Below are 62697 nucleotides of genomic sequence, written 5' to 3'. Positions count from 1 at the left end.
AATTGAATGATGAATAAACAGTGGGGTATGAATACACTAGATATCAGCCTGTGAGCAGTATGAGCAGTGTGTATGAATATGCTAAGATATATAAAGTATGAAAACGGTAAGCAGTATAGTATAAAATATATAGATATTAATTTCATGATGATAAACATTGTGGAACAATGATGAAAAATGGGAATGGATGTGGCGACGTAAAACTGACACAAAACAACAACAAACTTTTGCCGAGCCAATTGGGGTTTCATCAGCAGCACGTGGTAAAAACCACCAATGAGCGCTCAGCTCGAGATACCAGCGAGTCGTTTCCCATCAAGCATTTCGCTTCCGCAGCTCGTGGAGAGCAACTGCGCCAAATCGCCTCGCCTCGCTCTCAAGGCTGCGGGCGTCTTTGTCCCGCGAGATTTCAAAGTCTCATGTGGGCGAGCCTCCAGAGCAAGTCGGACAAAATGACTAACCATCATGCAACGCACTAGCAAGACGTTGATCGCAACTGCGCAGGTCTGCGCAGGTCTTGCTTGTCTCCAACAAGCCTATTGTTCTAGTGATGGGAATTCTGGCTCTTCTTGCTGAGCCGGATCATTTGGCTCGGCTCACCAAGAAGAGCCGGCTCTTTCGGCTCCCAAAGGGCTCTTCAGTTTACCACATATTATACCTTTTAATTAAATCAAATGTAGCCCTGTTTTGACTAATGATTTATATGTGTACACATATATCACTTAAATTATTCAAGACATCCTTTGTACTAAAGTATTCAAAAGTAAAAATTACATGTTTAATATAAATTATTTGCTGTGGCCAATTGTTTTCATTGCATTTACAGACCCGTGTAACTCTCTGATACCACCCAATGAATGCATTGACTTGCTTGTAGAACCAACGATGTTTTCAAATCTGTAATCAAAAAGCTCCTCAAAAACACTATAGAAGCAGTTCCTGCCGTTGTTACGTTAGTTCAAACGGTAACAACGGACTACTTTTCTTAGCGGATGCATTTCAATTTAAATCAATACATAAAACTATTTTTTAAATCAATAAAATCTTTTTCTAAATCCATAAAAGCATTTCAATTATTATTGGGAGTCATGTCGTTACTTTGTTGAGAATGTGGCCATGTGTAATAAGCGGGATAATGTCCACATTGCACATTGCATAATGTGCCTTCATGCCGATCTAGATCCCTCCGCAAAAACAAAACAAAAAACGGCTCGTTCGCGGGCGAGAGCCGGCTCCCGTCGGCTCCCGTCGGCTCCCGTCGGCTCCCATCGTTCACTATAGGAAACTCCCCTATAGGATCCGCCCCTATACGATCCGCCCCTATACGATCCGCCCCTATACGATCCGCCTCCTTGCTGCGGTCTGCAGCCAGACTCTGTTACAGCCCCTGCACACGGCGGCGTGCGTTGCCGCTAGGCGGTGGGCGTGTCTTGAGCTTGGGGAGTCAACGCGAGCAGCCCGACCAACAACCAACCACATGAATGTCCCGCCCCGGACATACAAAGCAAAGCATTCATGCTACATCCATGCTGGCTAAATATACTGTCTATGCTTGCTAGCTGTCCATTCAAACGAAATACACTGGATATAAACTCCCCAAACAAGCGAAAACCTACCAGTTTCCCCCACTGTCTTTGCCACCTCCCCCCATGCCTGGCTCCTCCGGTTTGTATCCCTGTATGTTCCCTACCGCCACGATCATTTTCTCCTCCTTTTGTTGACATATGGGAAATAACTGCGGTCTGGCTCTCCCATCATACACCGGTTTGATTGGCTACTGCTTGTACTGTCAGATTTACATACGAGGGATTTGATTGGCTGACGCCTCCGCCGAGGCGTCAAAAGTAGAACATTGCTCAACTTTTGCAGCGAGCCACGCCAACTACGCTCCACGTCGCTTCCCACGATGCATTTCGGCTAAAAGTGACGTCACCCCATTCAAAGTGAATGGGGAAGCGTCAACGCACGCCGCTGTGTGGACGGGCCGTTAGGCTTGTTTGAGACACATTGCGGCTCGCCTCGAAAGTAGACGAGAGTAGCCGTTCGCAGCCGGGGGAGGTGTCAAAAAGCTCGTCTTAAGTCGGACAGCTCGGAGTCGGAGTCGGCTTGACTGGCTGGGTTTGCAATGGCGGAAATTGCGTTGGCGTTTTTCGTTGCAGATGAAGTGGATGCAATAGAAATCCCACATGTATTGTATGGAGAATGACATGATGAACCACACCAGTGACTGGGTTCCATAATTAGAAATGCTCCTCCCTCTTTGTTTGCAAAACTGATAGGTGGACAGGCTACAAATGATCAGTCCCTTCAGATCCGCACAGTTCATGCGAACTAAAGAGTTCGCATGAACTAAGTTCGCATGAACCTTTGTGGGAAAAGTACCGCAGTGTGAATGCGCCTATTGATTTGAACACGATCTGTGTATCCATAATTTCCTGGTCTTCTCTAAAGAAGAGCGCCAATGAGATCTTTGTCATTTTGCATCGAAACATTCATTAGCTAACAATGACATTATTGTTCTATTAATATAAGGGAGGTCAGTTACTCTTTAAAACAGATGGTAGTTATGGGTACTTTTTACTTGAGTACATTTCGAAGCCCATACTTCTTTAGTTTTACTTGAGTAAAGAAGTTAGAACATCTAGTTTTACCGTATTTGTAAACACGAGTATCTGTACTTCTACTAAAGGATGTGTGTTCTTTTGCCATCTCTGCATACAAATGCCCAAATGTCAACCTGGCTGTATTGTTAAGTTTTTTTGTTTTTTTTTCATGCAGACAGATGCAAAGAAATTACAAGACCTGAGCTGTGAGGTGCGGAGGAAGGAGGAGTGGCTGCAGGAGGAGAGGATGGAGAGGGAGAAAATAGAAGTGGAGCTTGGACGAGAGAGAGATTGCACTAGAGTGAGTTCATCTCATTATTCAACACACAAACAAATTCAGCTCTAAATATAACTGATCGTGTGCCATCGTCATCTGCTCGGATTACATTTCTGGAAACTGGAGAACGAAGTCAGAGTTCAGTGTAGTTATTGTATGACTCACTAGCAGGCACAAATAGAAATCTTCCATGAACAGCGAGTAAACATTTCTCTTTACTGCCATGTGATGACAACAGCAGGTGAGAGGATGAGCCAAGTCAGAGTGTGTTGGGATGAGTAAAATACTGCTGCCCCCTGTAGGTGCTGCAGAGTGACTCCAAGAGAGAGCTGCAGGAGCTGAAGGTCGGTCTGAGGGCGGCCCAGAAAGAGAGGGAGGAGCAGCAGGCGGAGAAACAGGCAAGGCATGGCACGCACACACACACACGCACGCACGCACGCACGCACGCACGCACGCACGCACGCACGCACGCACGCACGCACACACACACACACACACACACACACACACACACACACACACACACACACACACACACACACACACACCACAGTTATTTTTGTTTTAATCAAATGTGTATACATATAACAGTTGTCATGCTTTTGTGCTATTGGGTGCCCTCGTCGAATGAATTAGGTTCCCAGTTCTCATTTTGGCAGTAAAACAAGTCACTAAATATACTTTTCCATTACTGTACTTATGTTCAATGTAAAGTATTTTAATTTACTATTACCACTCCCTTAAATGTCAGAGGAAAATATTGTTTTTTTAATTCATATGGTGTCATAAGTTAGTGGTTGCTTTGCAGATTCAAATTTAATAACACAAATGTAATCAATAAATAGATTAGAATGTATTTTTTATAGTTAAGATAAGACCTTAAAGCTGCAACATTAAAGTGAAGTACACATTATAGGGTCAATAATAATAATAATCCAATTACATAGTATTCATTTTTGTACACTGCGTCATTTTCCATAATGGATTTTTGATACTAAAAGTATTTTTTTATGAAAATACTTTTTACTTGTCTCTTCCACTGTTTACATTCAACGATTCAAAGATATCGTTAATTACAAAACACAATACATAATTCCATACACTCAACAGGAAATAAGAGAAAATAAACATCATAGTTGTTAACATGAAATACTTTCTAAATGCATTTTAAATAATGTTTTCTTACTCTTTTCCTTTAAATTGGATTGCCATTGGACACTGGTAGGAGCTGCTGATCCACATCCTTCAGTTGGAGCAGAGGTGGGAAGTTGAAACTGAATCAAAGGAGGAAGTCCCCATATCCCTCTGTGAGTAACGACCACACGTTGTACGCTGCTATCTCCCTGCACTGTAACAAGTACTGAAGTGAAGAGTCTAAACTGATTTCAAACAGCTCCTGGCTCTTCCTCCGAGGATGAAGAGAATGTGTCCTCAGCTTCCTCCCGATCAATCCTCTCGCCTCTGTTCCTGTCCACTCCCCTGGAGCGGCCTCACAGAGCCGAGACCCCCGTTGCTGAGACCCCAGTCTCTGACACACAGGTGTGCCATCCCATTCACACATGAGCCAAACAAGGGTTAACTCCACCTGCATCAGAGCTATGAGCCCTGCCAGTTTCTGCTCCAGTTCCATTGTTGACCACTGAGGTTTAACGCTGACTGGTTGAAAGGAGTCATGACAATGTATTTATTCTAACCGGGTCGAGTTTAAATCAGGGAAACATGAAAGCAAGACTTGCAAACCACAACATAAAGGTTTGTAATGTATACAGGAATCATAGATGGTTTAAAATGTTGCCAAACTAAATGATTCCTTGATTTTTGTACAAGTATGTTTACACATATAAGGAATGTGCTTGGTGTATACTGTATGGCACAAACACAATAAAAAGGAATTAAGTAAGTACAAAAAATTTACAAATATAAAAAAAGAAGCCATTATTATATAATATGATATTTTCATAAAAACTGTTCTTGGACAATTTACTCTGAGAATAAAAGGGTGGAAGTGTACAAGAACTTACACAGACTAACGTGCAATAACAGTATGTAATATAGGTAACATTCTGGAGCATCTTATGACAATCCCAATGTCTTATACATGTGTGAATACAATGTGATTATTGACCTAGTTTGTTTCTCAATATCCAAAAACAACAAGGTGCCAGATTTGGCTTTCCACCAGCCCAGTACACACCCTGTTCCCTCCTCCACTGGAGTCACCTCTCATAGAATATTTTGGGATGACTTCATTCGCACTCTCCTCCCTGGTGGACTGGTTTTAGAAAGCTGTCCTTCCACTTACCAGGCACTTTCTTTTCTCGTGGGAAGAGTCATAGAGCACTAGAGAGTAAAAATAGAAGTGTAAATAATATGCTAACAGCATCACAATAAGAGTAAAAATAGCAGCAATAATAAAACATGTTGCAAGCGAAAATTGTATTTAATAGCATTTTTACTGACAGTGTTGTCTATTTTTTTTATCCTCAGCACTTTCTGCCTCTTTCTCTCTGCAGTGAGGTGGTCGGATCCCCCATGTGGTAACAAAAAGATGGACGGCAACTGACTTGTATACCAATGATGCAAGTTTGTGCCGGTCATCAAAAAAACGTTTGGATTGTTCTGATGATGCTTTGTAGCTGTTTGTGTAGACAATGGCCTTCACAAAGGACATATTTACAGTGTCTGTGTTGAAGACGACACAGTTTATAGTCTTAAGGGTGTAGAATGTTTTTTAATAGAATGGCTTATGGTTTCATTTCTACTTAATAATACAAATAATATATTGCTATATATTATATTAATAATAATACTTTAGATTTTCCAATTTAGACCCTAATTGTCTCAAATAATGTCTAAGTTCTAGTTTTCCACTTGTTATCCGTAGGCTTTCTAGTTTATTCAAATATGTCTGAGCATGCTGCAACTGTTTGGAGAAAAGTGTATTTGATACCATGGATTTATAACGTCTGCGTGTGAATCGTGAAACTGTGTCAACAGTGTGTGTGTGTGTGTGTTACAGACGAGTGAGAAATATCCTGTTGCAGCTTGTTCAACTCAGCGTCAGTTTGGAAGAATATGAAAGTAAATGATAGCTTTGCTTATTGATCTGAGCTGCTGAGAGAGATGGTGCTCTTTAATAAAATCTGATGATAAATACATGCTGGTCTGTATTTTGTAATTTGACATCTTAAGTATTTCATTGCGGTCTGTAAAGGGATTATAAAGAAGACAAGAAGGTCTGAAACAAAAAGTGCCTTTATCAAAATACAAGAAAGACAACAACAAATAACAAATAAGCAAACAAGCAACAAATCAAAATGTAAAAACAAGAACAAATCAGCCCTGTGTGTGTGTGTGTGTGTGTGTGTGTGTGTGTGTGTGTGTGTGTGTGTGTGTGTGTGTGTGTGGATATCAGAGCTATTTTTAAGTAAATTGAAGTAAAACAGATGAGGTGTCTGAATCCCTGAACATAAGAATAAGGCTGTTATTTTCACACTACAAATATAGTTTATAAAAAAATACAACAGTTAAAAAATAACAAATGTAACAGATAAAATGGTTCCAGCTTCAAAACTCATAAGAGATGACATTTTTTTCTATCAAATAATACAACATGAATACATTTCCCATCATTGACCTTACTGGAATTTGTATGAAGTTGTTTTTGTCCAAACGTAATGAAATATCTTTGATCTTTTTATTTTTCCTATTCACATGCTTACATATAGAGCTGAGGCCTTTGTGACCTCATCCATGGCTTATCTATTGCACCCGCTCAAATCCAATATAACAAAAACAGAAGACATTATCATGAAATACGGCTGTAATGTGATATTTGAAAACCTCTGGTCTTGGCTGAAGATGTGCAAATGATTGAGTGTGAGTTAGAAAGACGGAGAGAAACAGAGTTAAGAAAAACACTGAAGATAATTCTTATCCTTCACCTCAGTCATAGATTGTGATGTTTCCGTTCTATATCATCACAAATCAGTAGACACACAGTCTGTAAACGTCATTGTGGCATCAGTGCTGATCATTTAAAACCTCTGTGTATTTGATGATATCACGTCTGGTGCCAAATATCTATCCATCATGGTCTCTGCTGGAGTGTCGCCACTAAGCCGATCTGTTTTCCTCCTACGTTCTCTACACCTTCTCTTTCTCCGCTTCATTCATCCTCATTTCTTTAGATATCTTACACTAGCTTCTTCTTTTATCCCTCATATCAACAAATGAAAAATACGTTGCAGCTTTACACCTGACACCGTACTGATGGAGACATGTGTCCCTTAGAAATATTAAGGAGTCCAGTGAGACTGCGTTGTCTTTCATTACAGAGATAATGTACATTTATACATCTGGAGTAAAAAAAGATAGATGAAAAACAAATTATTTATTTTACAAAATCTCATGTATCTCATGAGATACAGCACACATTTGAAACGGCTGCCCGTGCTTCAGCAGACAGGGAACCCAATGTAAAGCTTTCGTTTTCTTAATTTTGTTGGATGGATGCAACCTCGTGTTATTCAATCATGTGATCAAATATCAGCTTACATCGGTATCATCGGCCAACAGAAGTCTTTGGGTGAGAACATTTGAAAGTTCGCTACAAAACGTATTTGATATACATTTTTAAGATACTTACACTTCTGCTTAACTGCTGGCTGTGGAGTATGGCACTAATGAGAGTAACATCTACAACATCACTCTGTGGGTTGGGAGACACACCAATGCACACACACGCACCTGAGGTTTTCTGTGAAGTACTGATTGTAAGTGTTGTGCCCATTTGGAAGATTGTATTCTCACTCTGACAAAATGAAAACAATATGGCTTATGTGTACCTGATGCACTGTACCAAGATCAACAACTTCTTTTTCTAATCATCTCTACTCTTTAAGAAGACTTTTTAATTGAACAGGGGTGCGTTCACAGCAGCAGTTTCTCAAAATTCAGGTGAGACTTGGCACTAAAAGAATCAACCTGAGATTTTGTGATGACATTAAATCTACCCTGCAGATTCTTTAGTATCTTCTGAAATTGTGTGTGTTTTTGTCAGAAGGTGGATATAGTGTGCTGCGTTTGTTTTGCATTATTTGTTCGAGTCCTATTTGCATCACAAGAACCAGAGCTGAATGACAGTCTTCCTCTTATTGTCTTTCCGATGTTTCACGAACTACATGTGAGTTTGAGTCCTGCTCACGACCGGCTCTCTCTTTGCTTTGGCTCCCTTTACTATCTACTATTGCTTTTCACTGTGTCCAATGTTGCAGAAATGCATACAAATAACAAGACAAGCTAAATAAACTACGTGTCAAGTCAAATTTGAGCAGGACTGAAAGTGAAGAATATACAAAAAAGCAACAAGAAGTCCCATAGACAGGAAAAAAGACAACAGAAACGTGTACATGCATAGAAAAACCACTATTAAAAAATAAGTCGCATATCTCTGAATAGCGATAATAGGAATTCTGAGAAGACATTTGCGGCAAATGGACACCACGTGGTGTTCAGTTGTTGCAATGTATGTTTACCATCAATTTTATGCAAAGCATAGCCCTTATAGATAGCGGAGGAGTGCATTTTCTTCTGTCCACCACCTCTAGTTCCTCTTTGGGTGGACAAAACACTTTTGAAATATCTTTTGTACAGTCTCATTTTGGCACAGTGACGTTTTCCCGATGCTCTCCCCAGCCCACTGAAATGTAGTGCTTTTGCTTCTGCCACTCATTGCCTCCTCGACTGAATTCAACACACTTTCCTTTCAGCCACATGTACAGTATTCAGTCTTTGTAAATATGTGCTGTATGAAACACTGTTGTTGTATAAGAGCCTAAATCTGTGAGGTTTCTCAGGAGAGATATTGCTGGGTGAGGGCTCAGTGATCCGAGGGAGGAAGCAGCATCATGGCGTCTGTCTCACTGCGTTTTCCCACTCACGCCTTTCTTTGGCCCCCCCGCCGCCGCTGCCTCCCCCCCCGACGGCTCCCTGTCACTGTCCGCCCCTCTGTCTTTCTCCTCGTCCCAGTAGTCGTCCTCTTCCTCCTCCTCTTCTTCCTCGACTGCAGACTCATCCGTGGTTTTCTCTTCCTGTTTGATGGCTTGAATGGCGGGGGGGGCAGCTGCAGCGCTGTCCCCCGAGTCGCTGCTGTCCTCGAAGGCCTCTGGGTTCTCCAACATTTCTCTGATCAGAGGAGGCATGGGGCCCGAGATCTCCGTCTTCAGGGTGACGACTCGCTCTGTACCTACAGGCACACACACACATTGATTTAATGGATAGTGTATAAAAAGGACAGGCCTCTCCTACAATGAGCATATTTCACAGGTGACAGGTTTCTTTGCTTATTAGAACAAAAATGCCTATGTCTAGTAATTAAGAAACAATCTCTTAATTTGCTTCCTAGTTTAAAAGCGAAGAAAGATTGGGCTTTTTTTTTTTTACACCTGTGCCGATACGATATCCAGAGGAGGGAAAAGTACTCAGATCTGGTACTTGAGTAACAGAAGAAGTACCAAAGTGTAGGAATACTCTGTAACAAGTAAAAGTCCTACATTCATGTTACTCAATCAAAATATACTTAAAGTACCAAAAGTAAAAGTACTCATTATTCAGATTGTGTTGTTTATATTTCACATCATTAAATCAAATCAAATCAAATCAAATCTGTAAAGCAACTAAATGTATTAAATAGATGGAGTGGAGTAGTACACGATTTACCTCTGAATTGTAGTGGAGCCTAAAATGGAAATTCTCAAGTAAAGTACAAGATCTCAAAATGGTACTTAAGTACAGTACTTGAGTACATTTACTTATTTACTTCTCACTTCTGAAGATATCTTGTATTATGAGTTTGTGTACTGATAGTAAAACTTTCTGAAATAATAATAACACAAGAACTTTTTCCAAAAATGGAATTAAACATAAACAAAAATGCAAAATCTGCTATTCAATGCCAACAATAAGTACTACACAGTTGTTTATTCTCAGTACTCTTGGCACATTTAGTAGGAAGGTTTGTTACAGCCCTGCTTATTTGATGTGATACTGGTGTGTGAAACCTCAGCTGACCTTTGGTGCTGATTCCTCGGAGGTCTGTGACTTTCATCAGCATGCGGGGAAACATGTGAGGCTTGTTGGGGCGTCTGCGGCGGGTGTAGATCTTCAGAGCCTCCAGCAGTGGCTCCTGCAGCTTGTCGACCTTCTGGGGCTCCTCCAGATCCATGCGGTCTGAAACAATAGACATATTCAAAGAGGTGAAGAAATGGTAGAAAAGCTGGAAACATTATCGTGAGGGAACTGTAAAACAATGAGAAAAGTAACATTTTAAAGATCTGCTATCATGGTATATATTATGGGTCTCAGATATATACAATTATATAAAAAACATGTCTATGATATGTTTTGCTCAAAATACCAAACAGATCATGCATTTTAGACATCCCTCATATCCCTCTAGTTCTGCCCTGTTAGAGAACTGCTGATTCTGGGTCTAAAGCTTATACTCAGATACAGCTAAATGCTGCCGTGATTAAACGCCATATTATGTTTCTGAAACAGTCTGGAGCTCAAATGCTTTTTCTCTTACAGGTTTACCACAAGGTGAGTTCCTTTTTTTATTTCCGGCTTCTTTACACATGCTCTCTCCAGTACAGGTTAGCTCTGAGTGTTAGCGATGCTCGCTAATGTAAACAAAGACCATATTACTTCCAAAACACGTCGGGCATTGTTTCTGATAGCAACGTTTCTGATAGGGCCGTGGGCGTAAAGCTAGCACACATTTCCGATATTACGTCATATCGGACGCAAATCTGGATCAGCTCCGTTGTACCCCCGTTTTTAGAGATTTGGGTACGGAGGAAACGAGAGAGGGTTTTATTTTCTGACACTTTGTGAGTTCCCTTACGGCTTACAGGGACACATATGTATAAAAGACATCGAAAAGTGCATTTTGCATGATAGGAGACCTTTAAGAGTCTGTAAGCTAATGATATCACGCCGGTAATTATAATCCTTATATTTATTATAGCGCTTTTTCAATGACTCTCAAAGCGCTTTACAAATACACATTACACATACAGATCATACATACATGTAATGGTAAGAAAAGACCTACCTCCGCAGATGAGGCAGATGGCGCTGAGCAGGCCTGTTTCTGTGTCGTCCATCTCCAAAGGCAGCAGCTGACCGGCAAAGGCAAACACCAGCTCTGTGAGCGGGCCGAAGCCGGCGTTATGCATCTGGGTCCTGTTGAGGGTGAGGCCATCAGAGAAGGTCATTGTGTCCTGTTCTGGGGTGTAGCGAGTACATATCCTCAGCATCTAAGGGAAGGAATTAAATAAGAAAACAGAGAGGAAAGAACGATGTGGGCAGTTAGTAAAAGGAGGATGAAATGGCAGCTATTCAGATGAATAATTTAAAAGTTAAGCAGCGTGACAAAATGAGAAAGCGTGAGGGAGGTGGAAGGGTATTAAAAAGGAGGAGGTGTTTGGTACCAGGATATCCAGGCATGCAGATTTGAGGAGGGTGATCTGGTCAGCGATGGTGAGCGTGGTGAAGCCTGGTAGCCGCTTGGCAAACTCCACAATCTTTATAATGCACTTAGTGGACAGCTCACTGAACTTATCCCACAGGCCCAAGTCCAGCTGCACTCTGTGGTCGGCACTCGAATTCTGGGAGAGAGAAAGAGGGACACTTTGGTCTGTGTGCTTGAGCAGAGTCCACACAGCGTTCTGGCAAAGCCGTGAGCTAATGCCTCAGTGGAGGGTTTAGGGGGTGGAGGCGATAAAGCATTACAAAACTTACTGTAGTGTATTTTCCCAGTTGGCCCAGAGATGGGAAGGTTTCCTGGTGAGCTTTGCTGACTTTTTTAACCAGCTCTTCCAGTTCCCCGCTCAGCTCGTAGTTCTCTGGCAGCACCACCTCCTCCTTCACGTCCTTCTTCTTTTTGTTCCTGTCGTTGCGCACCGCTAAAAGGAAATACAGGCACAGGGAGACGAGGTTTAAAAGGCAATTCTTCCCACAGTATTCCTTTGTAACAATAATATTGTTGACCATATTTTCTTCTCACCTTCTTTGGACATGCCAACCTCAAAGCACTTCTGCAGTCGACAGTACTGGCAGCGGTTGCGCGTCACTTTGTTGATCTGGCAGTTCTTGTCTCGGTGGCAGGTGTACACCATGTTCTTCTGGATACTGCGCCTAAAGAAACCCTGAAACCGAAATAAGAACATTTATTTTACACTGATCATGCCAGTAAAATGCTCTTAATAACATCTCTGAAAATAGAACCAACAACCTCAGGTGTGATGTTTTTTTTAAACTGATATTTGTGATGCTTACATGCTTTACCAAGATCGGGTATATTGTCATCATTAAATCAGAATGTTAGCATGTTCAGCAGTGTGTGTTATCATGAAGCGTGAAGCCCTTCTCTGCCTGTGTTCAGCCTAACAGAGTCGTTAAGATGGTTATAGACTTGTAGTTGATTGATTTCTAATGTAATGCTTATCAAATAAATTGTAATATGCTTGATGTGTTGCCTGACTTAGAACTGAAGTCTTCCACTGCTTCTTTCTAAATATATTGTTCTTTGTGTATAGACTTCAAGCAAACAAAAACTCCAAATGTGTTTTTTCATTTCATTTTAAGCTCTAACCCCCTACTTTAGCAAAGCTTTCATTGCATGTAGATTCAGTTGACATGTGCTGGTCACATGCAGCACAATGTTTGGCTGTTACATTAATAATGTGCATTGATAGTAAGGATACACTAGGGGGCAGCTCAACAGAAGCCAACAGTACAGCTCTGCAGTGCTGATATCTGTCCGGCTGTGCCTGAAACATCAGCTGTCCCCTTCATACATGTCATGTGACTCCTCAGGTGTCTGGCTTCATTTACCTTGCAGCCCTCGCAGGAGCTCACTCCATAGTGATAACCAGATGACTTGTCCTGGCACACGAAGCACGGTTTGTAGACGCGAGGAGGGGGAGGAGGGGAAGGAGAGCTGGGCACCATCTCCTCTGAGCTGGTGCTCTGGGTCTCCACCGCTGCAGGAAGAAGAAACAAAAAGCAACTCTTATTATATCAGAACATCTTGTTCACATAAGTGCTTAAAGTCTTTGAAACTATGATGAAAGCTAATACAGCAACTGATTAAGAGAGAATGGTCAACAAACAACCCTCAACCCCATGCAGGCCACCCCTCGGAGCCAGAAGGCAGGCAGACATTTTTAAGAGAAAGGGGAGGAGGGTGAGGGGGCACTGCTGATTGACAGGGACTTAAAAGAGACACAATTAGCTGATGGCCAGATGGCCCTGCTGATAAAATGCTGATTGGCAGCTGAGATTTGATTGGCTTCTCCATTTACTGGTGAGTGGGGGAGCAGCATACCTCTGTTGACTTTTTGACTGACATCTGAATCTTTGCATCTCTGTGTGAGTGTGTGTGTGTGTGTGTGTGTGTGTGCGCACGCACGCTCACATTTTTATTTGAAAGGCTGTCCAACCAGACCTGCCTATATACCTCCTGCCCCATGTGAACAAACAGAGGCGGGATGTTTATGAGACTCTGCTGTCTCCCTCTCGCTGTCTCGCTAAAGAAAATGGCACACTGTATAACACCATTTGCTGGCCATCGGCACAAGTCCTTCAACTGCTGCTAATGAAAACGCTCAAAACAAACAATGTAAAGTAGACGCAGGTAAGCGTATCCAGCTGTTTAAAAAAAGACGTGGTTCCCTGAACTTACAGAGAGTGAAACACGCCTGGTACACATTTGAAGGTGATGAACAAGAACAACCAGATTCCTTCGAACATGCCATTCAACTTTCACCTTCACTCACCCCAACTTCACCTCCCTCTGCCCATTCCCACCCCCACTCCCTTGTTTCCTGGCCCTAAATTCCTCACTGCAGGCTGGACAGGGTTTAATAGTTGCCCAGGCTCATAAGCGGCCCTATAAAGGTTGTGTCTGGGATGGGGAGGAGGCCCCCGGCCAGGCTGACGGCCTCTTTATTGGGATCCAGTCACCTTGGGCAGCTATTCACATCAACAGCTCCATCCTTGGATCCCTTCCTAGTAAAAATAAAGAATCTGGGGTAAAAAACCCCAAAGTCACAGCCCCTCCTGTCGCCTTCAATGGATAGCACAGGACTGAACCAAATGTGGCCCCCTCCCCACCGCAGCAACCCCAACCTGAACCTTCAGCCTGCCATTAACAAGAGTGGTAAGGTTTCAAAAAACCGAAAGCAAAGGCACAAAGGAATAATCTAATAAAAACAGAGAGGGGAAAATGAAAAGAAAAAGAAAGAGAAAGAAGGAGGTGAGTCCGAGGACAGAAACTTCCCAGTGGCCGAGAGGTTAAAAGAAATCCTGACCATTTAACTTTGACCTTGACTGAAGAAGGCCATTGCTAACTACATGACCATCATTATAGCTTGCTTTAAGCTTTCAATTGAGACTTCTGAACTTTGTCATTTCACACAACATTCAGTGAATCATGACTTGGAGGAAAGCTGTTGCTACTTCTAGCCGTTGCAGCAATTCATCCTACAATTAATTATTATTATCCAAAGTAAAAATGTTTTGAGAAAAAAACAACCCTAGTTTTCCATTCAATAATTCATTGGTTACTTTGATCTGGTTTTGACACAGTGCTTTGTAAGTGTGTAATTACATTAATTATGTAATTAATTAATTAATTGATAAAAGTGTGCAAAATAATAACTGAGGATACTGTTTTTTAAGTGAAAAGAGTCTGAAATGGAAATAAAAAACACATCAAACCATCGACCATTAACTTCCCGTGTAATGTGCTTACATTTGAATAATTCTGTTGTTTGAAGTCCCAAACTGTGAATAGCCAAATGTTATTGTAATAAGATATATATTAAATAGTTCCTATAACATTTATATTTTAGACAAAGAAATCCGTCTACCTGCACTGACCTTCTTTATGCTTCATCATACAATATAAACCAGATGTGTAGCTAAAGTGCTGATACTTTGAAAATGTGATTCATGTGGTATATGTTATTTGAAACATTCCCAAACCTTTTTTTTAAATCCGTTTTTTTTTTACAAAGATTATGTATTACGTCTTTAGGTCAATTATATTTTCCATCAGAAACAAAACAACCCTGATAAACAACAACTTGCCTAAAAGCACATACACTCATTAATAATGCATTAGGAATAAAAAACACGATTGATTTGACCTGCTATCTGAAATGCGCTTTTAGTTTTTTTGCAATCGAGTGAATATGCTCATTTTCTTTGTCTTCTCTGTTATGGTTACTTTAATATACTTCAGTTTTTGGATTAAATTAACAATTTGAAGACAGCGTCTTGGACTTCAGGAATGTGTTAATCACTTCTCATTCCATACAAATATAATAATAGTATAATATTATAATAAAGAAAATTGATTAATTGAGAAAGTAACAGGCTTAATAAAAGATAAAGAAACGATTGTTAGTTGTGGCCCTGATGGTAATGTTCATAGCGTACCTCATGGTTTATCTGGTCAGAAAACAAGATTATAGAGATTGATTGTCTGCCTAATTCATACTTGCTCTAAATAATAGCACTGTTCTCCAACATTGAGTGAAATTATTCAGAGTTTGCAGGAGAGCGTATCACGTTTCACGTGAGTTTACGGGTAAACAAAGAGCAGCTTGTTGCAGGAGGTAAATACTATAATGTATTCAGTTTGGGGGGCATCGGAGCCCTGGTGTGGGGGGTGGGTCTGAATGAGTGGCGCTGTAACATGATCACTGTTTTCTGTTTATACAGTAACACTGACAATGTAAAAGTGGCCCTGAGAGAACAAGTGGAAAAATAGCTCCCATTGAAACGGAGAAGCTGCATCTGGCGCCAGGAGAGAGGCAGTGAGTGACACCGTCTGAGGGTGGTGAGAGTGGGTGAGGAGCGACGTGACTCCCACAAGCATGACGCAGGGAGACAGGGCGAGAGACACTGGGCTGAAGGCGGCGAGAGAGGGAGGGGGGGGGGGATTGTACCTGCCGTGGAGAAAAGAAGGAGAGGAGCCAAAAACTGTCAAGGGCTGTCATCACCCTGAACTGAGCTCAGCCTCAGAGCCGCGGATGGAAAAAATGCCTCTCTCCCTCTCACCTACAACTCACCCCTCAGCGTGTCACAACATCAATCAGCACACCTCTATTGGATGCAGATCAGAAAGAATGACTCATCAGCGAGCCGGATTTACACCCTCTGCAAAGTTTCACATGCAATCAGAACTATACATATCACCTGTCATTGGATGGTTATTGTGAAAAGCGGTGTTTTGTGAGGGGTTTTTCACCTAACAACAGCATTTCTTAACAATACTTCAGTTGATCGACTCTTGTTTCTGGGTCTGTTCCACCTTCCTCTCTGTTGTCAGATCAACACATCCTGTTTAGACAACAAAAGCCTTTCTGAAAGCGGACACCTTCCTTATCAGCTCTGATGAGTCTTGGTGGAGTGACAACTTCAATCCTGAGCAGTAGTGGACTCAGTAAAAGCCACATACTGCAAGCCCCCCCCCCATTTCAACTTTGAATTGTATACAGTACACATATTACATCATAACATTTGTTTGCAGTTAGTACACTAGACTTTTACACAGATAACCGCTTTTATACTGAACGGAAGACAAGGCTGGTGTCATCAGACGGTTTTCAGAACTAACCTGTCATTTATTAATAAGAGCATAAAACGCAGATTGATGCAATGTGTCATGGAGCTGCAGTCGTTTACATTCTGCAGCACACACACATGGACATGAGTGAGCATGTGGTTTGTTTGACAAAGATATTGAAGGTGTGTTTCCTTGCCTTGGAGTGGCTTTGCAGTGGACACAGTGTGACATCTGGCCTGCAGCCTGCAGCCTGCCAACACCGTGCATCTCATTGAACTAGACTGTGGCCTGGGGGCTCCAGAGTGGAGTGGACCACTGTGGCATCATAACAACGCAATAACAAATTGTAAATTGTTTAGTTTGAGATAAGATATCATTTTTAACCTCAGATCTTTGTTAAAACAAAGTTAACTGAGCGAAAGAGCAGTTTTGACTGAAACCTCTTTCACTTTGAATCCTCCAAAGATTGATTTTGATAGGAATTCAGTTTGTACATAACCTCTCGCCTCACAAAATGTTCAGCAGCACACTGTGGAATGTGCGTGCACGTGTGAATATGTGTGCTGCTGCACGGGGCCACAGGTCAGCTGTGTGTGTGTGTGTGTGTGTGTGTGTGTGTGTGTGTGTGTGTGTGTGTGTGTGTGTGTGTGTGTGTGTGTGTGTGTGTGTGTGTGAGGGGTTTCAGCGTGAGTTTGAGTGCAAAAACATTCACAGAAACAGTGTGAGGAAACTAAACATCATTCATTATGAAATAGCCATAAGACATAAAACTGCTTTGTGTCATTTTCAAAGAAATGCATCTTGTAAATTAGATTCTGGTTACATGACATGGTCTTTCATTATAAAAATGCATGTTTGGTGCTTGCAATGACTGTACTCTGTTGTAATTCATGAGAGCAGATTAACAGTGGGGGAGAGCCACAGCCTCAAATATGCTGAGCGAGTAATTACCATGACAGCAGGGAGGAGATAGGGGAGATCTGAGTGACAATCCCTTTCATCAGCTGTTCTAAGTTCAATACCAGCGTCCCCTCCCCTGCGCTCCCCCCTCAGCACAACCCTCACTAATAACCCTCTTCCCCCCTCTGCCTTCCTGCCCTGGCAGGAGGAGGAGTCCTTCCTGTCATTGGCAGCGCCTTTTTAAAGGAAAGGCTGTGAAAACCAGGCTACTGTCCAGGAGATGGCTCAATAAAAACAGCAGCACCAAACACTTAAAAAGGAAGCAGACACAAACACACACACACCAACACATAGACAAGGGTGTACAAAGGGACACACACACACATTTGCACAAGCTCACTTACAAAAACAGAAATCCTGGACACATACTCAAACCTTAAACACTTTCAGAGGAACAGTCATAACTGTGAGCCAAAAGAGTATAGCATACATATTTCCTAACTCATGTTCTCTTGATCTTTAGAATGAGGAGAACATCTGGAAAATAACATTAATGTAATATGTTGTTTTTTTTTCATGGTCACAAAGTTAGGCTTTGTCTGCAGATCGGGGTGGGGGGTGCTTTTACGGGATAGGTTGTTAAACCTGGGTTAGTCCTTCCCATTCATGATCACGTATACAATACAGCCCTTCTTTTTTATAGCACCCAATAAACCCAGATCTCTATTTTTGCCTTTTTTTTTTTAATATTATTAGGATAACCTCCTCCCTGAAAAAACACCAACATGGCTCTCCAACACATCTTCTACAGAAACAAATCAGGCAAAGTCGATTATAAATAGCGATTGAACTCCCAGGTTCAATTCCAGCCTTTGGGCCTTTGTTGGATGCAGTCCCTCTCTCTATCCCCCCTTTTCTAGCCGGCCTCCATTTTGCTTTTATACCTCACTTTAAGCTTTTATGTTCAAAGTTACTCTTTTGAAAATGTCTTGTCAGCTATTTAAACCACATTCCTGCAACTAAAGCAGACGGTTAGCACACTGTGGGATATTTGACAAATAGTGTTGTAGAAATAAAAGATTGTCTCATTATTCAGGGTCATCCCAGGACACAGTGAATGTGGTGGAGACATGGCTGGAAGCTGTGACGCCACAAACAGAGACAAGCTGGAACAGGACTCACTAAACCTCACAAGATGTTGGTTTCAAGCTGGCCTATCAGCAGCCTGGGATTCTCTCTGTTCCTGTAGCTTCAATAAGAGTAACGTATAATTAATAATGTTATTCTGCACCGAGTTAAATTGTTTCAAAGGGTTTAAATCAGAGCTTTTCCTCAACCATTTCCCTAAGATACAGTATTTGTCATTCCCAACAGATGAGTGTGTAGGCGTTCAGAATCAAAGGTAAATAACGTCTGTTGCAAACTGTAACCTCATTACAGTGAATAACAAGATTAGAGTAATAATTTGATTACAGTCTTTGCACAATTCACAGTAACTAAATAATCTGACAAGACCTGAAGAAGAATCTTGTTTATGGCCAAAGAGGGATGTGTGGCTGTCGATAGGAAAGAAAGAAAGAGACTGTTTGTGTTTTTTTCCCTGTGTTAATTACCTGAATTTAGTACAAGGCATTTGAAGTGTAGGTTGTAACCTGAAACCTTCCTTTGTGGACACCTAGCCACTGCACTGTTTGTGTATTGGAAATGTGCTTCATTTACTCATTGTTCACTCTGTGACTTCTCTAGCACACTCTCAGTGTCTAAACTCACACGCATGTGGAAACAGACACTTGCAGTTCCAAAAGTATAATTTAAAATGTTGACAATTGACCAGCATCTGATCATTTGGTTATTTTAAGTGAGCTAAACAGTTTGTTCAGTTGCTACGGCAGCACTGAACTTGAATTTCTGGGTTCACAGAGGTTGCTTAGGCTTCAGTGTGCTTTCCTTCTCACCATTGTAGAGAAAGTGACAGTGTTAAAAAAAAAGACAGGACAGAGGCATTAAGAGTACAGGCCTGTATTTCACGACCCACTGACACAGATAACCTTATTTTATCAGGCGGAGGCCAAAGTAATCATCTAAGCCCCTTTTATTCTAAAAACAACCATCTGTAAAATCTACTGTTCTATCTCATAGATCAGGCTCATACAGTATCTTCTGACTCCATCCCTGGCCGTAACAGCATACCATTGTATCACAGTTAGCCCCTCTCCTCCTGTGGGATGATATGAGGGTCGAGGAGCATTGTTGAACTAACTTTGAAGAACCCATTTAAGAGAAGAGGGTGCCAGAGAAAAGGGAGATTATCACCGAGGAGTGGAGAGTGTTTCCCCTCAACCTCAAAGCCCCAAGATACAAAGCATTGGGGGGGTATTTTGATCCCATATCCAACATCTACCCTCTACTCTTCTTTCAGCCTGCATCTCCTTTAACTGCCCATGCCCCTACACACCACCTAATCTCTTAAGTGACCCTTTGTAATTGTAATTGAATCATTAAAGGCTCTTGGTTACACAACACTAAGCGTGTAAACGGAGCCAAGTTTGAGCAAAGAACACACACATTGGTGCACACTATTGGAAGAGAAAGATCAAGTTTAGAAAGGGGGGGTAGGGGGGGGGTCTTCAAAAAGGAAAAAACAAATGTCACATAGACGACCCCCCCCCCCCCCCCCCCCCCCCCCACACACACACACACACACACACACGAGAGTGACACAGAGAGCGAACAGACCTTGGCATGTCCCGCTCCTTTAATGCCTCCTGACGTTGAAACAAAGGAAGGCAGAGAGGTGCTGAACTGCCTCACATAAAAAAAAAAAACACAGGAAAAGATGACCCCCCCTTAAAACCCACACACTCACACAGGGGAGAAAGCTGGTGTCAAAAAGACACAGAGGCCAAAATGCTCTCAGGAATTTCGACTCGCAGTGTCCAACAGCGCATGTTCACGGAGAGCAACGCTGAGAACTCACTTGTATTCACTTTCCAATAAAGGCGGCTGATATAATGTCGACCATTTTTAATAATGAATTGTCTAAATGTCGACATTTGCAAATGTATTAACCACAAAGGGTTAGTGAACAGCAAACGAAAGGTGGAGGAAGTTTAATTTTACTTTGAATGTTCACAGACCCAAATGGACTCGAAAGGTTAAAGACTATCTTTACAATTAATAAGTCTCAATTAAATCATTGAAATTGTTAAACCTTGGAAGACATGAGTTGCTCTTGCTCAAAGTGTTTGGTGACTTAGACTTAATCCTAACATGAAGAATTATGCACACGTGTGTAATTAGCATTATTGATAAAACGCAAATTATTTGCTTTAGTTATTCGTCAATTGATCTGTGTAAAATAAATAATGAGCTAACTATGTTGTCTTCAATCATCTGGTTGTATTCGACCAACCCTTTAAATAATATAAACTTTAAATGATTTAAAACAGAGAAGGGCTTTCATGTATCTATTATTGAAAGAGTTGCTATTTATTATTCTGTCAATTGACTACTCAATCAATTGCATTGTCTCAGCTCCAGTTATAAGCGGTGTGTTTTTAAGATCACCAGCCCAGCTTCCTGTTTGAGAGAGATCGGTTGAGGTCAAATCTATTCTGTTTAGTTAAATAAAGATATGAAGTTATGTCAGAGTTGAGTTGTGTTGCCATCCATTAATGTTACTCAGAAACAGAAATGGGCTAAATTCCCCCGAACCCCTGTGGTCGTTTTTTTAGTTCAAGCTGAGAACAGAAACGGCAACCCTTCAGAGCTCAGGAAAGTAAAGCAAACTGGAGCGATCTCATATGAAGAGAAGATTAATGAACATTTGGGGACATTTGTCTGCGGGGCTGACATCTGGCGCAGCTCCTTAGCGAGTTGAAACAGGCCCTGCTGTGGTGTTTGTCATCCTGACTGCTCATCCGTCATCATTAGTGAGCACTGAGGACCTGACAGGGCCTGATGCACTGGTATCTAAATAATTACTGAAGATAAATAGACTCAAGGTGCGCAATGAGGACATCCCGCAGCGGAGAAGATGTTTTGAACATAAAACATGTTGTGTTCAGCTCAGTGACACACGTGAATAGACTTCACCAGTTTCTAAAGATAGATTGAGTTGGAGCCACAAAGCAAAGTGTAATCAAAGAGTCTGGACAGAGGCAATAGCAAAAAGTGTGTTTATTCTTTTTGCTGGAGTGTATCTAATGTATCTTTGCATTGGCTGTGTGACTGAGTGTGTTTGTTTTTATCACACGTGTTAATACCTGATGCAATCTGTGCCTTCAGCTCTCCTGAGAATACGTCCAAATAATGTCTAGCCTTGTGTCGAGTGGTTCCATTTCATCTTTTAACAACCTCCTTTCTTACAGCCATTCCTTCTTCTGATATTGCTTCAAATAACTGTTGCATAGCGTAATAGATTGATCATATGTCGATCCGTCCTTCTTTATATTCATTAGTCTTGTATAATTGGTTTGTGACTAAATGTGATTCCATGAGTTAACGACCAAATCACATCCGTGTGATTTCAAGGCCTATTTGCTTTCAATCTGTCAGAGCTGTTCCTGGTTGACCGTTGCTGTTTTCTGCACACGTCGCAGGGTCAGCTCTCGGATTGTTTGAAAGAGCTGTCAATCATGCAGAGTCATTCATAATGAAAACAAACACGATGATGTATAAATATGCACTCCCCGACTCACTCACTCACTCTCACAAAGCACACTGAGCACATAAACAAACAAAAAGCAGGGTGAGAATGGGTACACAGAATCGAAAGGAATCTGACTCTTCCTGTGGAGAGAGCTCTATGATAACAAAACCAGGACCCTGATAAGAACACACACACACACACACACACACACACACACACACACACACACACACACACACACACACACACACACACACACACACACACACACACACACACACACACACACACACACACACACACACACACACCACACACACACACACACACACACACACACACACACACACACACACACCACACCACACACACACACACACACACACACACACACACACACACACACACACACACACACACACACACAGCTGCTCTGTACCAGTGTGATGGCCAGCAGGATGGAGTACTCACACTGAATGCTGCCGGTCCCGGCCCAGGCGTAGGGGTCCAGGCCTGAGAAGTACGAGCTGGCCTTGCTGAGCATGCAGGACCCTTGTCCGGACACATCAAAGAGGGGCCGAGGGGCCAGCCCCAGAGCCTCCATGCAGTCAAACATGCTCCTCTCAAATCACAGCACACACAACTATAGCCTTCAGCAGCCGAGCTGAGACAAAGTGAGTGTAGAGTCTGAGGCTTCCTGTGAGTGTAACTCTGCCTGCTCCAGGTGTTCCCTCTCTTTCTGTGAGTTGGTCTCTTGTTGCCCCCAGGCAGGACTGCGTGTCCTGTCCCAACCAAGTCCTCTGGAAGCACAGAATCCTCTCTTTCTCACCTCTTTTCTGCTCCACAACCCAAACTGATTCCACCCCCTCTCTTCCAGGATCACTTGCTTGCCTTCCTGCTTTCTCTTGACTGCTTTTAACTGATCTGCGCTCCCCTCTTGCCGGCTCTCTGGGCCTCTCTCACTCCACCACAGACTCAGCCAACTATCCACATGCTCTCTCAGCACAGAGAAAGGAGGTGGGGTCGGGGGAGAAGAAGGGGGAGGGACACAGTGCTTGGTGTGTGTGTGTAACTGCTTTCTGATTGGTCAGGCACCAACGTTTCTCTCCTTCCCCCTTTCCTCCTTCAAGTTTTCCAACTTGCTCCTCCATATTTCATATTCTGCAAATGAAAACAAACACTCCTCACTTCCCCTCCCTTGACTCGTTCTTCTTTATTTGTCTGCATTAATTCCTCTTTTTGTTTTACCACAGCCGGGAGAATTGCCTCTCTTATAAACAGCTCTACCACATTTCTGCAAAAACTCCCGCCACACAGGTTTGTTTTGAGCAAGTAGAGAAGGTGCTGAGAGAGAGGCAATTTAGTGAGTGTCATTTTTTAATTTCCTCGTAATTGGATTCTCTGGTGTGGTTTCTGTGCGTACAGAAGCATTACAGCGGTGACAGGGAAACACCTGTTGACACATACTCATTTTGGAAAGTTCCCCCAAATGAAAAGCATGGTATTGTGTTGCACTGCTCAGAGGTGGACAGAGTACTAGGATAACACTATTTCATTGTTATACACTACTAAAACAAAAGTGGTGAAACACTCGGATACAAGTAAAAGCCCAGCCTTCCTAAATGTACTCAAGCTAAATTACAAAATAAAAGCATCAGAATTTACTTGAAGTAATAAAAGCGCAAGTACTCATTCTGCACATTGGCCAATTTCCGAATAATATATGTTTACTGTTGGATAGCAATCATTAGAAATGTGTATATTCATTTAAAGTACCTGCTGCAAAGAAGGAGCTGATTATTTTTACTTTGTTTTTACAAAATCTTTCTTAACCTATCAAATAATAAATTAAACAATTATTGATGATTATATATTTTACTTATCTGATTTTCATTAAACTAACTTTAGAATAAAGTAACAGGAAATAGAAATCCTTGCAGTACTTAGTAAATGTATACTGGACTTCTATCTATCATTCATTTAATGTAAATACAATAAAACAGGACAAAAAAACCCTGAAAAACAAACAGGAAATAAAACAAAAGAATAATAATAGAGAATAACTCCTTATTTAGATGTTGTTATTTCCTGTATCTGGTATCACTTTATCAGAATCAGACAATATTTACACAAAATATAAATGTGTATAGAAAACAGAGACAATGTTCAGAGTCAGTTATTCGATTTATGTTTCGTTGAATTTACAAGCAGCTGTTTATTCACAAAAAAAAAATGCCTTTAAAACAAACGCCCACTTTAAACTCAAATGAATATTGATTCATATTTACATATATTAATAATACCTTATGCTTCATATATATGTTGAATTGCATGCTTGTTTGTTGGCACATGTTTGGCAACTCCTGGCACCTACTTGGAATGTGTTCATGTTGTAAAGTCGAATTGAACACTATCAGTATTTTACCTATATTCTGCAATATTAATATTATTTTCGATGAAACATCCTCAAAACAATAATGGGAGGATTTACAGACCCTTAAAATACATTGTAGTTGAACATGGTGTTGAACATGGCTTTGTATTTCTTACAGGGAAAGGACTTTACTCTTACTTTTTAAAAATGTAGTATTTCTGCCAGTTGGGTCTGAGCTTTTAAAGTTTAATTTTGAGCTTGAAGTCTGATCTGCTTCAGTCCCCACATCATTTCTACTTTTCCTTCTCAATGGTCATCCTTTACCATGTCACTACTGCAATTTGATTTGCCTCGTAAAGCTTCTCTTTCTCTTTCCATTTGGCATATGGGAGTATCTAACTCAATTCCTTCAATTCAGTTCAAAATGGATTCAGTTATCTTCCCTCCCGGAGCTTATTGGATAGTTCAGTCACACAGAAGTGGGACTCTGCTGCAGGCGAACCACACTGGCCCGGAGTCTGGATAGTTTGTATACGAGACAGCCTCAGCCTCCTCCCTTTCCTTCCTCGTTCAAGAGGGATGAACTCTAGAAGAAACCCCCACCGGGGCTCTAACACACACACACACACACACACACACACACACACACACACACACACACACACACACACACACACACACACACACACACACACACACACACACACACACACACACACACACACACACACACACACACACACAAATTGTCCTGCCTGTGGCTTCGTGAGCTTCATACTACCCTTGTGTGTTACAATGCTCTATTTCTTTGTTTTTCTCCTCTTGTTTGTTTGCCTATATTTCTCCGAACCCCCTGAATCCATTTATTTGTATTGTTCTCCTTATTATTTGGAGAATAACAGCCTGCACCCGTTCTGCTGTTTTCTTCCCTCACATTTTGTTTTCATCTTGCAAGTTCTTTCTTTTCTTTGGTGGTCAGTAAGTTTGTACCTGTCTTTCACCATGATAACACACACACACAGACGCTCACACACACTACAATGACACACTGCAGGGAGCAGAGCACAGTATCAGCCTGCGGAGCTCTCTCCACACCTTGAGACAATTACCCTCCCCGCCTCACAGCACCCTGCCCCCTGTTGCTGCTTTGAGGAAAAGTAACACACAAATGCAGTGCAAATGTGAAGAACAAAGGACAAGTTGCCTCACTTTCTTCCACTTAAACTTTCACCATTTCAGTTGGGTAGACTGCAGACTTCTGCGTTCTTCCACACACATTTTATAAGACGAGCGAGTCACATTACAACTATTTACAATCCGGTCTCTCGGCTATTCATCCTGTCGTCATGTCTGACACAAACACACAGAGCTGAACAATGCTCTCTCTCTCTCTCTCTCTCTCTCTCTCTCTTCTCTGTCTCTCTCTGTCTCTCTCTGTCTCTCTCTCTCTCTCTCTCTCTCTCTCTCTCTCTCTCTCTCTCTCTCTGTCCTCTCTCTCTCTCTCTCTCTCTCTCTCTCTCTCTCTCTCTCTCTCTCTCTCTCTCTCTCTCTCTCTCTGTCTCTCTCCCACCAGCTTCTCCGGCTGCAGATATTTGGATAAAGTCTCACTGCGGGTTATCAGCAAGCGCACAAATATAGTCACAAATGTGAGGGAAGGAGTGCAAGACTGCTGGTTTGTGATATTCATGGGTGTTGGAATGTGCAGCCTCCAGAGTGGCAGTGGATGTGTGTGTGTGTGTGTGTGTGTGTGTGTGTGTGTGTGTGTGTGTGTGTGTGTGTGTGTGTGTGTGTGTGTGTGTGTGTGTGTGTGTGTGTGTGTGTGTGTGTGTGTGTGCGTGCGCGTGTGTGTGAGTTTGGACGCACGGACAATTATGTGTGTATGTGCTTAAACAGAGTGCCTGTGATGAAAGACACAAAGAAAAACACACAAGCCTATCTCTGTGCCTTTAGGTTCAAGTTACTAATATCACACGCACACACACGCGCGCGCACACACACACACACACACACACACACACACACACACACGCGTGCACACACACACACACACACACACACACACACACACACACACACACACACACACACACCATTACAAAGAACAAGATGTGACTAGTACAGAAATTACGAAAGGACATTGTGTTCGTTGTGGAAAAATACACTTATTTTCCACGTGTTCACTACAGTGAACTTTCTTCCTTTTCATGACCAAACAACTATTCCAATGTAAACTGAATTGTTATCCTAATGTCATGACAAAAGGAATATATTGTTCAAAGACACTGGTGGGGAAATATTGACTTGCACTTACATGTATTTATAGTATTACCAGGAAGCACTGGGCATAAGAGCTTTGACCATGAAGAGTTCCTTGGGCGCTCTTACTCTAAAGTCCATCCTGACAAACCATTTCGGGCTGTTAGTTGGGATATGACCGATGGATATGACGCATTGTTTTTGGGCTATAGTTGGACACTGTCGGCTGCTTTTCAGTCTATAGGGTGGTGCAAGAATAAGTCATAAAACCCAGAAATGACTTATAATGTTACCACATCCGGTTGCCTTGTCTCAAAGTCAAAGGTTAGATGGTTAGATGAGCTTGTTGATAGCCTAACATTAGCTTTCTATGTCTGCTGCTTGTATTCATGTTACACGGTGGTGGTATTGTTTGGAGATTATCCTGCCGAACAAAATGAGGTAATTGTCATCAATGTGTGTTTGCCACAGAACTTATTTCTGCAATATACGGAAATCCAATGGACAAATCCCATTGGCTTTTAGTCAATTAACTCCCTGTGATGCAAACTTCTGTTTCGACCTACATCACTCCGATTGGCTGTTCAGCTCGACTACATTTTCATGTTCCTGCATCATTCCATTACTCAGATACATTGACAGTGGAGGACCGTCCTGAATGATGCTAAATGGTGAGTGAGAGCAGTGTCAAAAATGATCAAGGGCTTGTTGATCTACAGCGCTACTTTTTTTCTGGTTTCCGTCTGTGTATGACAAAAACAAACTCCAGCTGGAGTTCTTTACTCATTTCTATGCACCCAACGTGCGTAGTTGTTGGCTGTTGGCTATAATATTTGCTTTGTGTCCAAGTCCAACTTTTTGGCCGGCATCGTGAGGCACAGCAACAGTCGGCCTACGTCATCACTAGTTCTTTGATGTCGGTTTTGTGCGTCTGGGCCTTAATTCCCAGTTCCCACTGCTATCAGGAAAAGAGGGCAGGACTTACTGTATGATTGAATACACAGCAGGGAGCTCTTGCTGTGGATATCCACTCATTTCAAGTCCAGGGATGTGTGGAGTTTCATCTCATTAGAGAACAAAGTCCAGTCTTCCACTCACACTGATTAGGACCTGGTTTGTCTTAATTGGGAAATCCCCCTTAAACTTCTATAGTCATTTGGTATCATTTTGTTCACTTTGCACTAATGAGAGAGACGTAATTTACTGCAGCTTCACTTGATAGTAAATAATGGATTCATTATTTTCATGGTTAGTCTTCCTCCTGTAAAAATAATCAGGACTGGAAACCATTGTTGGCTCAACACCACAACATACAGAGATGTCTACAGAGTTAATGAAGCTATTTCTTGAAATGTAGCTGATAGATAAATGTGTCAGCTCCTTACCCTCATTATGATCAAGGCTCACGAGTGTTAGTCAATTCAGAGCAGAAACCACAAAGGATCTGAGAATTAGTTTGGTCTCATGCAGTTCCTGAATGCTCGGGTCGTCCTGTTTCCAGATGGTCTCCTTGGATATGTGGAGGTTTTAGCACATGTATCACTTGGCAGGCTGGACTGAAGCTCAGGTGAGGAACTAAAGGTTGGTGTTGTCAAAAGGAGCTTACACAGGGCTTTACTATATTCCCCTTTTTAATACTCAATGGTGAAGGTGAACTCATACAGCGGATCAGTGAAGGTCCTGCCCACCAGGTAGTAATACTACTGCCAAACATTGCTCTTCTTTGGTTGAATAATTCCTGCAATGCCGTGCTCACTTCCCTAACATGTTTGTTGGGCCCCCAGGCTAAAATCGCTGGCATCTGCAACATATAGAGTCCATGAATGGTAAGTGAAATCCAGGTTGCCAAGTTTAGATGACTTGTGTCAGTGACTTAGTGTTCACTGTCAGTGAGCAAGCTTGTTTTCCCTCTTCAACAAATCCTATGAAAATGTACAATCCTAGAAACCATCAGGCCATTTGTTATTATTCAAATTATTTCAAGAATTATTATTTGACTTGCATTAACATTTTAGAGGATCAGAGATAAATGTGCTGAACAGAGAATTCTCGGTATGTAGAAAAGTAGTTGATCAGTAAAGGAATACACAGTTTATAAATGTGCACTGTAGATTAAAGTGTTCACTGGTGGTATTTCACTGCAGGGCCTTGTTCACAAGCCTCCTTTCAGGACTTTTCTCTTTTCAGAATTACACTTTCAACTGAAGTTTGGATTACTCAACCAATGCTGGTGGTCTAATTACTCAAATGTTTTTTTTATCACAATTCACTATTCCATGGCCAATGAAATAAAGACAACCTGAGAAAGAACCGTGACTGAGATATCTACCCGAACGTTTTTAAGGCCTCTTGTTTTATCACGCGTGCCCATCTGTATTGCCGTCGATCCTGACTGACATAATCGGCCCCTCGTATCTGTCTGTCTCTATCTGTAAATGTGTGAAATACTCCCAGGGGCAACATGCCAAAGATGTATGACATGGTGCGTGCTACACGCCTAGTCGTTGGCCCGAGTCTCTAAATAAACAGATATCAGCCGCTCAATGAACGCATTATGTGCACACAATGAGACACGCTCACACTGATGGACAGCCGGGTTCAGCAACAGGTGTCAGTGTACAGGAGGAGAGATACTGTGTACGTGTTTGACGAACACTTCGTAGCCTAGTATATCGATCGGAATAGAGATTAATAAGGATACAAGCTATTCTGCCTAACTTTTGAAATGACTTCAAATACAGCAGTCAAATGTAGAGACTAGATAACTTGGGAATAGTTTAACACAATGATGAGTTTAAGCTTCAGGTACCTGCATGCATTTACTTTGAATGAACAAAAGCTGATCTGTGGAGGAAATACTCTCTTTTGTTATCCTTAGATTGTTATATTAATATGAATATTCCCAGAAAGAGAGTGGAGTGCAAAGAAACCAAACACTGTCAACAATGATTGTATGATCAGGTCTAAGAATACACCTTTGTCAATATGTGTCTCTTATACTAATTCATAGTAACTGTATTAACTCTTATGGTTGATGTCAATGAAGTTTTATGACTTCTGTCTGTTGTTTCTTGCATGATTGATTACTAATTGAGGCAAGGTGTTCTTATTTATACTTCTAACTTCACATTGCTACAACACAAGCATGACAGGGAAGTACACATGAGTAGTGAAAGGGTTATAATTATCTGAATGCAGATTCATAAAACATTGCACTTCAATCCTGCAATGTTAGAGTAATATAATTATACTGAAGATAAGAGAAAAGAATAAAAATAAGGAGATGAGTTAAAGCTTGTTCAGGAAACAAATTAGGGTAATTAAAGGAGAATGTGTCCTCCTCTCCTCAAATCAACTTCATTTTCTAAACACTGACAATGTTGTTAGTGTTTGCCTCTCTGGGTCTGTGTGTGTCACTGTGAAGTGCAACAGCGCCCCCTGTGACTCAAGGTGCCCTCTATTCAAACACACTGCGTTTGCAAGTTGAAATAAACAACTTTCATCTTCTTTTGAGAAAATGCCTGTGTCTCTGTTCTAATGATGATTTTAAAGATTTAGATTCTATGGAAAGAAGCACATTACACCCGGAACCATGTTATACTGCTCTCCTCTCCTCTCCTCGCTGCATGATGTTTGGCCTGATCATAACCTCAGTTGACCCTGAAGACTAAACTGTCTCCACTGTTTTCCACAGGGCAGGGCCGTCATGACGCGGACATCCGGCACACTATCTCGTCATGTGCAACAGAGTGGGATCAGGGTTTCTTGCTTCCCGATTGAACCATGGAACCATTTGAGCCTCATGATTATATTAAATTCTTTTACCACATTTTCTACTCAATCTGAATAAAGCTGAATGGGACACTTTAGTTTTGGGCTGTAGGTCTGAATATGATGGTATTTTTTGAGTTAGAAGCATCTTTGTCCATCTTCTTTTGTGTTGATGTGATTTTGAAAGAATAAATACACCAAATCTTGTTGTGAATGTGTCAGAGCTATACACAACAAGTTTATAAATAATATACAGTAAGTGATGTATAGCCCCCGGTTGTTTGTGTAAGTTGTGTAAATAATACTGAGTTATTGTTTATTACTCACACAATGCAGCCATCTCTTTGGGAAGGTCTGCCCCAAAGCGTCCGAAGAGGTGGCTGCTGGCCAGCAGGTCGTAGGGAGAGTGGCTCCGCATGGAGTTAAAGGTGAACGGGTACATAGTGCGAGGGAAGCCGGTCATGTGACGCATTTGGTGCTCCCTGTTGGTTGCCATCGTGAAAAGTGCTTCTGGTGATTGTGGTGACTTTTCTCTCACTCTCTTCTCTCTTCTGATTGGTCTTCGTCAGAGGCCTGCAATGAGTTTGAAATGGGCTGCTGCCATCCAGCCCCTCTCAGCTGTTGTCAGGCTGCAGAGAGGTGAGAGGGATGCTGACCAGGGAGGAGTCACGTGACCAAAACTCAAACAGGAGCCGACTGTAGAAAGGAAGGGAAGAGAAGGAGGAGGGTTAGATACTAGAATTAAAGTCTGGCCTATAGAGAGCACAGCAACTCCCCTAAAGTCTAATCAATAACAACAATTCATTAAAAAACACCAGCAGCCAAACCTGAAATCCCTCAAAAGTACATTTCAAACCGGGAATAAAAACCAAGACAACAAAGAGCAAGAAGCGAGAAACACTTCTCTCATGCTTTCTGTCTGTCTTCATAGTCGTGCAATGATTTCAATCAGTAGAACTGCATTATAAAGGGTCTCTCTGTTCCCTCTGCCAGCCTGCTCGAGAACAGTCAGCCACAGCATGGGTACAATTAACCCTTTCCATCAACAGCCACACATGACCTGCTCAGTCTCACTGGAGCCCGCACCATATGTGAGGAGCACAAACCGCTCAGGAGTCTCTGAAGATCACCACGTCTCACCTTCTCCGTCTCTCCGGAGGACTCGTGGTGTCTCTGTGACCCCGTCAGGGAGTTATATGAGGGCAGCCCTCTCCTCTTGTTTCTCTGTGACTCTCATCACTGATTTCATGAGAGGGTGGAGCTTCTCTCTGTGGTGGAGCTGTGGTAAATACAGCCCGGCCAAAGAATGTCTTGTTGTTTTGGGCCTGCTTTGGCATGGGAATTAAACACCCAGGGTGGGTGAGGGAGAACGGAGAGAGTTATGAATTGTGCCCCAGTTTACTGTTAAACTCAGATTGAGTGGAAATACAGAGAGTAACAAATATAAATTCCACATGATCTTATAAACCATCAATTGATATATCTGTGTTCCTCATTTATGACAGACTAACTCAGGTGCACTGATACAGGTACATTACACAGAGTCAGTTACACACTGTCAATTACAGCGCATTACAGAGCGGCTACAAAGAGTCGCCAGTGCCTGATTATAAATAAACTGTTCCACATGTGGAGGTACACTTCTGGCAAGAGCAGAGACTCTTTACAGGACACACACAAAGTCAGACACACACACACACACACACACACACACACACACACACACACACACACACACACACACACACACACACACACACACACACACACACACACACACACACACACACACACACACACACACACACACACACACACACACACACACACACACACACACACACACACACACACACACACACATCACATGGTAGATAGTGACTGAGAATTGTAACTCTGGTACGATAATTAAGTACAATTTTGAGGTTATGTTACTTGACTTGAATATGTCCATGTCCTGCTACCTTGTGCTTTTACACAAAAGATTCAGAGGAAGTTATTGTATGTTTTACTACAGTATATTTATTTGATAACTTGAGTTAGTTTGAAAATTCAGCTTTAGATTATTAAAGCAAAATGTAATCAACAAACTATGTACTGTATATTATTACAGGTTAATAAAAATGTTGTATACATTAACAAGCCACCCAGCAGTATGTAGCAAAACAAATAATCTCCTACTTTACCAGTTGCAATAAAGAGTGATGAACACATTGATGCATTCATGATTATAATCCAATGATATAAATAAGGCCTTTATGATACTAAAATCAACCGTTATGCTAAATTAGTACTTTTGAGACTCCTCCATACAATTGAGATAAATAAATGCTAGTAAGTAGTACTCACATCATCACACAATTGAAATAGTTTTTATCCTAGTTTGACTGTAATCCACAAACTTCTCTGTTGGCAGATATCTCCAGTAGAAATGACCTCCAATCAAAAGTGTTTACAACAATCCACCACAATTGTATTCGGTGGGCCTTTAAAGACCCTGGACACACATACCCTAAACGGTTTTGGAGGGCTCAGTACCACCAGGCCTAAATGAAAAAAACAGGGTTGCTCAAAACATGCTTTATTTGGAAACGTTATTTGCGGCACCTCATTAAAAAGCTCAAACCATAAGAGTGTGCTCCAGAGTTCACTCCACATGCAAAGTGTTTGTTTTGAAAGTTTGGGAAACTAAGCTTTTCATACAAAGGATTACTTTTTTTTGTTCTCGTATATTTGTATTGAACTTTTCTATTATGCTTGTCACAACCCGTCCCCAATCTACAACATTTAAAAGCACTATACCAATGCAAACATGTATATAAAGAAAGCAACAACAACCAAACAAAACACCACAAAAACCCTCTTAGCCTCATAGGGGGTCAGGGAACCTAAACTTAAGGTTCGGATACATCGCTTTATTCAAAGTAGAAGCTTCAAGACGTTCAAAATGTCTTCACTGAGCCCAATAAAGAGAGTTTAAGGTGTTACAGCTTGGGATGTGCTATTTAGGTCTCCATCTAATTACAGTTCAATGGCAGACTTCCAGGGACAAGCCGTCGTTCATACGTGGGTGCTGAGTGGCTCACTTTTCAGGACATTTTGCTCATTATTAATGCCATGTCATGCACATGACATATTTTCTTATTATATCAGGGAATTTAAAATATACAAAACATATATTTTAAATTACACTTATCAGTTGCCAGTTTATAGGTACCTATGCTGAAATGAATGCAGTCCTACAGCACTGAAATCAATTCTACCATTATGAAGATGCAAATGTTGAGCTTTTTAAGAAATGTTTATAGAGGTGTTGATTTAACTTGAAGGCTGCAGTTTGTGGTGCAGTTGAATTGTTTTGTGCCACACTTAGGGGTGTTTCCGATATTTAGTCTACCCTGACTGATATAAATGGCTCAGAGAAGACATAGACCAATCATCTTTATCTGTGCTACTATTATTAGAATTCAATTCTTGAACATCCTTAAGTTGTACACATTCAGAACATACTACAAATTCAGACAAAGCAACAGTCAGTGCAGTGAGTGCTGCTTTGAAAGTCATATTTCCCATATTGACATATTTTCTGTAACTGCTTGGCTCTGCTGCGGTTTTTCTTCATGCGAAGGCCAGAGTCCTTGTGACTATTTTAACAAAGATTTTTTGTGTTTTAGGATCAGAAAATGTCAAACAAAGGTTGGACAAAAAAGTGTGTAATAAAAAAGTTATTACACACTTGGAGTGGAATGGTAACATTTTGCAAAACATTTGCAAAACATATGCATGCACATGCCTGTCTAAAAGCAGAACACAGAAACATACAAGCACGGACGTGCAGGCTGCAGAAGTGAACATACACAGATGTTCAGTGACTTTAATCATGCTCATGGGCAAGTAATCAGTGGAAAACACACGGCGTTCACACATGCTTAAGCACCATTGAAAGCTGCAATTGACCTTGAAGAATGAAGGAGTAAATATAGGACGGATGGTCCTTCCACAGATGCAGCGTTTGAGTCATTCCACTATAAGTTGCCTCTTTAACCAATCAAATTGAAAGACCAAAATCACCAGTATGAAAGCCAGATGTAGAAAAAGATCAGGAAGAAGGAAAAATACAGTTTATAAAGTTGAAAAAAGATGGATGGAAACAGAGCAAAAGAGAGGGAGGGGAAGCATTACAAACATCTGGCAGCCCATGGGTAAGAAGTGAGCAGAGTCCTATTAATTAGAGTCATACTGGAATCTGGATTAATAAGAGAAAAAGCACGCTGTGGTAAAGAGGACGAAGACAAAAAAAACTTTTCTGGTTTCATAAAACATACATACAAATAAAGCAGTGGTTTTATTTCTACTAATAAACTATGAAATAATGTGTGCCCAAGCCAAGGAATGGTTTCTTTCCCTCTAATGAGTAACACCCCCGCCCCCTCACTCTCCCTCAGGGGGAATACACCTTGGGTAGGGCAACAAAAGCAGGGCTGTGTCTCCGGGCCTCCAGGCCTCAATGCTGCTTTTATGAGACCTGGCTGGGTCAGGTCAGACTGGGTCACCTGGTCCTGGTGCTGCTGGCACACAAACACACCAACACAGGCACTCACACACACAACCGACGCTCCCCTCTCACAGACTATGGGGATTAAAAACAGCTTTAGTGCAAACACTTTGGGGATTTCCACATCGCTGTTTTCTTCCAACAAGCCACTTTATTCTTTGATCAAACTATGGAGCCTCCTCATTGTGGCCGGCGTATTGTGCAGCAGAAGTAAATCTCTTTCAATTGTGAACTGTTGAAATTACAAAAACTTTTTTTTTTAAATAACATTTTTAAAGTTCTTATTAGTAGCATCATCTCCACACACACACACACACACACACACACACACACACACACACACACACACACACACACACACCACACACACACACACACACACACACACACACACACACACACACACACACACACACACACACACACACACACACACACACACACACACACACACACACACACACACACACACACACACACACACACAGCACTTGAAAAATAATAAAATTGGCGGTAGTAAAAATCTAGCTTAAAGAAATCTTAACATTACAGAGGTTAACAGCTTTGTTTAAATCATATATTCATCAATCTTTGGTGTATTTTGAATTTGGATTCAATTTTTCGGTTGCTTCTTTTTTCCGCACATTATAGAAAAATGTCCTGTTGGTGTGGAGAAAATGTGGTGCAGCATTTTTCTTAGAAATAAATGACTGTTGACTGTAAATGTCTACTGAAATTAAACGTCATTTTCAGTTTTATGGTGTAATGAGTCCACTTTTAGGGCCAAGAAATGTGTGGTAACGTCTATCTGTCTTTCAGCATCAGTTAGTGAATGAACAGAAAACGGATCAGGGTGTGTAAAAGTACAACACGTGTTATACTCTACAACTGGCACTCTTAACTTTTTTCTGTAAAAAATATACTTGGGAGAATCTTATAATATTAGTTATTAGGCTTTTTAGTTGAAATATAAAAGCAGTCAATCTGAGAAGTGCAGAGTAAAGTTTTAAAACCAACAATTTTGCTTAGTCCATTTCACTGGATATTAACCTATTATTTTAAAGACCAAGTAACAGTATCCATATAAAAGTACTAATAGCTCCTAGTTTCCTGCTTTCGTTCTTACTGCTTGGCTTCACAGTGGGAGCAAAAAACATCTGTATTGATCTTGCATGGTGGCCATCAGTACTTACGCACATGTCAACGTGCATGAGCCTGTTTTGACGATTCTTTTGCTCTTTAAATGCACTAAAACCCACTTTTTCTTCTACTGGCATCCCCTGATTCAGCCTGTTTCTCTGAACAGCCTCAATCTCTACTTTCTTTTGGTCTCACTCCTGCATCAAAGCCACAAATATGGGTTTCTTGCTCTCATTTTTAATGAAATATCAAAGTAACCTCTCTTCTTCGCAACAGAATCATTTTTACAACAGGTTGTATTGTTTGTCAGTGATTGGCTGGTTCCTGTTCCTGTGATTGGCTGTTATGAACTGTGTGATCAACTGAATCTGAGAGTAGAGAGTCAATTAACAGTTCTTGATTTAAGGTATTCATGTTAAGCCATATTTAAGTCAACAATTTGTATTTCTGTGGTGTAATTTTTTTTGTCAACTGACTGTATGCTCTCAAGAATAAAGGCAAAATGACCAAAACGTATTATTGTTTGCATTTCTTCATCAATAAAATCGCAACGCTATATTAAACGTAAAGGACCACAATGGGACAGTTTTCAACGTGTCACAACTACTAAGGGGTACAACAACATTGTAAGCTACAAATTCAGCCAGAAGCTTTTAGGTACATAGGAAAATAATAAATTAAAGGGTATATAGTAATGTGTTAATATTTTTCATTACATTGATTTAAACGGTATTAAAAGACTCCACATGTACAAGAAATCAGAAACTGGGCTCCACATCACATATTGATGTTCTCATTTTGTATAATGATGCATTACCCTCACTGTTAGCATATCCAATGGATTACATGATGAGGTTTTTTTTCTCTATCCCTAAAAGTTCACCTTAGTGAGAGTGCTAAGAAAAAACAACTGTCTGATAATAGACCTACTTTGATTTTTGGAATGAGAACAGGAGCCAGGATCCGAAAATGTTCACATAAGTAAATAAAAAACACAAAACATGTTTTGTTTTTTCCCCCAACTCATCTTTCTTTTTTCAAACTGGTGTGTGGGTTCAACCCAGAGCGATGTGAGTCAGCTGGAAAATAGGCGGGTATTTAACGGTAAAGTACAGACTGTGTTTTTTAATGTGTTGTTTTTGAGTGTGACCGTGAGCTCTGCTAATCTGCTGTTCTTTATCCTTTTTTCGGAAATCTATTTGCTTTTGTAATTTTGAACACAATAATTAGCCACGTTTGACTTGACCCAAAAACACAAAAGTGTTACGTACTTAGATAAAATATTGGTGTTTGAAATCACATATTATTCACTTAAGACACAGAGCCACAGAGTAAACTAAAAGGCAGAGTCTAAGTGGATATGAAGGTTAGAAACTCCCCAAAAAGCAGCCAAGCGCAAGGAAAATATGACTTAAGCTGGGACAATTAGCTGTAAAGCATAAAACCAAAATCAAATAATGTGAGAAAATGCAGCCAGGGATCATCAGAAGTGAACACACCGAGTAGAAAATGCACATACTGACACACAGAAACCATTACAGAGGGGGAGGGGGGGCCCCATCACCCACAAACAACTTCATTAGATTTTCCAACAAATTACCAGACTATATTTTATGTCAAACTGACATATAAAAATGTCTTTTGAGGAATACAAATATTGCTGGGATGTAAACCGTCCGAGCCTGACAGCAATCCTAACCACACAATGTTTCTGGCTGTGGCAAATGCATATTTTCATTTGATGCAAGCTATTATGTAGTTAACTTAGTCAAGATCGTCTGCACAGATGTATACATCAGCCCTGAAAACAACATTTGATATCTATTATTGTCTCGGAGACATCTTTCAGGATGATGGCCAGACATTCATTTCATGAAAATTATTTCCAGTAAATGGAATCTGATCTACCTTCAATAATGTATAGAGGAGACATGTTTCGTTGGGGACAAAGTTTATAATCCATTTGGTCCCTGTCTGACGTCTCAACATCACAATAGTTCCACATTTTCCATATTTGTATGATTTCTTACTCATTGTTACTGAGACGCTGTTCACAATTATCTACTTTTCTTCCTTGGGTCCATCATTTTAAAGATAAGGTAAGGTATAATAACAGATACTAGCTTTACCACTGCACAGGTTTAAACTGTCCAACATACTTGGAATAACACAGTGTGGATTCTGTGTGAGCAATGCTAATGAGGATGATGATAGCAATGCTTCATAAAACACACAATGTTGTCATTATGTGGAGCCAACCCTGTGGGCTGCCGGGGGTCCGCAGGTCGGAGCCAGGGTCAGCTCCTGTCGCTCGGGGCTCAGAGCCAGGCCATGGGTCAGGCCTAATTGAGGCATTTGGTAGGCAGCTTTTCATTTGGTATTAAAGTGAAAAGTGTGTCCATTAAGACGGCCTGAACCCATTGAACCCATGAACACATTCAAAACCTGTGCCTTCTGTTCCTGAAGACAGAGGATTACAAGTGTGTTTTAGAGGACTTTGTAGCCTGTACTGAAGAGCTGCCCCGGGCCTCGATTAAACACACTCTTCAGACACACTGAGACACATTCAGCTTTACATTCTGAAAAAGTGCTGAGAGAGCAATACTGAGTGTTACTAGCGACTACCAAATAATCTCTGAAGCCAATTGGGCACGTCAAACCAAACCACAGCCAGGGCATGGCTCTCAAAAATAACTCTGTGAATGATATGTAATTCTGCAGAACAAGAAAACATTTGTGTCTTCTGCTCTCAAAAAAACATGTAGCAAATGCTTGCTTCTTTGTTTTGGAAGTTCCAAGTTTCCATTTATGTGCATGAGAACAACCCTGTACAAAATCAAACTCAGCTGACACGGACTAGAAAAGAAGGAGGGTTTTTTTAATATTGAGGAAATAGAGAAGAAAGAAGTCAGTGAGACGAAGAGAAAGAGAAATAAAGAGGGAGTGGAGCCAGACAGCCTCCTTAGCCTGAGGGGTTGTCATTTTTTTTTGAAAAGTGTAGAGAACAAAGATGTGATTGCAATGCAGTTAAAGGAGTTACATCCAACACAGCCAAACCCATGCACACATTGCACACGTTTCTTCTCCAAATGATGAAACCAAAGGGGACAAATGTGACTTAACCGAGAGCAGATGCATCCACCATGAATGTAACATTTTAAAAGCTGAAAAAGGGCTGACCTGGGATCAGAGAGACAGAGTTCACTCAGAAGCAGGCAACCTGTGGACGTCCTCTAACAGAAGAAATGACCAAGTGAGGGAAAGCATAGTAAAATCAAGAGAAGAAGAAGAAGAAGAAGAAGAAGAAGAAGAAGAAGAAGAAGAAGAAGAAGAAGAAGAAGAAGAAGAAGAAGAAGAAGAAGAAGAAGAAGAAGAAAGAAGAAGAAGAAGAAGAAGAAGAAGAAGAAGAAGAAGAAGAAGAGCTATACTTAGCGAGTCCTTCACTGCTCTCCAGAATGTTATCTCTATGTTTTGTTTACACCCAGCTGTTTATAGCTCGTGTACCTATTCCTGTCGACGTGTTGATGAGCATTCCTCAGACATCAAGGAAAATTAATCGGAAATAGATTTGTCAAGAGTTTGCAGCGGGCCTCGCATTGGAGCGCATGGGGAAGAGTGGCATGCTCAGCAATATGGTGTGAGCGGACAGAGGAGGGCAGCTCGGGGGGAAGCACTGAGCTCATAGACAGCATCTATATCACAATCATAAATCAATCAAGTATTTTTACAGCAAATGTCGCACAAAGGATGGTATTTGAAATGATTCACCGACAGTAACAACAACAACAAAAATGGGGATCAACAAGTTCATTACAGACACACACGCACACACGCACGCACGCACACACACACACACACACACACACACACACACACACACACACACACCACACACACACACACACACACACACACACACACACACACACACACACACACACACACACACACACACACACACACACACACACACACACACACACACACACACACACACACACACACACACACACACACACACACACACACACACACACACACACACACACTGCTAAGTAACAGCAGCAGTGATCAGACACACAGCAGACTGTCTTGTGATATCCGGACTAGCCCATTTCAGTGTTTCCATCTCGCTTATGTCATTGTGTGGATGGAAACCTGTTTACATAACCTCCAATGGGGGGGGGGGGCGACAAGTGACTGAGTGTGTTCATACTCAGGTAGAGCAGACGGACACGGCCATTTGTGATGTTGATGGAGTGATCCATCAAGTCTGACAGCCAGTCTGTTGGCTGAGAGCCTGCGGGCTAAAGCAGCCGTCTGCTGCTGGAAGAATGGCCTCAGATGGCTACCGAGCTCACCTGTAGCACCCAGACTGAACTAAGACTGATGTTTGCAACAGCAGAAAACTGTTCGTAGTAACTCCTTCTTGTCATTCTTTAGGGGATCTCTACCATTTTTCTGTGGTGATCAGTAACAATCAGCAATTGTGAATTAAACTGTATGAATGCAGGAGTTACCAAACAGACAAATAAAGACACACACACACATTTCCCCAAGCATTCATCTCCTCACATGGGGCGGCCCGGGAGCACATGCAAGTGCTGATCAGCTTTCATTCCCCTCCTTAGCTATTTCTGTTGTTCTTTCTCCCTCGCTCCAAATCTCTGTTCTCAATTAAAGCTGTCCTCAGGAAACTTAACCTCTCCACTCGTGCTGTCCCAGAAAGACACACACACACACACACACACACACACACACACACACACACACACACACACACACACACACACACACACACACACACACACACACACACACACACACACACACACACACACACACACACACACACACACAAAGAAAGGGAGGAAGAGAGACAAGAGCAACACACACACACACACACACACACACACACACACACACACACACACACACACACACACACACACACACACACACACACACACACACACACACACACATGCTCTGACATGTCTTCTTTTCTCACCCACACTGCCAGCAGAAGTTATAAGGAAAAGGAGATCTTGAAAAATGGGGTTGGAAACCGAGCTTACCGGACGGGGGATGTGAATGTGGCGTTCAGGGTGGAGGTCAGCGAGGGTTGGTCAGAGGAGAAGTGAGCCGTGCAGCGTAGTAGTTGTGTTTGTCAGTCAGGAGTCCCTCTCACGGCGACGATAGAGCTCAGCCTGTTGCATTCCGCCTCCCTCTCCTTTTCCCGTCTCTCTCTCACTAACACACACCCTCTCCCTCTCTCTCTCCTCCTGAAATCATTGTGTACTTTGATTCACAAACCCTGCCTTTGTCACGTGATCCAACACTTCAAATATACAGCACATTTTTTACCAGCCACAGAATGCCCGAAGGAAGGGAAAACAGGGTCCAGAAAGCTTAGGTTTCAACTTGTTGCCCACCCCCTCTCTCTCTCTCTCTCTCTCTCTCTCTCTCTCTCTCTCTCTCTCTCTCTCTCTCTCTCTCTCTCTCTCTCTCTCTCTCTCTCTCTCTCTCTCTCTCTCTCTCTTTGTCTCACAGTCTCTTTCTGTCTCTCTATCTCTTTACCTCCACTCCTTCTACAATGTACTGTCAGTCATCGCTCTTTTGTTGGATTTTAACTGCAAGTGTTTGTTTCGCATTTCTAAATGTGTTCCTCCTCTGCTCCACGTCCAAAGATAAGCCCAAGCTAACACACACAGCAGAGCAGTGCATGCACGAACACACTAGGGCTGCACGATTTGGGGAAATAATCTAATTGCGATTTTTCTGACAGATATTGCGATTGCGATTCGATTTGCGATATTTGTTTTTAAGCGACCCAACGGAAGATTATTGTAAAATGCGGCCAGAACTCCGGCTAGGAAGGTCGCTTCAACATGCTCTCGTCTCTAGCACCCCCGCAGCCCGAGCTACGAGTGAAAGAACTAAACTTACATGAAACTTCCGTTGGGTTGCTTTAAAGTCAAGCTTCAGTTTAAGATTAACCCTGTAATAGATGTAAAACATGTGATGGAGCATTACTAACCTGACTCAGAAACCATTCTAGGAAAGCTCCATAGAGAACCGCAGTGACACGTCGTAAAACCCGGAAGTAAGTTAGCATTTTTAGCACTTCCAGTTCCTTCGTCAAAAAGCAATGCATTTTCTCCATAGGGTTTTGGAAAATAGCTCGAAATAAGGTCTGTGGTTGACACAAATTTAAGAGATAAATCACGTTTTGTTCTACGACAGTAGATACATCAGCAGTGACCCCACTGGTGATTTTTGAAGAGTTTACGTGTCTGAAAAACGATGGTTGTTACCGAGTGGCTGAATAGGACTACAGAAATTGTCGAGGCCGTTGTACGTCATTACGCCTAACACGTAAACACTCCAGCTAAGTTTGTTTTCCCCTGTGTTCTGCTTGAAAGCAAGTACCTGCCTATCTTTAGTATCTGTATATCTATATCTGACCATTAGAATCTGTATTTTTGAAATTGTAATTTTTAACACCGTAGTTTTACAAATTATAGAACGATTAATTACCAGTGTTTTCCAATTTTACTCGGCAGTTTCGTTAGCTAACGTTAGCTAAAGCTAGCGCTACTAGTTAGCTACGCAATGGTGTGTTGCTTTGCTCCGGGTTGATTAATCGTTCAGCCCTAGTACACACACACACACACACACACACACACACACACACACACACACACACACACACACACACACACACACACACACACACACACACACACACACACACACACACACACACACACACACATGAAACAGTCATTAACTCACACACGCACGCACACGCACACACACACACACACACACACACACACACACACACACACACACACACACACACACACACACACACACACACACACACACACACACACATGCTGCGGAGGGCTGCACACCTTAAGGGATATCAGTGTCAGCCCTTGGCTTTTGCTCCGTGTTTACAATGCCTTGACTTTGGGACCCTGGTCAGCAAATGTGGGGACCAGGGGCCTGGGGCCAATCAAGGGCCACTCAGTGCTTTACTGAAATAAATACACCCAGCATCAGTGTCTTTATGACTCGGGACGATTAACACAATGATTTAAAGCTGGAAAAGCGACGTTCAGCGCCAAATGTAACAAAATGAATAATTGATACGCTTACAAACAGACTAATCACATGTACAACTTTACAATTAAACTTGTTTACAGTTACATAAGTTGCAATAAACAAGAGAAATAAAGTGCAACAAAGAAGAAGAGTGTGAAAAATATTATGAACACAACACATCTCCAGTTTAGATATCATCTATGAAAACCATGCAGAGCCTGGTATATATGTTAGATGACTTCATTAAATCTCCAACATGCAAACGACCATGAGCTGTTTTCCATCTCTCCCAGCCTCAGAATTACAAAGGACCATTCTCTATGCACTTTCCGCACCTTTAAATCAGTTCAAGTGGACTATTTTTCCTCCTACAGGATTTTCCTAAGCAAATCAACCCAGTGGTTTTCTGGTAAGGAAGCATTTAACGGCGATACATCTGATCCGGGATGAGATCAAACCTGGCCGGCCCCTGAGGGGAAGAGTTACCTGCCTCTTCATGTCAGAGATAAAACTGTCTGCTTCTGTCTGACTGACCGGGCTCCGTGTCAGCTCACCACAGTCAGCGCAGGTCACCTTCCAAAACAAAAGCTTTTTCTCTGTTTAATGAGGTTTAAAAACAGATATCTGTATTTATACATTTGAACCAAACCAGACTATACATGGCCTTTTATTATCTGTTACCAGTCAAAATAGTTTTATGGGAAAAAGTAGATGCACTTAAAGCTTAAAACTTGAAGATGTCCCCAAAATGTCTGCCTTTATTAACTAAAGCAAAATATACGCAGTTATATTTTTTCTTCGCGCCACACTACTGCTCACATGATTGACATAAAGTCTGGACTAAAGCATTGCACCATCAAACTGTACAAAGTATCACCATCATTGAACCCAGTTGTTATGATAAAAATATACAAAACATCTGCAAGCAGCATGTAAGCCTCATGGTAAGGGGGGAATGGATCAATCATAATGAATAGCTCTCTGCAGTGATACAATGGGTGTGTTTGCTAAAGTAGAACAACATAAATATCTGTAATGGATTGTGTTAGTGTGGGTCTTAAAGTGGACCTATCATGCTATATTTGAAACATATATTGTTGGGCCATACCTATATAAAGTATATATATATTTCTTCAAAATACCAAACAGATCCTGCATTTTAGCCATGCCTCATTTCGCTCTATTTGCTCTTTCCAGCCCTGTTTTTGCAGGGGGCTGATTCTGTGAGCTGCAGCTGACCACGCCCCCCTGCAGGAGAGGGGAGTTGGCAGTTACTTTGGCATTAGGGCAGGGATATCTAGATACTTTCCAAGGTTTGATATAATGAATTGTGCTACCTTTAAAGCAAGCAAGGATGTTTTCAAATCTGTAATCAAAAAGCTCCTCAAAAACGCTGTCGAAGCAGTTCCTGCCGTTGCTACGTTAGTTCAAACAGTAACAACGGACTCATTTTCTTAGAGGATGCATGTCAATTTAAATAAATGCATACAACTATTTTTTAAATCAATAAAATCATTTTCTAAATCCATAAAAGCATTTCAATTCATATTGGGAGTCATGTCGTTACTTTGTCGAGAATGTGGCCATGTAATAAGCGGGATAATGTGCACATTGCATAATGTACAATGCACAATCAATCAATGTTTGATTGTTTATTTATATAGCCCAATATCACAAATGTTACATTTGTCTCAGTGGTCTTCACAGTGTGTACAGAATATCAGTATGACAATACGACACCCTCTGTCCTTAGACCCTCACATCGTACAAGGAAACATTTCCGGAGAAAACCCACAGTTTAAAGGGAACATGGGAGAAACCTCAGGGAGAGCAACAGAGGAGGGATCCCTCTCCCAGGACGGACAGACGTGCAATAGATGCCGTGTGTAAATTGAAAAGATAATACATTTGCAACATAGGTAGTCCAAATGTTTGGAAATGCATGTGTGTATAATAGGAAGATGAATCCACGAGGATATCCATCCAGGACCTATAATCCAGGACCACAGCCACGACTCAAGATCCAGGGCTCGCGATCCAGGACACAGGACCGCAGGATCATCATGACTCCGGATCCCGGCGTATATAGACACCAAAAAGAAAGACATTTGGGGAGGCTGGGTTAATCGGAACATGAGAGTACACAGGACAGACAGAGAGAAGGAAGAAGTAAGATGTCCCCCGACAAACTAAGCCCATATCAGCAAAACTAGGGGCTGAATCTAATAAGCTATAAGCTTTATCAAAAAGGAAGGTCTTAAGCGCACTCTTAAAAACGGATAGGGTGTCTGCCGCCCGAACACAAACTGGAAGCTGATTCCACAAATGTGGAGCTTGAAAAGAAAAGGCTCTGGCTCCCATTGTCACGATCACAGGTACAGATCAGAACCCAATAGCACGACTCAGATACAACCAGTATAGTAATGTTCAGTTTATTCCAGGTCAAGGACAGGCAGGGTCAAAACCAGTAAATCCGTCAGACAGGCAGGCAGGAATCCAAAACTGGGCAGGACAAAACTCGGGACTAGAGCACAACACTCACTTGAGAGCTTGGCGGAAACAACAAGACAATCTGGCAAAGGACAACTGATAATGAGGTGGTATAAATACTGTGGAGTGATGAGGGAATGAGTAACAGGTGAGGGGAAGGGCTGAGGAGACCAGGTGAGGGAAATGAGCTGATTACAAGGGCCTGGAGGAAAGCGGGATCTGAAATGACAGGAGAGTTTAGATGAGGCATCAAACAAACCATAATAAAAGTGTCTAACTTGTGACAGAACCCCCCCCTCTATGGACGGCTCCTGACGTCCTACGAGGTTGATCGGGATGGGCCTGGTGAAAGTCAGTAATGAGAGATGGGTCATAGATACTGCGAGCAGGCACCCATGACCGCTCTTCAGGACCATAACCCTCCCAGTGTACCAGCTACTGCAACCCTCTACCACGTCGCCTGGACTTGATGAGGCGACGGACAGTGTAAACAGTCTCCCCGTCGATAGTCCGGGGTGGTGGTGGGGGTGTAGAGGGGGGCTGAAGAGGGCTCACATTAACTGGTTTGATCTTGGACACGTGGAAGGTAGGATGAATCCTCATAGAAGGGGGCAGACGCAGGCGGACAGCTGCAGGATTGATAATCCTAGCTATGGGAAATGGCCCTACAAAACGGGGAGACAACTTCTTTGACTCAACTCTGAGAGGGAGATCCCGTGTGGAGAGCCAGACACGTTGCCCTGGGGAGTACTGTGGAGCTGGCTTGCGACGGCGATTGGCGGTCCGTTGATAACGGTCGGAAGAGCGCAGGAGCGCGGAGCGGGCCTTTAACCACATGCGTCGACATCGGCTTACAAACGCCTGTGCAGATGGGACGCTGGCCTCCCGTTCCTGTGCCGGGAAAAGGGGCGGCTGGTATCCGCGGGAGCATTGGAATGGAGAAAGACCAGTAGCAGAACTAGGAAGGGTGTTGTGGGCATACTCAACCCATAGAAGCTGCCTCGACCAGGAGGAGGGAGTGGAGGAAGCTAGACAGCGTAAGGCAGTCTCCATCTCCTGGTTCATTCGCTCTGCTTGACCATTGGACTGGGGATGAAATCCGGACGAGAGACTGACACTGGCTCCCAGCAGCCTGCAAAACTCGGACCAAAAACGAGAAGTAAATTGTGGTCCCCGATCAGACACAACGTCACTGGGGAGACCATGCAGCCTGAACACATGTTGTAGCATGATTTCAGCTGTTTCCTTGGCAGTAGGTAATTTGGTTAATGGAATAAGCCGGGCAGACTTGGAAAACCGGTCTATGACTGTGAGTATGACTGTGTTACCGTCTGAGGGTGGTAGTCCGGTGACAAAATCCAAGGCGTTGTGGGACCAGGGACGATGAGGGATAGGCAAGGGATGAAGAAGACCGGAGGGAGCTTGGCGTGAGGTCTTATTTTGGGAGCAGACTAGGCAAGCAGCAATGAATTCTTTGGCATCCTTCTCCATGGAAGACCACCAAAATCGCTGTCGAATCAGGGCTAGGGACCGTCTCACTCCTGAGTGACAAGCCAGGCGGGAGTTATGACCCCACTGGAGAACCTGGGTACGGAGAGTGGCAGGAACAAACAGATGGTTAACAGGACAGGCACTTGGGGCTGGGTGTTCAGCATGAGAGCGCTTGACCTTATCCTCCACCTCCCAGGTCACCAGACCAATGACACATGTAGAAGCGATGATATTCTCAGAATGAGATGGAGAGCTCTCTGGCTGGAACTGGCGAGACAGGGCGTCAGGTTTGATGTTCTTAGAACCAGGTCTGTATGAAAGAGAAAAATCAAAGCGTGTGAAAAACAGAGCCCACCTGGCTTGACGAGAGTTCAGCCGCTTAGCTGAACGGATGTACTCCAAATTTTTGTGATCCGTCCAGACCACAAAAGGCTGCTCTGCTCCCTCCAACCAGTGTCTCCATTCTTCCAGGGCAAGTTTCACTGCCAACAGTTCTCGATTTCCAATATCGTAATTTCTTTCTGCTGGAGACAGCTTCCGGGAGAAGAAGGCACACGGGTGCATCTTCTGATCCTTGGCCGACCGTTGAGAAAGAACTGCCCCAACTCCAGTGTCCGACGCATCTACCTCTACAGTAAACTGCAGAGTAGAGTCTGGAAAAATCAAAATGGGAGCAGAGGTGAAGCGTGACTTTAACTCACCAAAAGCCCCTTCGGCCACCGAGGACCACCGGAAGGGAATGTTCTGAGAGGTGAGAGCTGTGAGAGGGGTTGCCACCAAACTGTAGTTTCGAATAAACCTCCGGTAGGAGTTGGCAAAACCCAGAAAGCGTTGGAGCTCCTTGCGTGTTGAAGGGCGTGGCCAGTCAGTGACCGCCTTGGTCTTTTCAGGATCCATCTTGATGTTTCCGGTGGAGACCACAAATCCCAGGAAAGGGACTTCTGTGGTGTGGAACACACACTTCTCTGCCTTGACAAAGAGGTGGTTCTCCAAGAGCCTCTGGAGGACTAGGCGAACATGGACCACATGCTCCTGTTTAGACTTGGAAAAAATCAAAATGTCATCCAGGTATACAAAAACACAGATATTGAGAAGATCCCGCAGAACATCATTCACCAACCCCTGGAAAACTGCAGGTGCATTGGTGAGTCCAAAAGGCATGACTAAATACTCATAATGTTCACTAGGAGTGTTAAATCCCGTCTTCCACTCGTCCCCCTCCCTGATTCTCACCAAATGGTACGCATTACGTAGGTCCAGCTTGGTAAAAATAGTAGCGCCTTGTAACAGTTCAAATGCAGAGGAAACAAGTGGAAGGGGGTACCGGTTCTTGACAGTGATGTTATTGAGTCCTCTGTAGTCAATGCATGGGCGCAGAGTCTTATCCTTCTTACCCACGAAGAAAAAACCTGCACCAGCAGGAGATGATGAAGGCCGGATAAGCCCTGCATCCAAAGAGTCATTGATATACTTCTCCATTGACTTAGTTTCAGGAGCCGATAAAGAAAAAAGTCGACCTCTAGGAGGAGAAGTACCAGGTAACAGGTCAATAGGACAGTCATTAGCACGATGAGGCGGGAGTGAGGTGGCCCGAACTTTGTTAAAGGCCTCTTTAAGATCCCAGTAATCCTTGGGAACACCGGAAAGGTCTTCACACTCAGAGATCCTCGGCTGACTGGAATCAATTGAGGAACTAGATCTTAAGCAGACAGCATGACAATGAGCACTCCACTCTCTAATAGTCCCTGAAGCCCAATCTATATGAGGATTATGCCTCCTTAACCAAGGAAACCCCAAAATGACAGGCTGATGTGGTGCATGGATAAGGTGAAAAGAGAGTGTTTCGCTGTGATTACCTGACATGCTCATTTGAACTGGAGTTGAACGGTGTGTTACTCTGCAGAGAAGACGACCATCAAGAGCTGTAGCATTGATGGGCTTCTCCAAAGCCTCCTGACCAAGTCCCATTTGAAAGGCCAGTGTTATGTCAAAAAGACTGGCATCAGCACCAGAGTCAATAAGAACTGCCACAGTGTGCATTTTCCCCAAGCAGCTCAGATGAGCATGGGTTAGGGGTCGAGAGGGCATTTCTAAATTCATCATACGGCTCACCAGCGCCCTCTGGATGACTGGTGAGCCCTGTCTTTTACAGGACAAGAGAAGGCAAGATGACCCTGCTGGCCGCAGTAAAGACAGCAGTTGTCCCGCAGGCGGCGCTGTCGTTCTGCCTCGGAGAGCCGGGTCCGCCCCAGCTGCATTGGTTCAGACGAGTTAGAAAATCCTCCTCTCACCTGTTCAGTAGCATGCGCTGACGGGAGAGGCGGAGCCTGAGGGGCGACGGAGAAAACCCTCTCTCTCCTCCGCTCCCGCAGACGGCAGTCAATGCGGATGGAGAGAGCCACCAGCTCATCTAAATTAGCAGGAAGGTCCCAAGCTGCCAGCTCGTCTTTAAGGCGATCCGAGAGACCGTTGTAGAAGGCATCGAGAAGTGAAGAAGCATTCCAGTTACTCTCGGCGGCTATGGTACGAAACTCGATGGAGTAATCGGACACAGATCTCCCTCCTTGCACCAGGTTAAACAGTCCCCGAGCTACCTCTCTTCCGGGTGTAGCGTGATCAAAAACTTTACGCAGTTCATCGGAGAATACGCTTACAGGCGAGCAGGCAGAGGATTGTCTTTCCCATTCGGCGGTACCCCAGTCTTTAGCTTTGCCCGTGAGAAGAGAGACAATATACGCCACCCGGGATCTTTCTGTTGGGAAGGCGGAAGGCTGAAGCTCGAAGGCGAGGGAACATTGGACCAGGAATGGTCTGCACGAACCTGGAGCTCCAGAGTAGCGTTCCGGAGGAGGCAGGCGTGCATCCGATGCCGAAGGACTCTGGATTCCAACAGCGGAAGCTGGAGTTAGTTCCGGGCCATGGACCGTTGCAGGACGGGTCTGAAGATGATCATGGATATTCACAAAGGTCCGTTCGTAGCGAGCGGCCATCTCCTGCATCGCTTCAGCCATGAAGGTAAGCTGCTGCTCGTGGCGTTGTAACACGATATCGTGCGAAGGCGGTTCTGTCGCTGAGTCGGCTGGATTCATGTTTGGCCAGATTGTACTGTCACAATCACAGGTACAGATCAGAACCCAATAGCACGACTCAGATACAACCAGTATAGTAATGTTCAGTGTATTCCAGGTCAAGGACAGGCAGGGTCAAAACCAGTAAATCCGTCAGACAGGCAGGCAGGAATCCAAAACTGGGCAGGACAAAACTCGGGACTAGAGCACAACACTCACTTGAGAGCTTGGCGGAAACGACAAGACAATCTGGCAAAGGACAACTGATAATGAGGTGGTATAAATACTGTGGAGTGATGAGGGAATGAGTAACAGGTGAGGGGAAGGGCTGAGGAGACCAGGTGAGGGAAATGAGCTGATTACAAGGGCCTGGAGGAAAGCGGGATCTGAAATGACAGGAGAGTTTAGATGAGGCATCAAACAAACAATAATAAAAGTGTCTAACTTGTACCTATCGACCATGATATCCTATTGTACACCCATTGTACTTTTAGAGACTCTAGGAACAACCAACAACCCTGCATTCTTGGAACGCAATGCCCTAGTAGGACAGTAGGGTATAATGAGTTCTTTAAGGTAAGATGGCGCCTGCCCATTAAGGGCTTTGTAGGCGAGAAGAAGAATTTTAAATTCTATCCTGTGTTCTATAGGGAGCCAGTGTAAGGCAGCCAGAACAGGAGTAATGTGGTCCCTTTTCCTAACTCTGGTTAGTACACAAGCTGCAGCATTTTGAATCAGCTGAAGCGACTTGACTGACTTCTTGGTACTCCCTGATAATAAAGAGTTACAATAATCCAGTCCTTGAAATTGATTTTATGTAGGCGTTAAAGGATAAATCCTGATCAAATATAACGCCAAGATTCCTTACAGTCTCACTGGAAGCCAAATTAATGCCATCCATAGTTAGTATATCTTTAGATAATTTGTTTCGTAGATTCTTCGGGCCAAGTACAATAACTTCAGTTTTGGTCGTGTTTAACATCAAAAAATGTAAGGTCATCCACGTTTTTAAGTCCTTAAGGCAGTCTTGAATTTTATTTAGATGATTAATTTCATCAGGCTTGATTGATAAATATAGTTGAGTATCATCCGCATAACAATGAAAGTTTACAGAATGATTCCTTATAATATTGCCTAACGGAAGCATATATAATGTGAACAAAATAGGTCCGAGCACTGAGCCCTGTGGCACTCCATGGCTAACTTTGGTTTGCGTGGAAGATTAATCGTTAACACGTACAAACTGAGAGCGTTCAGATAGATAGGACCTAAACCAGCCTAAAGCAGTTCCCTGTATGCCAACTAAGTGCTCTAGTCTTTGCAATAGGATATCATGGTCGATAGTATCAAATGCAGCACTGAGATCGAGCAAGACAAGAATAGAGACAAGTCCCTTGTCTGAGGCTATTGGAATGTCATTTGTGACTTTAACCAGAGCTGTCTCTGTGCTATGATGTGTTCTAAAGCCAGACTGAAAATCTTCAGATAAATCATTGTTTTTTAAGTAATCACACAACTGTTTTGCGACCGCTTTCTCAAGAATTTTTGAGAGGAACGGAAGATTAGAAATAGGTCTATAGTTGGCTAAAACCTCTGGATCGAGGTTGTGCTTTTTAAGAAGCGGTTTCATCACTGCTACTTTGAATGATTGTGGAACATAGCCTGATAATAAAGACATATTCATAATATTTAATAAAGAAGTGCTAATTAATGGAAACATTTTCTTCAACAGCTTAGTTGGAATTGGGTCTAACATGCACGTTGATGGTTTAGAAGAGAGAATCATTGAATGTAATTGTTCAAGGTTAATGGCTGAAAAGCATTCTAGTTTACTATCTAGTGTAATATTAGAACTTACGTTTCCGGGAGCTGTTGATAACACTATACTGGTCAAACGCAAGAGGTCATTAATTTTGTTTCTAAGAGTAACAATTTTATCGTTAAAAAAGCACATAAAATCATTACTACTGAGTGCTATGGGAATAGAAGGCTCAATCGAGCTGTGGCTCTCTGTCAACCTGGCTACAGTGCTGAAAAGAAATATTGCATTATTCTTATTCTCATCTATTAATGAAGAGTAGTAGGCTGCTCTCGCTTTACGCAGTGCTTTCTTATATTCATTGAGAGTAATATGCCAAATTAAACAAGATTCTTCAAGTTTAGTGGAACGCCATATCCTTTCAAGTTGTCTCGACTTTTGCTTTATTTTGCGGGTTTCGGCATTATGCCATGGAGCTAATCTATGTTGTTTTATTTTCTTCTTTTTCAAAGGAGCAACAGAGTCTAATTCTATTCGCAGCGCATCTGTAGCACTATCAACAACATGATCAATTTGGGGTGGTGTACATTTTGTATAAGTTTCCTCCCTTACATGCAGACATGCTATCGAGTTAAGTATTGGTGGAATCTCTTCCTTAAATTTGGCTATAGCACTAACAGATAGGTTTCTGCTGCAGGAGGTTTTGACTAATGCTTTGTAGTCTCGTAATAGTACTTAAAAAGTTACTAAGAAATGGTCGGATAAAGCAGGATTATGCGGTTTGACTAATAGTTGCTCAATTTCAATACCATAAGTCAGAACAAGGTCGAGAGTGTGATTATAGCAGTGGGTTGGTTTATTTACACGCTGACAGAAACCAACAGAATCTAATATAGAGTTAAATGCAACAGTAAGGCTATTTTTATCATCGTCAACATGAAAATTAAAGTCACTTACGATAATTACTTTATCTGTTTTAAGAACCAAAGTTGATAAAAACTCAGAGAATTCTGATAAGAATTCTGAATAAGGACCTGGTGCACGATACACTGTAACAAATAAGATTGGCTGCAAAGTTTTCCAGGTCGGATGCGTAAGACTAAAAACGAGGCTTTCAAAGGAGGTATAATTTAATTTTGGTTTAGTATTGATAAGTAAACTTGAGTCAAAGATTGCTGCAACTCCACCTCCTCGGCCCGTGCCTCGGTCAATATGAGTGTTGATATGGCTGGGTGGCATGAAGTGCTGGGTGGCATGAAGTCACATTATGCAATGTGCAATGTGCACATTATCCCGCTTATTACATGGCCACATTCTCGACAAAGTAACGACATGACTCCCAATATCAATTTAAATGCTTTTATGGATTTAGAAAATGATTTTATTGATTTAAAAAATAGTTGTAGGCTATGCATTTATTTAAATTGACATGCATCCTCTAAGAAAATTAGTCCGTTGTTAGTGTTTGAACTAACGTAGCAACGGCAGGAACTGCTTCGACAGCGTTTTTGAGGAGCTTTTTGATTACAGATTTGAAAACATCCTTGCTTGCTTTAAAAGTAGCACAATTCATTATATCAAACCTTGGAAAGTATCTAGATATCCCTGCCCTAATGCCAAAGTAACTGCCAACTCCCCTCTCCTGCAGGGGGGCGTGGTCAGTTGCAGCTCACAGAATCAGCCCCCTGGCTGGCCTCATTTATGCTGACATATTCTTCATGTCTCAACCAAATTTCAGTGAGACAGAATTTAATATTCCTGTTTTGTTGCACTGTAGTAGTTGTTACATTTACTTTTATTAGGTTATTATGTATGACACCTCTATTAGGTTTTACCTTAAATTGTCCTTGGGCAGACACACACACCGCTAATATTGGGTATTTTATTGGGTTCGTGATTCCTATGGATGACTGCCTAGGAGAGAGCGCAGAGAAGCGTGTAAGACTGCGACTCCGCCTCCTGGTCTCAACTCCAGTTTGTCATGGATTAAGTCCACAAAGCCCTGAAATGTTTGCCGAAATGAGATCTGCACCTTTCAAAGTAGGGTGAATGCCGTCTCTCTTAATCAGACCAGGTTTTCCCCAGAAGGCTGTCCAATTATTTACGAAGCCCACATTGTTTGCTGGGCACCACCAAGACAACCAGCGCTGAAATGATGACATGCGGCGATACATGTCATCATTGATCAGATTGGGGAGGGGACCAGAGAAGATTACGGTGTCCGACATTGTTTTAGCATAACTACACACCGACTCCACATTAAGTTTGGTGCATTCTGATTGGCATAAACGAACATCATTACCACCGACGTGAATAACAATCCTACTGTATTTACGTTTATCTTTAGCCAGCAGTTTAAGATGCGCCTCAACGTCGCCCGCTCTGGCCCCCGGAATGCATGTGACTGTGGAGGCTTCGTTCTCTAAATTCACGTGTCTCATAATAGAGCTACCAATAACCAGAGTTGGCTTCTCAGCGGGTGTCTCGCTGAGTGGGGAATATCTGTTAGATACCTGAACGGGTTGGTGGGGACCTGCGGGTTTCGCGTTATGCCCCTTCTGAACAGTCACCCAGTCTCCCTGCTGCTCGGGAGTTGCCGGGGGACGGCTAAGAGGAGCTACATTTTGCCGGTCCTCACCGGCTAACATGGGCTTTACTATAGCTGAGTTACTTTCTAAGATGCAGAGCCGGGCTTCTATGGCTATGATTCCCGCCTCCAACCTAACAACTATACTACATGTAACACATGTATCGGTACCAGTAAAGGAGGTAGGGAAGTAACCAAACATGAGACAGTTAGAGCAGGAAATAGCACCCGAGGGTGGGGAAAGAGCCATGGCTAGCTCTCAAGCTAAAGTAGCTACCGTTAGCAAACCCGAAAAGAGTGTAGGCAACTGTGGAGTTACAGTCGCTAAGAGAAGGAGAGTTGTGAGTGCTTAAGCTGTAGTAACGTGTGATTACAACGTCAGGCAGTTGCCGTGATCAAGAGTTTTAAAACGATCGATTAAGTTAAGATAATAAGCTATCAGCAACAGAACAGGCACACGGGATACCCGGAGATGACAACAACAACCGGAAGTTACAACATGCTTACCGCAATAGTGGTCCGAGTAGACCTGTCGGTGTTCTTTTCCCCATAATGACCTAGTCGCTGCACATTATCCCTTACATATGATTATATAGAATAGAATATATCTTTATTGTCATCACACATCAGTGCAACGAAATTCAGTTGGCATCTCTCAATGCAATACATAACATAAATAAGAACACATCCATATAGAGTCATTATTCATTTGTTTTAAAGCAGGAGGCGCAAACGCTTGCCTCGGGGAGGGAGAAAAAGAGCCACAGCGGAGAATAAACAGAAGGGCAACCATGGCAACCATGCAAGGGAAGTCTTCTTTGCTGCTTTTGTGGCAGACTACAGCGCCACTTACATGCCTGGCATATGTACTACAGCGTCTCCAGCGCTTTCGAGCAGCAATCTCCCCTGATAGGTGGAGAATTTACCAATAGCTAGCCGTAGCGCCACTTTACTGACATCAGGACAGTGTTCAAATCTGGATCAGTCTGTATCAGATCTGTTGCAGCCCCGTTTTTAGAGATTTGGGTATGGAGGAAAATAGAGAGGGTTGTGTTTTCTGACACTTGGTGAGTTCCCTGGAACACCGGGGACACATATTCATGTATAAAAGACGTACAAAAGTGCATTTTGCATGATGAGTCCCCTTTAATGTAAATATGAAACAAACACATTTGTTTAGATGGCAAACATACAGACCTGGGGACCGTCCAATCACAGGGCCACGGCTTTAACCATCTGCGTGACTGCCACACTTCTCAGCAACAGTGTCGGCACAGGAGGTGAAAGGTTAGTCGCGTTTGTGTTTCTGTGTCAGTGAAATGTGCAAAGAGGAGGGGGGGGGATGTAACATCTGGCGAGTGTGAAAGAAGCATTTGTATATTTCTGAGTGACTGTAAATCTGTGGGGCAGTAATAAGCACAACATGTGGATGCACGCTGATGCATGCACACACTCATTCACACACATTTCCATTCTTCCCCACTTTTTGTTCTTGCTTAGTGTCAACGAGTGTCAAAGCAGGTTGACTGAGAAAGGAGATTAGGAACATGAGAAGGGTCTCAATGAGGCCTGCAGGTAGGATATCGGAGGCCTCTGATAAAGACGGCCGAAAGATGTACAGCAAAGAAGAAAGAACAAAGAAACAAGGAGCAGGAAAAACTAAAGAGGAAAAAAGAGGGGAGCTTTATAACTTTCTGCAGAGCTTGAAATGGGGCCCTTTTTGGCAGCAAGCAGCGGAGAAACCGCAGAATGGTGCGACTGGATTTGAGGGGTGGAGGAGGGGGCTGAGGAAAGGACAAGGAAGAAGGAGAGAGCGGAGAGGAGGGAGAAGAAAAGAAAGGGTGCAGACGGCAGGTTTTAATCAGCAACAGGCTGCTGGTAATGAGATCACTATCCCACTGCTCTCAGATTGATGTCATGTGAAGCTCTGTGGTGCACAGAGAGGCATGCCGAGGATGACAGGCATGCATGGCTCTCCTGCCCGGGCACACACAAACATACAAGCAAACACAAAGGAACACAAACACAGAGCTCATGTTAAGGCTGCTACATGCTCACAAACCAAGAAACACTAAAGAATTCCACATGCACACAAAGACCCTTTAATGCGCCTCAACTCCCTGCTGTTAATTTTCTTCAAGCTAAAATAAAAAAGAGCTGACACAAATATAATCACACCCACACATACACCATGAACACGTTTCAGGTCCCAATGCTGCTTTATGTCTTTTCTGCCTCTCAAACGGCTAAGCAGGAACACAAAGAACATACTGTACCAAGTGAGGGTTGGCTAGACCTGTAGGCAAAAAGAGTTGAAGCAAAAGAGACAGGAAAAGCAGAACTGGGGGGGGGGGGGGGTAGAGTAAGAGGGAAAGGGAAAGCAGGGACACTCAGGGTAGCAGTTGTCGGTTTGGGGTTTTAAAGTTTTGCACACGACTTGAGAACTGAGGCAAAGTCTGGGAAAACATGTGTAAACAAATTAACAGAAAAACTGCAACAAAAACTATTTATTTGAAAGGTGCCAAGGCAAATGTGCATATTGGGTGCTGCGTGGATTAGTGTGTATGGTTAAGTGTAGAAGGAAAGCGGGCTGGAAACAAAGAGGCGTACATGTGCATCCAATGAACAGTGAATAGTTTTCCTATATAAATGTTCCCCAAAATTCAACCATGATGTCACTATGAACCTGTTGTGAACCCAACTCTGTCAACTACCATTACCGTCTCATGGTCCTCCCCCCCCCCCCCCACGCACGCCTCTCCATCTCCTTCCACTCTATCCCCATCTTGTTCTTGGGCTTCCACTCTTTATCTTTCGCCGTATAATGTTGTCTGGCTGCATTTTCCTTTTTCAATACAAACTGCATGTGCCCCTCCCCCCCCCCCCCCCCGTCTCCCCCTCCTCCCCCGTCTCCTCATCCGCCAACCCAACCTCCCCCCAAACACACACAAACTGCTCACAGCCATTTGGAAAGTCTCCGGTATAACAAGGACAGTTTTAATCAGAACAGGCTGGCATATTCTGGCCAAGACCTGCACTTATGGTAATTCAATCAGAAAGCGAGGGGAACGAGGGGGGAGAGAAAAAGGGGAAAAGGGGCACACGGAGGGTAGTAGAGTGTGAGACGTGAAATAAGAAAAACAGAGGGAGGAAAACGGAGACAGTGGGCGGATGGGAGGGTGAGGTAGGGGTTGAGTGGTTGAAGGAGTTTGATCCACATGTGGAAATGATTGTCTAATTACAGAAGATATGTATAAGTGTTACAGCCTGCAGAACAGATGGTGATTGGAGGGCGCAACGCAGATTGAATGATTGGATGGGGTAGAAAATAAAGACGAGTAATTGGACCAGGAGGAGGAGATCCACAGGGGTGTCATGGTGGCTCCTGCATCATCTCCTTTTTCTTATTCAGCCTCAAGGGCCGCCCCTAAAAAAGCTCTTTAAGCGGGTCTGCCTGCACCTCGTCTACAACATGAGACAGTCCATGGACATATTTCTCATCGGCTCACACAGACACAAACTTCTGTATCACTTGACCCCTTTAATGGCTAATAGAGTGTAAATGCCAGTTTTAAAGAAATAGTTCAACATTTTGGGAAACACGCTTTTTGTGTATGAGCCAAGAGCTTCAGCTCCATTTTACTGAGGGGTTATGTGCCGGACTATTTCTTGGCCTGCAACAGTAAAGTTCATGAAGTTGCATGGCAACTGGGTAAGACACCAGCCAAGCTCTAGAAATAGTCTGGCATGTAACCCCACCATAAAACAGAAACTTTTGTACACATTAAACAAACTAAATATAAGGTGTCAATTAGTGAGATTTAGAGTAGGGGGTTTTGTTACATTTGGACAGAGCCAGGCTTTAGGTTTTCTGCCGGTTCTCTTCTAAATGCTAAACGCAGCAACTCCAGCTACAGTTTTTCGGTTACAGACATGAGGTATGTTGTACATTTATGTAAATTACACCAAAGATTGCACAATGACAGAAAATGTGTTAAATTCCCCCAAACAACTCATCACCAAGCACTCTTTGACCTCCCTCTGTCTTTGTTTGTCTCAGTGTAAAAAAAGGACAGAAAAGTGCCAGGATGCAGTGCGGAGGATTGTCCCCATCAGGATAACCTGGCACCTCTTCACAGGACGCCGCCTGTCAACAGATGTGAGCGAGTTTGGCAGCGTGCTGCAGCGCATGTCTGCGTTTCAGAAAATGTAAATTCCCTCTGAATGGTAAACAGGGATCAGACATAAGCTGCTGCTAATATCACAGCACCGACCTGGCGTTGGTTTTGTTTATGAAGAGACTTTCATTGTTTCAGATTGTTTCTTAATAGTGACCATTTGACCATATAAGACTTAATACAATATCTCATAGTTATTCATGAATGTGTTTTTTCCTTCTTTTTATTGGGACCAGCTGTTCTTTGTATTTCCATCACATTTCCCCGCATGCGCCAGTGAGGTATAATACTTTCAGCTATAGTCTGCACAAATCACTTTATTGAAAGGAAAATGTGTTGCTAGCCGTTAACACTGCACCAGTGGTAGATTAAATACATAATACAAATGTTGTTGTATTAAGTTCCCCCTAATTAATTTATGGATCGCAAATCATTGACAGATAGCTTGGTAAATATTTCTATAGGATGGGCATTTTGTGTTTTTTTGCAATTACAAATTAAATAGACATACATGTTTAGGACATTTTACTGCCCATTTATTAACCAAATGTTATACGATATGTTGATGTTTCTACATGAGCAGTATAATGTATGCATGCAACTCCAGTGACCTCCATCTCTGTTCAAATAAATCCTTTCCCTCCAAACTGGTCATGCCTACTTTAAAGCTAAATAATGAATTTATGTTTAAGGATCAGAAACCCCTTTGAGCATGTTAAAAACATATATGTGACCATTTCCATTTGTTCTAGGGAGGCTGTGGCGCAGTGGACTAGTGCGTTGGTGTTCGGATCAGGGGAGCACAGGTTCAATCCCCACTGCAGTCAGCATGTCGTTGTGTCCCTGGGCAAGACACATCACCCCAAATTGCTCCTGTGGGGATTGTCCACAGTATTGAGTATGTAAGTTGCTTTGGATAAAAGCCTCTAACAAGTAACATGTAATGTAATATAACATGACTGTCGCAGCTCAAACCATAGTGACGGTGAAGAGAGACAGAGAACGAGAAAAAAAAGGCAACCTCCCAGATTTTGCATGCACCTGCACCTGGACTTAAATACCTGACATCTAATTATTGTAGCCCATAGCAACAAGGGAAACACTCTGCTACACATATGAACTGACTGGTATTAAAAGGTTAATTTGCCATTTGCAACTTCACCCATAGTCTCAGTTTTTCCTACGCTACACACCCAGCTGCTGCCTCTACCAACCACTCTCTGCCCTGCTTAGAAATGGCTTTACTCTCATGACACCAGCTGTGTTTCTACCTAGAGGTTGATGTTGGCCCTTATTAATGCCCAGTACTTAAAAGAAACTTGAAATGTCAAATCAAAATCTGTTACTTTATCATAATCGCTGTTCTCTTGTCAGTTTTTGGGCCAAATGCCTTCATATTAAATGTCCATCACACTGTGTTTAGTAATTGTTTGAACTCACCCCTCTTAACTCTGGAAATATGATCATCCTGGTCCAGTGGAGCTGTTTCTGCATTTGAGCTGTAATGGAAAGAAAGGAGAACGCTGAGCATCACTTCTCAAAGTAAGTGGAGTCACTATGTATATCCATGTTTAAAGTGCCCAATTCAGCCAGGGTGCAGTATCCTTTAATCTGTCTGATCAGGCATTTATACTGAAGGGGCTGGGCAACACACCTCTGTTATAAAGCATTTAACCCTGGCTTTATATCCAACCAGGGCTTCATGAGAAGCCATCCCCACAATATGATACTGAAGAATTTAAACAGTCAAAAAGGACAAATATAATTCTTTAAAACTTTTTCAGATAAGTCAAATTAAAGTTAAAATCCTGCTGACATCACGTCAAAGCAATATAATGTCATGTAACTATCAATATTGAGTGCACCATAGAGGAGCTGTAAGCTAACGGATGATCGGCCGAGCGTTCTCCAAGGTGTCACTTTGAGCAGTTACAAAACAGAAGTTACAAAACAGCAATAAGACTAAAATAAATCTTGTAAATTCCACGAGCCACAGTATGTTTTGACAAACCTAAAGATACAGGACCCCAGCCCAGTGTGTGTGTAAACTCCAAACAAAGTAACTGAAGCTTTGGTGCTCATATTTCTATAGCCTTACTACTCTAATTAGAGCATCGGTGATAATGTGTCGTACTTCTAATTTAGTCCTCCCTGTATCTGTGTTGATGTAAACACGTACATCCACTACGAAGCAAAAGTGCTGTGCCAGCAAAGTGGTTTCAAAGTCCTTACACATTGTGAGGCCTCTGATTAACTTGAAATAGCCATCACACCAGACTGAAAACAGGGTCGATCCTTCACATAGACAAGCTCTGCCACCTGGTGGAGAATACATAGTCCTGCGATTTACAATTATACAATGACAGGGGCATGGCATTTCCTGACATTACTGTTGTTTAGACTTAGAGGCAGAGTGAGATTCTCCCTAGACCAGCGGTTCCCAACATGTGATCCTCCTTAGCAACGGTCATTACAGTCCTTGACAGCGGTCTGTACCACTGGATTAACGTGTCACATATTCTGAATTGACCAATCAGAACTTTATTTAGCTTTCGTATTGTTTATTTTTGAATGTGGGCCGCGAACATTTTCTAGATTCTTATGTGGGCCCTGAGTTGATTTAGGTTGGGAACCGCTGCAGGACATACTCAGAAGAACTATGTTTCTAAAAGACAAATAGTAACTAAGTGTTACTATTATAAAAATAGTAAGTGTTACTATTTCTCAAGAACAAACAGCTTCCTCTTTTTTCATTATGCTAAGAGGCAATGCTGGAAAAAGTCAACAGCACTGATTTAATGCCACAGATAACTCTTATATCCAGATTACCTGATTCTGTGTTAAATTAAATGACAACTGGTAGCTGGTAGATTGCGAGTCATTCATAACAAAAAAAAATTAAGTTAAAGAGACAAACAACAAAATGAGTGCGGGACCGAGCAAAAAGCTAAAAACATACCACTTCCACCCAGAATGGGAGGAAGAATATTTGTTTGTGATGATTCAAAGGTTATTTGCCTTATTTGTAAAGCAAGCGTTGCTCTGACATAGACATATGACAGCGACTTCCCTCCGAGTAGCGAGTTGAGAAAGAGAAAGGTCATGTATTATTGCTACACAAACATTATCTCGCAGTCTTAGTGTCGCCAACTCGTTTCTAACATGCAAAAAGACAAACAAATGCGTCTATGGTCGGTGTATTTTTGATCTTTCCAATCGAGATGAGATCTCTCTCTCCCCCGTCTGTGTGCGAGGGGGCGGGGCCGTTTACACACGCAGCTGCTACATGCAGCAACACACACACAGAGGAGATGGCGGAGAGAAGCTCTCCAATGTGTGGTTAAATGTTACCCGTCTTGAGGTGGACAATGCTCCTTGCCAAGAGTGTTTAGCATGTGAGGGCGGTAACACGAGCAATTTGTTGAAACATTTAGCAAAAGTGCTCCACATCCAGACGGAGGAATGCACCGGGTTCCACTGTCTTTCTAGTAGCTCTGTAGCCCCATCCACGAGTAACTTTTCCACGTCAGGTGTTATGTATGCTAGCAGCACCACACGGAGTTAACACAATTATACAAACATGGGTTAATGATTAGAGGTAACAGAGTTACTCTTTATTTTGTTAAAGTTTCAGCTATTCTGTTTACAGTTCTGTCATCAGATTATGTAATATGATTTGTTAAAACATTGTTGTTTCTTTTGATGTGAAATATTTTTTTTTTTTTGCAGGTCACCCTTGAAAAAGAGATCTTTTGATCTCAAGGGGCTTTCACCTGGTTAAATAAAGGCTACAAACAATTTATTTAATTTAAATAAAAAGCAATGTTAATTTTGTTCAC

At 42.5% G+C, this 62697-nt stretch overlaps 2 protein-coding genes across 4 annotated transcripts; one reads left to right on the top strand and one right to left on the bottom strand.

Annotated features, from left to right (window-relative positions):
* Positions 1–2359: 2359 nt before the first annotated feature.
* LOC117446345 (calcium-binding and coiled-coil domain-containing protein 1-like) lies at positions 2360–6036 on the top strand. The gene is made up of 6 exons (XM_034082508.2): positions 2360–2386; positions 2779–2904; positions 3183–3278; positions 4106–4187; positions 4274–4419; positions 5394–6036. Exons 1-6 carry the CDS (start codon positions 2360–2362, stop codon positions 5394–5396), a joined length of 480 nt encoding a protein of 159 aa, XP_033938399.2. The 3' UTR covers positions 5397–6036.
* Positions 6037–6117: 81 nt separating this feature from the next.
* rargb (retinoic acid receptor, gamma b) lies at positions 6118–42236 on the bottom strand. Of its 3 annotated transcripts, none has more exons than XM_034082859.2 (9): positions 42210–42236; positions 30802–31170; positions 12781–12929; positions 11951–12092; positions 11686–11849; positions 11376–11552; positions 10997–11201; positions 9952–10110; positions 6118–9127 (listed from the first exon to the last, which is right to left on the bottom strand). In XM_034082859.2, the coding sequence occupies exons 2-9, from the start codon at positions 30968–30970 to the stop codon at positions 8802–8804; spliced, it is 1491 nt and encodes a 496-aa protein (XP_033938750.1). In that variant the 5' UTR covers positions 30971–31170; positions 42210–42236; the 3' UTR covers positions 6118–8801. The 3 variants fall into 3 exon arrangements, with proteins under 3 accessions (XP_033938750.1, XP_033938749.1, XP_033938751.1); XM_034082858.2 differs by lacking the exon at positions 42210–42236 and adding an exon at positions 41248–41538; XM_034082860.2 differs by lacking the exons at positions 30802–31170; positions 42210–42236 and adding an exon at positions 22545–23059.
* Between the last annotated feature and the right edge of the window lie 20461 nt (positions 42237–62697).

This window comes from Pseudochaenichthys georgianus, chromosome 5 (assembly GCF_902827115.2).
Source record: "Pseudochaenichthys georgianus chromosome 5, fPseGeo1.2, whole genome shotgun sequence".
Classification (NCBI taxonomy): Eukaryota; Metazoa; Chordata; class Actinopteri; order Perciformes; family Channichthyidae; genus Pseudochaenichthys; species Pseudochaenichthys georgianus.
The sequence above is the reverse complement of the archived record's forward strand: the minus strand, read 5'-3'. Positions and strand labels throughout refer to the sequence as shown.

What these genes read in the sequence shown, in the direction of transcription:
- rargb (XM_034082859.2), bottom strand. Translation starts at nt 30,970, where the DNA reads ATGGCAACCAACAGGGAGCACCAAATGCGTCACATGACCGGCTTCCCT. An exon ending in CAAAGAGATGGCTGCATTGT is followed by an intron (nt 12,930 to 30,801) that starts GTGAGTAATAAA and finishes TTCTTCCTGCAG; the next exon opens with CGGTGGAGACCCAGAGCACC. An exon ending in AACTGGGAAAATACACTACA is followed by an intron (nt 11,553 to 11,685) that starts GTAAGTTTTGTA and finishes TCTCTCTCCCAG; the next exon opens with AATTCGAGTGCCGACCACAG.
- LOC117446345 (XM_034082508.2), top strand. Translation starts at nt 2,360, where the DNA reads ATGAACCTTTGTGGGAAAAGTACCGCA. An exon ending in TTTGTGGGAAAAGTACCGCA is followed by an intron (nt 2,387 to 2,778) that starts GTGTGAATGCGC and finishes TTTTTCATGCAG; the next exon opens with ACAGATGCAAAGAAATTACA. An exon ending in GAGAGAGAGATTGCACTAGA is followed by an intron (nt 2,905 to 3,182) that starts GTGAGTTCATCT and finishes TGCCCCCTGTAG; the next exon opens with GTGCTGCAGAGTGACTCCAA.